Genomic DNA, 58,058 nt, shown 5'->3' with positions numbered 1-58,058 from the left:
TTACAGCTCCTACTTAGCTCTACTGCCACCGAAAGTGTTCACGACGCTGTATTTATCGTTGAAATTGGGATTATGATTTATCCACTCCAAGGACTAATTTGACGTCTTAAACAAGACTTATCTTGTCATCCACAACATGCTACAGCTTGGCGTTTGCCACTTTGGCAGTTAACGGCCCACGTCAGCGGACGTTTGCCAACTCAGCTACGGAGATGATGGAAGGACGAACGTGACCAGGTACGGTATCTTTGGAGGACGATTTTGATTAATTTTATCTTTCGGGGACGAAAATGGAGATCGAGATATCTTTCAGAGACGATTTTGACTATTAACTCTAAATAATTATTTTGGCGAGAAAAAATAGAGTAAATTCTCATAATCGTCTCTCAGGTTTAGGTCGTTATTCAATGTGGCCGTTATTTCTATATGGCTTCGGACCCTATAGTAGTTTTTGAGAATTTTTCCAGTGATGAGTCATCACTGAAACGCTAACGTGATTACATTTTGCCATGTTGGATGGTGCCCCAACGGCTAGTTTAGCTGACACGATTTCAATTTATACTCAATTTGGTCATTCCCTCTATATTTAATTCTAAATTTCCAAATGTTTAGTAAGTTAATTTATTCTTCCTATTCATGGTTCTCTTCTCATTCTTCTTGTTGTTGTTTCTGGAGCTGAAAGTTAATATCCATGGTGGGAGCACTGGAGCTAGAAACTCTATTCGTTCACCATCCAATGGCCATTGGACGAGAACGCAAAGCAGGAGCAGAAGATCGGGAGTGCCAGAATAGTGCAGTTGTAGCTGTTGGCCGGTTCTTAGGTGGTTTGGGACAAATTCAACCTAAACAAACTATTTTTTGGTTGTCCCAATTATAATGTGAGTTATCAGTATTACTTGTGTTGTTATGATTGTTCTTACCTCACTGTTTTTCTCTTATTGTTCTTCTCTGAAGCTTGAGTATGTTATATCTTTGCTTGATTACAGACAAGTGGAAAGAGATGGTGTGAGCTTTTTATGTAGACAGATACTAGGCAGGATGAACCGCTTGAGAAACCAGAATCTTTTGGAGACAATCATAAAGTGAAGATGAACTTTGATTGGAGGCTTGGGAGGTTGGAGGAAGATGTCCGAAATTAAAAATTGGTTAACCAGTTATTGGTGTTAGTTGTGTTTGTATTAATAGTGTTGATGATTATCCTATATTGTAAATCATGAGTGAAAAGAGTTGGTGGTGGATACTCTATATTCATTGAATGAATAATATATAAAAAAATGATAATACGATTATGGTATTAAAAACTGATGAATGGTGTTTGTTGAAGGAATGTAAACTTGGGTAACTATTCAATTAATGAAAATATTAGTTTGCTAAAAAAAGGTAGCATAAGTGATTAAAAACCATAAAGTATAAGTGTATTAAGATAATAGTTCAACTCAAAATGTAAGTGTATTAAGATAATAATTCAACTTAAAACAGTCAATCACAAAACACAAAGAGAAACTAACTAACATGAGCATGGTAAATATAGTTGGCTCAAAAGAGAGGACTTCACAGCAAAACATAAAGGATCACACATCCTTGTGTAGTTATTGTCTAACGAAAAGTTTTAAACCTAAAACAGAAAGCCTTATACATATTAAGTTAAAGTTTTCAATTTTTCTTTTTTGGAGCCTTAAATCCTGGAGTTGGGACGAACTTCATGTAATTGGCAAGTCTTCTGAACTAGCACCCTGCATGGGATTCACTGGGCCAGAGATTGCTAGTAGAGAAGATCTTCTTCTTCGTGATAATTTTGAAGGCCTTTTCATTCTATAATCCTAGATGAATAAGAAATGACATTACACATAAATGACGATTCACTTGAATCACAAAAAATTTAAGAAAAGTAAATATTAGCCACCTTTTGAGAATCTTTTGCCTCGGAAGCAGTTGGTTGAGATATATCTATCTCCACAGGTTGTGCATCAGAAGTGGCTAATGCAGTGCCAGTAGGCTACACGAGAAGATTGTTTTCTCTATCACCTTGGTCACCATCATATTGAGACTACTCAACTTGCTGCTCAGATGCAGGAGCAGCTCCTTCATTTTTCTTCTTCTTATCAGCCTCAGTAGCAGCAACAGCAACAATATCAACCACCCTCGTCTTCTTGCAACCTCTCCTTGTATGTCCCTTTTCACTACAGAAGCTGCAAGTAAAAGTTTCCAACTGCCTCTTTAGATGAACATTATCTCCATTGTTACTCTGAGGCTTAGGATTAGCTTTAGGCTTTTTAGATCCTCTACCAACCTGCTCATTTGAATCCATCATTCTCTTCATCTGTAGTTTTTCAGGTTTCCTTTTTATTTTTGGTGCATGTGGCCTATTGCATTCCTCTGCATGCTCCCGTAATGGTTGTCCAGAAATCGAATTAATGTGATGATTATATGTTTTTTTGTATGACTCCATCGTTAGCCAGCAGTGACAAAAATCTTCTGGTGGCTTGTTAACTCGAGAAAGTGCAGTACATGCATGCACACAAGGAATACCTGCATATGAACAATAATCACATCAACCATGGATTTTAGTCATATACCATTAATCAGATTATTTGGAATACAAAAATAATTACTATAACAATGCAAATGACCTGTAAGCATCCAAAATTGGCAAGTGCATAATCTTTTTCCTAAATCCACCATATAATTAGTTGGGTGTCCATGCACTTCAAACTTTTTGTATCCATTATCCCCTGTCCAAATAGGCTTCCAATTCTTAGATTTTGTTCTAGCTTTCTCCAATCGACTCTTTATAATAGGTGTGAGCAACCTAATCAAACCTTAGAACCATAGTAACAAAAAAGAAAGCAGATAATACTAACCACATTCACAACACAAGCATAAAGAAAAACAATCATGTATTGCAAAAAAAAAATAAAAATAAAAATTACCTTCACTAATAGCAGAACCTCTTCCTTATGACGGAGGAGGAGACGAACGAAGAAGTGAGACCTAATTTTGATGTCTTTTGGATGCAAGAATTTCAACTTCACCAACGAAACCCTACGGTAGCAACATTGATGAAGAGAGGAGGAAGAAGAAGAGGGAGAATGAAAGTGGAGAAGACGAGTGGAGGGAGAGTGTTTGATCAAACTCGTTTAACATTCTTATTTTGACTAGAACGAGACGGTTTTTACAAAATGGGACGCCAAACCAAAACGGCAATGTTTTGGCTCCTTCCAACGTGGCAAACTCGCGGCACGTCAGCGCTTCGGTAATGACTCATCACTGGAAAGATGACCAGGGATTATTATGGTGTCCGGATTCGTATTTGGGAGACTACAATGGTGCAATTAGAATCTCAGAGACCACATTGAGTAACGACTTGAATCTCAGGGACCATTATGAAAATTTACTCAGAAAAATAACTTAATCTTAACGAACTCCTTAGATTAAATTAAAGATTTAAATACCAAACTAATGCTTCTCTATTTTAATCAAAGACAACATGATTTCTTAAAAAAAATTCAGTCTTTTATCTTATTTTTTATAAAATAACAGACAAGACAGTTCTTATATCATTTTTATTGTTAATCGCTCAAGAGTTAAAGTGAATTTTTTTTAATAAAATGTTGTTTCGTGAAAATAAATAGGATTTGGGTTGACAATTCACTCTAAATTAAAGGGAAAAAAATCCTAATCTTTTCTAATGAAGATAAATCAATCTATGACTACTTGAAAATACAAAACGTCTCTAATTACTTAAAACGTAAGATACATATCTTCTGCATGCTTTGTTTTCTAAAACTTAATCAGATAGATTGACATAGACGTTAGATTGACAATCTAATTGTAACGATGAACATATGAAAATGAACTAAAACATAAGACATATAAGTCTCTTATCCATTCTTGTTACCTCCTTTCAGGCATTATTATTTCCAGTTTTTTTTAGAAATCTTAAAATTATATTCTTCTTGTTCTTCTTCAAATATTATTTTTGTTTATGATTATCAAATTGAATTTCTAACTTGATGGCACTAATTATTTATGCAAAAGATAAGAATTTGAATTTAAATATTTGTTGGTCAGACTATCAACCCTTTTTTTTAATAAAGGAACTCAACACAATAAAGTGGAGCGATAAGAAGAGCTAAGGACACAAAAACAACAACCAAGTTAAAATAAAATCTATCCCTAATGTCATCTCCGATATTATCATCAACAACAAAAAAGATTTACACTGCTCCACACTTTATGACATATGATTGATCTGTAGAAAATTTCTTTTACACCCGCTTCCTTATTATGAAAGATCCACATGTTCTTTTCAAGCTAGAGATTCCAAATAATTGAAAAGAAACATATCAACCACTTCTTGTGCTTCTCCTTTCTAACAAAAACACATGTCCAGCTCTCAAAATGTTCCTTCAATGAACTTGGAATAGACCACAACCTCCCAAAATTAGATAGCCATGCACACCACATTTGCCAAGTAAAATCACAACTAAGAAATAAGTGGTGAATATATTCGACATCATTTTTACACAATACACATATGTTATCACCCTGATGAACGATTCCCAGCCTACATAGTCTTTCTTTAGTATTCACTCTACCTATCACAACAAACTAAATGAATAACTCCACTTTTGGTGGAACCAAGCCTTTCCATGTAGTTCTGGTGAAACTATAACTCGTTACATCCTTCGGAAGCATTTTTTACTGCAACACCTGCACAAAAGAGTTAGTAGAAAAAGCTCATTCCCTGTCAAATTTTCACACAACTCTATCATCTCTATCGTTTACTAGTTTTACAGACCTTAAAGTATCATGCAACTGATCCACTAATTCCAACTCCTATTGATATAAGTCTCACCTCTACTGGAAGTTTCAAATTCACTCTAACTCGTCCCAAAACCATAATCTCCTATAACATATCATTTTTTGTTTGAAACAGAAAAGAGCTTTGAAAAACTATCTTTTAAAGAACCATTTTGTAGCTAAATATCTTCCTAAAAGCAAATTTTTTTTCCATCACCTACCTCCATAGACAATCCAGAAATCATCTTATGTCTCACATATTGATCCTTGAACTATAGCTGACAAATATTCCTCCATGGTCCCCCTCTAACAGGTAATGTCTAATTTGATAACATCACACTGGGATCGAAACTATTACAAGAGCATACGACCTTCTTTAATAATGGACATTTTTCTTTTGAAAAACGCTACCACCACTTAATTAGAAGTGTTGTGTTCCGAACCACAGCATCACCTACCCACAATCCACCCAACTTTTTTGGAGCCTGAACCATATTTCACTTAACTAACGCCATACCATCCTGCCATCCTCCTTGCTTCACATAAATCTTCTCTGCAACGAAAATAATTTTTTTTATCACGGCCTTCAGTATCTTATACCGACTCAAATAATACATTGACAAGCTATTTATTACCGATTTAATAAAGACTAATTTACCAACTTTATTGAGCACCTTTACTTTTCACAAACTGAAGCTTCTCCTCCACCTTATCAATTATCAGCTTACAAGTCTTGACCAACTTTGAGTTCGCTCCTAGGGATATGTCAAGATATCTGACTGAAAGGTTAGCCTCCTTACATCCCGATAAGCTACATATGTTGTAAATCCATTGATGCTCATAATTGATTGAGATCAGACTAGATTTATCGAAGTTGATACTTAACTCCGATATCACCTCAAAATACCTTAGTATCCTTGCATAATTTTTGATGGTCTCCTCTTCAGGCGGGCAGAACAATATAGTGTCATCCGCAAACTGGAGATATGACGACTCTATATTATCCTTACCAACCAACAAAGGTGATATATGTCCATTTCTAATTGCCTCACCCACCATCATATGTAGTACATCAACAACAAGAACAAACAAAAATAAAGATAGTGGATCACCCTATCTCAAATCCATTTCCATCTTAAAAGATTTTGATGGTGAACCATTAATCAAAATTGACATAGAAGTTGTGCAAATACACTCATTCGCCCATGTCCTCCACCCCAACTAAAATCCATCTTCTGTAATACAATGTCCACAAAACTCTACTTTACTCTATCATATATTTTTTGGAAGTCTATTTTAATAATCGTCGCTTGTTTCTTCTTCAGCTTAAGCCATTGCACTGTTTTATACGCAATAAGTGCCCCATAATGCATTTTTTGACCGTTAATAAATGCACTTTGTATCTCCCCTACTAGTCTTGGCATCATTGATCTCATCTTCCTAACCAACACTTTAGAGGTTACCTTGTATACGCAACTCACCATACTAATCGACCGAAAGTCCTTGATCTCTTTAGCTCTAATAAACTAAGGTGCTAAAGCCACCCACGTAATATTTGAATATGGATGTAACCTGGATGTATGAAAAAAAAAATCCAACACAGCTACCGTGAACTCTGAACCAATCTCATTCCAACACTTTTTGATGAAATTCATGTTGTACCTATCACTTCTTGGAGTCTTAGATGATTAACAGTCCTACACCGCTTTCTTAACCTCCTCTATTGTCGGCATTCTCTCCAAAGCTCCAAAAATCTTCTTCATCTATTCAATTTACTAACCTATATCTAAAGTCCACAATTGGAGATCTCTCCTGATGATACATGTCCTTATAAAACTCCATGATATCAATCTTAATTATAGCTTGATTTCTTGTCAACCTGTCATTAAATACCAGCGCATCAATTCTATTGTTCCTCCTTATTGCCAATACTAAATTATGGAAGTACTTAGTATTTTTGTCCATATCCTTTGCATGCCTAGATCGCGACATCTATTTTTAGTGTACTTCTTTTCTCACATACCATTTCTCACAATAGCTTACCAATGCCTTTCTTCTTGCTTCCACTGGACCATCATAAATCCATTGCTAGCTATATCATCCATCTTCTTAATCTGATCCTCAAAGCTCTTAATTTTTTTGTCCATGTCACTAAAGTTATTCTATGTCATCTTCCCAAAGAGACAGTAAGGGCCTTCAGTTTATCTATGAATTGCACATCACTAAGACTACTTCTCCGTTCTTCCCTGACCATTCTTAGAAAACCTCACGTATAAACCAAGAATTTAAGCTTCGGAAAGGTCATGATCCACCTCTAAACTTAGTATCCTCTGCTATTACTGGATAATGATCTGATAAACCTCTAGGTTCACCTTTTACTCTAATCTTGAAAATTCCTTAATCCATTTCATACTCATCAGTGCTTTATCAATATGACTGCAAGATCGGCCTCTAAACCATGTAAACTTTCGATCATTAAGCAACAAGTCCACTAACTGCATATCTTGTATCCAAGTCTCTCATATAATATACCAGAATTTGACATAATCTAGTTATATAACTCAATTTCTCCCATATAGCAAATTTTTCAACTTTAGTATAAGTACCATATACCAAATAAAAAGCACAATTAAACTCATTTTTTAGTAAAACTTCTTCAACATACAACCATCTCTCTCATTTGTAGCAATTATTCATTCTAAATAACATATCATCCCACATTAATGACAAACCCCAAATGCACCTTCTGACCCTACATATTCCTATCCCATAACATCACTCCATCAAATATGTACTACATCAAATTTAGTCACAACCTGCATCTTAGATTCAACCAATCTTAACATATTCACTTTTTGTTTTTTTTTTAAAGTTTTTTTTATCATATTTAATTTTCCATCACTCCTTAATTCTCTAACATTTTAAGAGTTAAAAATTATTTTAAAATTTTACTACACACATTTTTATAGTTTTTAGATCTACATCTTCGTATTTTCTCTTTCTAATCAAATTTTTTTTGAATAATTTTTTGTTCTGTACTTAAAGAATAGTCATAATATTGTCTTTTTTATTGTATTTTACTATTCCTGATTCAAATGCCAATTCTCATAATTTTCTATTTTCAAACGCCAACTTGTTGTAATTAAATTGAGATTAGTTGAATACTCAGATGCAAGTTTGTTGCTAATAATTTCCACTAACTTTTTATACTCCACTATTGAATTAAGATCTTTCAAAATAAAAAAAATTAATAAAATAAAAAATTTAATAAAAATAAAAAATTCAACAGATAAATTATCTTCTTATTTTATCATTTTATTATAATTATTGTTGCATTGGGTGGTTGTCCTCCACTACCATATCTAAGCTACAGAGTACATAAAACTGCATTTGTTTATTGTCTTTTAAATACATGAACACAGACATAAATACACAAAAAGACATAAATACAAAGAAATACAAATTTTTTATTGTGTTTGGTGATATTAGACAAGATACACCAGTATAAACTAAATATCAATTTTATTCTTATATTATCACTAATAGGATAAGGATAAGAATAAATTATTAAAGATAAAAGAATAAATATTTGTGGCTTATTCAATGTATCTCAGTGTCTTATGTATGTTTGTGTGTCACCGTGTCCTTCAAAAATCTGTGTCTCAGCAAATAAATAAAAGTAAAACCCCTCCCCGGTCCCTAACCATTTACGAATTTGACCTGGCGCCCCCTCACTATTGGAAATTAACAACGTGGTTCTTAACCATTCTCTCCGTGTGACCAAAAGGACCCTCTTACCAGTACTTCCGGTTAAGAGGGTCCTTTCAGTCACACGAAGAGAATGGATAAGGACCGTGTTGTTATTTTCTAATGGTGAGGGGACCGGGGAGGGATTTTACTTAAAATTGAAAAATAAATAAAAAAAAAGCATTGTTTTAAGTTTTGCATCTAATGCATTCTGCCATATTTTACATGTGGACGGAGAGCAAACAATGTTAAACTTAATAGATTGCACGAAATTATTTACAACGAGACTTAACACAAAAGTGATAATTATTTGGGTTGATTAAGCATTATTATGTCTTGGATTTAGGGTTTTAAGAACGACATGTATGTTCTATATTGTTGAACCTAAAAAAAAAAGTTAGTTCAAGATTATTATTCCATACACCTTTTTCTAAAAAAATTAAACTGCTTTTCTTATTAGTGAAATTAAATTCATCAACCATAAGTTTAATAGTAGGGTTACACGTAGAAACTAAATATTCTTTTTAGATTTTTAGAAGTGATATTTGTTTCATCCAAATGTTTGTGATATGACGAATTAATTTTAATTTAATTTTACGTATTTTAATTTTATTTATTTAGTTACTAATTTGAATTTCATGTAAGAGAATTTAGAGTTTTCTTTATTTAACCTAAAGTTGAGTGAGTTTCTTCGATTTAATTTCCAAACCAGTGAACAAATTATATTGAGGTATTTCTTTTTTGTTGCATCAAGAAATTGAATACAAAGAGAATCATTTGATTTTTTATTCAATTTCTTGATGCAACAAGAAAGAAATACCTCAATCTAATTTGTTCACTGATTTGAAAATTAAATCGAAGAAACTCATTCAACTTTAGGTTAAATAAAGAAAACTCTAAATCCTCTGACATAAAATTCAAATTAGTAACTAAATAAACAAAATTAACATATGTAAAATTAAATTAAAATTAATTCGTCATATCACGAACATTTGAATGAAATAAATACCACTTCTAAAAATCTAAAAGAATATTTAGTCTCTACGTCCTACTATTAAAATATTTAGTCCCTAACCATCTAGAAAAGGACCTGGCGCTCCCTGACCATTAGAAAATAACAACACGATCCTTATCCATTTTCTGGTGTGACCGAAAAGACCCTCTTGTCGGTTTTCGGGTAAAAAGTACCGGTAAGAGAGTTCTTTTGGTCACATGGAGAGAATGGTTAAGGACCGCGTTGTTAATTTCCAATGGTGAAGGGGCGTCAGGTCAATTTCGTAAATGGTTAAGGATCGGGGAGGGATTTTACTCAATAAATAATAGACGTGTACCACCGTATTTATGTATTAGTGTCTGTGTCCCATCAAACAAACGCAGCATAAGGATATATTTGGAATTTTAAAATTAGTACCAAAATGGAGAGGCCCATGAAGCCCACTTGACCGTTGAAACATATGGTAAGTCCATGAAGCCCATTTCACAGAACGCACCACGCCATCGTTCTCCACACTTTGCAGTTTGCACTCTTCAAACCAGAAAACACAATGGCTTCAAAATCTGGGACGTTTCTACAGCGTTACGGTTATGACTTCTTGTTGGGATCAATCGCTGCTTTCTATGTTTTCATGGTTCCCTACACTAAGGTCGAAGAAAGTTTCAACGTTCAGGTCTCTCTCTCTCCGATTATTTATTTAGTGACATGCGTTGTTTCCAATTTGAGACGCTGGATTCGGAATTGAGTGTCTTTTAGGCACCAACTCAATTGCTTGAAGTTTGTTTACACTTTAAATTCTAAATTTGTTTTTGTCTTTAAATAAAATTTTTAAACAAAGAAACTATTTTAGATTTGGTCATTTTAAGGGAAATTCGTTCTTATTGAAGCTCACCATGTTGCTTACTATTTTGCTGATTTTTTTTTTTTTCATTTTTGTCTGTGAAGGCAATGCATGATTTTCTTTATCATCGGCTTCACTTAGACAATGTAAGTTTATTAACTTGCTAGCTCAATGTGATTTAATCATTTGAAGTTTGTTGGATTTTTTACATAATTTACCATTTTCTATTTTTTTGTTTATTTCAATAGTATGATCATCTGGAATTTCCCGGGGTGGTTCCTCGCACTTTCATCGGTAAGCATTTATTTATTATTTTATTCAGCTAGTTCCATAGCTTCCTTCTCATTATGTTATATGGTTTGCACTAGTTTAATGGCTCTCTTTTTGTCATGGTATATCTATTTAATTGTGGAAATTTTGTAGGTGCTTTGTTGGTGTCTCTTGTTGCGGCTCCATTTGTGTTAGTTGTAAATTTGCTGCACTTGCCAAAGTTTTATGCTCTTGTTACAGGTGATTAGATTTCTGTCATACTTGACAATATTTGTACATCAATTCTTTTTCTTCTAGTGTATTAGTGCTCTTATTTTTTGCTCCTTCTTTATCTAATAAGTGTCTTCCCATCATCCCATGTATATCCAAAAATACAAGATAACAAAGAAATTGCAATTTTTTTTATTGTTTTAAGTTTCTTTCATTTAATTGTCAATTTTTTTACCTTCGTTTCCTCCTTTGTTTGGTTTAAATTGAAAGAAATGTTGGGAACAAACAAGATGTTCTATGCTTGAAAATAATACCTCCTTGTTTCCCTTGCATATGTGTTTAAGATAGGATTGTAAAAGTGTTTATCCTTAGTGTGTCAATTTTCGTTATTGCTTTTTTCCCCCCTGAGCATTTTTTTAGTGAATGTTCAACATTCATGTAAACAATTGATTTGATTAATGAGATGTAAATTAATATACAATCCATGACTAAGTTTATAAATATGTCCTGTTGCTTGAGAACATTTTGGGGACATCAATACAGTTCCAACTAAGTGAAGAATTGCTTTTGTGTATAGTAGAGTTGATAGGATGCCTTTTCGTTTCATTTCCCATTAATATGTTTCTTAACATCAGCTGCTGTATTGCTTCTTTTGTTATATTCTTTTCTCACGTTATAACAAAGTAAGCTAATGTTTCTTATTGATGATATCTAGTTCGGATGGCCCTAGGGAGCATTACCCTATATACACTAAGATTCTTCCGTCACAAGGTATGTTCACATCTTTTTCTTTTTCCTTTATTTATAATTTTTAAATTTAATCACATTCTTTACTACCTCTGTGGTAATGAAGGACTCTTAGTGTGAGTAAATTAATTGATGTCTTAATGAACTAGTGTTCCTTCAACTTTCCAATATCTTGCATATCCAATCAAAGTTTAAATTTCAAAAAGATGGTGGTTTAGCATGTCATTCTAAGGGTGAGTTTGGGATTGCATACTCCATCTGTTCCCTATCTTGGGCTTACCGAGTTCGTTATGCCTTTGCTCCGAACAGTTAGATTTTAAACACTTTTCAGATATAGACTATGTTGCATGTGTTCCCTAAATGATCTTCTTTGTTGTGCAGATAAGGAGTAAATTTGGGCATCAAGTAGAAGCCTTCTTTGTGATACTAACTGCCATTCAATTTCACTTCCTTTTCTATTGTACTCGTCCACTTCCTAACATTCTTGCCTTAGCTGTAGGTAACTTCTTAGCTCTTTCTTGCATGTTTGTGTATTACTTTAATCTTTTATAAGGATTAATAATAGCTGAGTGCTTGATATTTGAGAACACCATGGGACATTGAACTTCAAATGGGAAGGAAATAATTGCATTAGTATCCTGCCTGCTTTTTACTAAAAGAGATACAAGTATTCTACATAAAGAGTTCTTTGATTTTGGTCAAGGAAATAATGATTTGTTTTTAGAACAAAAAGCTTTATAAAGCTGTAGTGCATGATTTTCATGTCCATATATATCTTGGGGACTAACTTGTCTCCTTGTACATGATGGGATGGCTTGCATCTTCTTTAGAATAAAGCCTTTGGATTGCAGATGGCCTCCTTTGCTATTTTGGAACCTTTTTTTGGGTACCAATATTCAAGGTTTTATGTGGCAAGGAAGTGCAATACTTTCTTGAAAGAGCACATTGTTTTTTTGGGTAAATTTGGCTTTAGCAGAATTGTGGAGTTTTCTTGTGATGCTTCTTTAACAATGACATCTCTCATGGCATATGGGTATTTTTTGTCTTCCATTTTGGGCATTTTCCATGAGATGTTCATTTACATCTTTGCTATGGAATTTCTTATGTGCTAGTGTATGGTGTGAATTTTCTCCTGATTTTTTTTACCCAGTTAATTTGGCATATGGATACTGGCTTGAGGGGCGCTTTTATGCAGCTCTGAACTCTCTGGTATGTATGTCACATGGTTTTACTTCCGTTCCATGTGTGCTTCAGGATTTTTTTTTTTGTGAATATCAAGCTACTATGTATTTCCTTTCTCCGCTTGGACCTCATATGCATAGTTTTGTTATGCTGGAATGCTGTTTAAACATTTCATGCCAGAAATAGTTATTAATCTTGCTTTGTATGGTAAATCACCATCTTTAAAGAGAAAAGTTCAAATTCTGATGTGATCTGAATTGTGCACTGTCTGATAACAAGAGCAGATGGTTTATAGCATCAACAAGTATATTGTTCTTATTTATTATCTTTTGATGAGAATATATCATGTGGCGCAGTGTTCCTGTTCCCTCACAAGGATTTCTGATTTGCTTTGGCTAATTCTGAAATATTCTCTTGGAACTTTCTGATTGTCAGATTTTTGCTACAACCGTATTCAGATGTGACATAGTGTTACTTCTAGGCCCCCTTGGGCTACAATTCCTCTTGGTATGTTTCATTTCCTCTCCATAACTTGGTTTTGAGTTGCAGTACAGAACTCTCATTAAATTCATTTAGTCTATTCTTTGGTTTAGGTTAAGATGTCTTATGAAGCTGTCTCCTACTTGTTCTCGTTTCTGGGATAAATGTTCAACTTTTACGTATATAGAATTAAAAAGAGAAAGAAAATGAGTCTGGCTGTGACTGCATTTGTTTGATGTTGAATGCCTGATCTGTTCTCTTTTTCCAATGCTGCATCCTATATAAACAAATGAGAAGAAAAATGTAAATCTCTTACATACCAAATATGTGTTAGAGTAATTTTATGCTTCAACAATCAACAATCACGGCAGTATGTTTGCTTCTTCATGTATTTACTGGGACTTCTGATGTCAATATCTTAAGGATGAATAAAAGAGTGTGTTTCCATGTATAATGAAACTAATTTATTTCGAGTATTTTGTTATCTATTGAGTATTTTTTGAGGTTTATATTCGGTGCATTTGAAAATTTTGTTGCTTTGCTACTTATATACTCGCATATAAAAGTTGTAGGATGATTTTTAAAATATTGTATTGGGTCAACCGTATTAAAATATCGATCTTATTTGTTTTTTATATACTTAAAATGGTTCTTTGGAAAATAATGCTTGTATTTTTAGCAATTGAAATTAGTTGTTTTGTTTAATGACCTTTCTTATCCGTGTTTCTGGGCTTCACATTTTTTTATCTACTTGTTATAGAATTGCAAATTTGATCTTACAGTTCTCATCTTATGTACCATGATCAAGCCTTGTGTCTAATAACAATCATCTCTTGAAGGAAGACAAAAAAAATTTCACTATGGGGTGCTCTGAAACGTTGCACTATGATGGCCTTCTTCTGCATAGGTCAGTAAACCTTTTTTTCTTATTCTCTTATATATATGTATTTGTGATCTGCAATTTAAATAAAAGTAAAACTTATAAATGACATGTCAATGATGAATTGATGGTATTATTAAAATTTGGTTTGGGTTCCCCTCACAGGTATAACCATATTGGTTGATTCAATCATGTGGAAGAGGTTATTGTGGCCTGAATTTGAAGTCTTCTGGTTTAACTCTGTACTAAACAGGAGTTCTGAATGGGGAGTATCCTAATTCAAAGGCTTTATATTGAATACTTATTACTTTTACTTGCATTGCTGTATATTATGAAAATGTATGTTCATAATTTATAAGCAGGGTGTGGCTGATTATCTTCTGGTTCTTTCATGTTCTACCTTTTCTGAAATTCTGAATTCTGTGGCTATGTCTCACTTAAAGGATAATGAGGAGTTAGGCTAGGTGATCATACATTAATGAATGATCTTTCAATTAATTTTCTTGTAAGGTTAATTTGGCTAAAAGTGGTTTGACTGGTTTAAACTAGGGATAGCCATGTTCCTTCATATTACAATTCAAATATTTATTTATTAATTATAATTTTGGAAATGATTTCATCTTCATGTAATTGCAGTTTATATTAGTACTCTATCTTCGTTGTTAAGTACTTATTTGTTTATTTTTTCAATAATTATCAATATTTATTTATATTAAATATTATTATTACGACTGTTAAGGAAATATAATTCATTTTAACTAATTAATTATATAACTTTTCTATTTATTTAATAAATATTTTTATTTTAGTAATGCATAAAAAACTTGTTAACAACATTCATATTTGATAAATTATGATTTCCTTCACCATAATTTTGTTAGACGCATGCTTTCCACTGGTACTTCACCTCAGCACTTCCTCGTTCATTGCTTGTTGCATATCCACTTTCACTGGTAGGTCCCACATTACAAAATATCCTCATCAATTTATCATGTTGTTGCTTCATATATAGATTTGTATCTTCCCAGGAGGTGATTAGTATTTTGTAATTTTGATATCAAATTGGGGTATTCTTTTCTAAATCAAAATGTCTATTTTCTTAGTAGTCTAGAGCTGGCATTTCCCTTTGTTTAGTCTGATTTACTATGTTAAGTTTAATATTTCTCTATGATTTATGTTTGGAGTATAGATTAAAACAGAGGGATTTTGATGTCTATTTGCTTTAAAAACTTTTTTTGGTTTACTCATTGTTTGTTTTCTGTCTGTTCAAGCATCTAGTGTGTTTTAACTGAAGATAGAGATTATTTGTAATTAATATATCACTCTTTGTGGGTACATCATTTCAAAATGATACAATCCTCACAAAGATACAAAAGATATAGCTAGGTCATAAGGGGATGCTTACTTAACATAACCTTTTCCTACTAAGCGGGGTCGGCTACATGGATCCAAAGACGTTATTGCGTCGTGGTCATGCATTTAGATACGACAAAGTTTTACGTTGGTTGTTACAAGCCTAACTCAACCCTACATGAATCTGAAATTCCTTTGAATATCAGCTAGTGTCCACCATGGTTTATTCATTTTTTTATGCAATAAACCACAAGTTTAGCTACTAAAAGAGTAGATTTACATAAATTTGTTTTTGGAGAGAGACATTAATTTAGTCCCTTTGCTATTTTCTAATGAGAGAATAAATTGGTTTCAAACTTTATAACTGAGGGACTAAATTAATGTCATTGTCCTATTATTAGTTGAAAAAAAAATTGATGTCCCTCTCCATTTTTTAAGGATTAAATTTATTCAATCTGTTTGCCAAGGATTAAATTGATAGCAACCTAATATTTAAGGGGTCAAAGATGGTGTTTTAAAGTTTTTGAAGGAATTGCATATTTTCTAGAAGCATGGAAAGTCCTTTTGATAGTAATAAGCTATCAGTAAAAATCTGGATGTCGTACAAGTATTGCACACTTACATGAACTATGGCATGTATCACTTTTCTACCTTTGACTTTTCTTGCTTCAATTAAAGAAATATCAAGAACATAAAAATAAAAGGAATAGGGGTAGGCAAAAAAGATATGTTGTTTCTTCCTAAAATAACAATTTGTTTTTTGTTGCAGTTTGGTCTCATTGTAGACAGAAGGGTTCGATCTTACACTTTGCCAGTTCTTGCCTTTATTTTGCTTTATTCTAAGCTTCCCCACAAGGTAAGTCATTTGAAATCTCTGGTTTATCTGTCCCTGTCTTCCAACTGAATATGCAGCATTATTTTGATGGATACTGCAGGAGCTTCGTTTTATTATAAGTTCAGTACCAATTTTCAACTTATCAGCTTCGGTTGCAGCCAATAGAATGTAAGGTCCCTTTACTTATTTAATTTTCAGAGATCAGACAGCATCTTCGTTTATAACTTTATCCTTTTGGAGAAAACAGTAAAAAACAAGCAAAAGAAAGAATTGTCAATGAAGACTTGAAGAGTAGCTTTCCAGAGTGTGAATTTGTATTTCTTATCTGTTTTAGTATATTTTTCTTGTCAAACATATGGTATGTGCTGAACATTTGTGCTTGAAAATATATTTGTGCTCGTCGAACATATAAAGGGGAAGGAAAGAAAAGGGGATGAAGAAATGCGCAAGAGACCTGAGCTATTTTGAGGCTTGAGCTGAAATATATTTACAATCCAAATGGATATTAAATGCCAAGTGTTTTCTTCATTAAAGAATAACTAATTAGTATGTCTGTTTTCTAGGTTGCATACTTGTTTATGAATTTAGGTACTGTTGTTGACTAATAGGTGTGCTAACATGTTTCAGTTACAACAATAAGAGAAAGATGATCTGGAACTTGCTTTTCATCATTATGTTGGGGTTGTTTCTAATCAGGTTGGTTTGGTGAAATTTGGTTTCACTGAGATGGATATATCCTTCCTTCATTTACTTATTCTCTATTTTATAGTCTAGGAGGCACCATCACAACTTTCATGGCATCATACTGGAACTATCCTAGTGGTCATGCCTTAAAAAGATTGCATGCAATTGGTGAGTCTATGAGTCCTGAAACAGTGAATCTACTTGCATTTACTGCTATGTGTTCAAACTGCTCTCTGTACCTAACTTTCTTTTTTGCATAAGCAACTGTGGCAACTTCTTTCAATTTGTTAAAAGTCTTGGATCTGTTGGATCTTTTTTGATGAATCAGTACACCTTATATATATATATAGGCATTGAGCTCAATTCTATAAGCATGGCTTGTGATGCTTAAAAGATTAAAGTATGGATGGGAGAGTTACATAAAAGATTAAAGACTTATATTGCTCCATCTCACTTTGTCAGACTCTTCTTTTTTTTTTTTTTTAACATTGCAGGTTTTCATAACAATACACATGAACAGTGGATTCACATTGATACATTTTCAGCCATGAATGGAATATCTCGCTTTTGTGAAAGTGATTTCCCTTGGAGGTATAGTTTTCTTCTTGCTTACGTAGTATATGTATAGAAGTATGTACAATGCAGCTGGTTAGCTCCTGCATGGATGCAAGCAAACCTGTGTTTGACAGAAAAACTCATTTGCATTAACAAGGGATTTCTCCCACAGCTGCTCTCCCTTTGAATATATTCAGGGGCAGGGGGTAGTAGGAAAAAAGATCACGTATAGCTAGGGCTCACTTGTGTTAGTAGTTGTAAAAGAATGGCACTTTTCAAATTTTTAAAAAAAAAAAATTATGAAAGTTTAAAAGCAAAAAAAAAATAAAAGAGAAATGCTAGAGGGTCAGCAGAATTTATTATTTTTGGCTAGCAGTTAGCCAGCAATGTTTAAAAGTATGGACTAAAACTATGTTATTAGATTGCTAGACTAGAGGAATTGGGCTAATGGCTAAAAGTACTGGCCAAAAACAATAAATTTTGCTATCCCTTAAGCTTTTCTCGAAAGAAAAAAAGGAGAAAGGTGGGGCGGGGGTTCTTTTTGTGCTTTTCTCTTAAGGTAGAAAAAGTAGCTGAATAGAATTATCTTTGAAAAAAAAAATATATCATGGCAACAATTATTTATGAAAATTAACGGACACTGACTTATATTCTCCATCTTGATGATATTCTTCTTTTATTAACCAAAAAAAAAAGAGAAAAAAAAAGGTAAAGAAAGTAAACGATCCTTATCTCTAAAATTTTGTTCTGAGAAGCTACCATCAGGATTTCTCATTTTGGATAGAAGTATTGTAGAGAGAAGATAAATGATAAAGGTGAGAGGAAAGGCTATACTAAAAGAGGAGTCTCAGTCTCCTATATAATGGTCCAGCTAAAAGTTAATATGGATCTTGGACTACCCAGGCAAGGGGATACTCAAATTGGATGTGAACATTCTTTAACTCCAAGGATGACTATGGATAATAGAGTAAGTTAGGAGAAGTGGTAAGTTACTGTAACCCTAACTAGAGTAAAACTGAGGCAGTGTAACCGCCTTTGCCAGCTAGGATAGATCAGTAACTAACTTATTCCCCATATTACCCGTAGCTTCCCACAGAAGCTACTCCCATCTTGTATAGAAGCTGAACTGATTCAGCTATGAGTTAGTTAATCATAATTGTAAAATTCCCGAGATCTCTCTCTCTCTCTCTCTCTCTCTCTCTCTCTTATTATTGAAGGAGGTTGTTAGAATGTGCTCTTTACATGGTCTATGATGCCTATGCAGTGAACTAGAAACTAAACAAACAAATAAATGAATTATTAAAAGGAAAAAAAAGTTACTAGTATACTTCTCATATATTTAATCACTGGTTTTTTTTTTTTTTGCAACAATCAGAATATGTTGCTTTTCTTATTCTGAACTTTATTTATTATTCTCTGATGTAGGTATTCTAAAGAGGAAGAAATAAGCATGCAAGAACTTGCGCAAAGGAATTTCACTTTTCTTATAAAGTGAGTTTTGTTTTCCATACTTTGCTTCACAAGCATATAAATTATTTCACACATTCTTTGTTTATGGTAAGAAATACATGCACACTGTTGACAGAAAGCGTCAGAATTGTCTAGTGAATTAGTGCATGGTAATGAAATTGGTAAAGTTCATAAAGCCAATTATCCCGGTAGAGTATCTATTGGCAGGGATACTGTGCTGTGTGTGCATATATGCGCATTGGACCTATTGGCAGGGATACTGTGCTGTGCGTGCATATATGCGCATTGGACACTTGGATACGTTCAGCTGTAAACTTGTAAAGTTGTATTGTGTTGGTTTGGATTGGCTTATTTGATTGAAAAAGTATTTTTTTTTTCAAAAGTACTTTTATTAAATTTTAAACACATTTAGATACGTCTTTTTAAAAAAGTACTTTTGTTAAAAAAAGCAAATTATTTCTTTTTTTAAAAGTCAACAATGCATTACTTAAAAAGAAACCATAAGTAAAAGATGTTTATAATATTTGAAAGTTTTTTTAAAAAAGTCTGTCTAAATATGAAATAGTTTTTTTTTTCTTTTAAAAAAAATCTTTTTAAAAAAGATGAAAAAAATAAATACTTTTTTCAAAAGTCAATCCAAACTGACCCTAAGTTTAGGTAGTAAAAGCTTAATGTCTTAGAGATAAGAATGTCGTGATGGATGAATATACACAATACACAAAATAAGATCAGAATTAAATTCGTTAGAGAGATAGTTGTGGTACCACATGTTATGGAAAAGATGGTATAATTTGGTTATTTGATCATAGAGAGCAAAATTCTAAAGCCATACAATGAGTACAACAAATAGGGGATAGTCCAATACCAAAGGCCGAAAGAGGCAAAGAGACTGTGAAGTATGAATGAAACAATTAAGAAAGGTTTAGGTTTAAACTTTTTCTCCATTAACCTGATCAACGGTTGAACACAAAGGTGGTGTTTGATTTATTTAATTCTCCCGATATATTTGGAAAATACTCTGTTGTCGTTATTTTACTTTAGACATGTATATTTGCTAGTATGTGTAACCATGCTCCTGTTTGGAAATTAGTGTCTTAAGTTCTGGTAGGGGAAAATTTTGTCATATGTGACATGTAAGTGCACTGACATATTACCAGGAATTTTGCAAATGTCTGATCTCGTATTCTTTGATCTTTAACAGTGAACATCCTATGATCAATGGATTCAAGTGTCTATTTACTGAAGATGGATTCTCAAGAATTCACTTGAATCCGGGCTTTCCACCTGTTTTACTGGTCTGTAGTTGCTACTTGTAACCAACTCAAACATTGAATGCCTTAATACTTTTCCAAGATTAATTGTCTTTAATTCTGGCCCTTTTTCTTCAGGTTAAAAATCCCAAAGTGTTTATCCATGGAAATTTAAGGAACATGGATCTTTTCGACAAAAATTGGCCTGGCTGCTCATAATCCCTGTCTGTATCATACAAGATATCGAACTCCAAGTTTGAACGGTATTGTTTCCCTTTTTCCACTTCCCTAAAAGGATCATTAGGAAGGAGAAGAGAGTGCAAGTTTGTGTGAAGCTTATATTTTAAGATCTACTAACAATTGCATGCCTAAGCCTTTTAGTGGTTAATTGGGACTAGAAATCTAGAGTATTAACTTAATCCTTTTCTGCTTGCAGAATAGTTGATCTTGTAAGTTGTAACATTTGAGGATTGATTTCTCTAAAAATGACTGTTACCAAATTTTTGAGTCACATATGTTCATCTGTACCGCAATCTTCTTTGGCATTACTTGATGCTCTTCAGTCTTCACTGATTTGTAAATTAATTTTGAACAATTTTTGTTAGACATAATTGTTGTTCAAATTGGTGTCTATTGATATTATTCAACTACCCAGATCAACATTACCAATTACCTATTACGAAATGTAAATGATCATATTTGATCAACAACTTTTTGTTTTGATCTAGAAAGTGATTTTTTATTTGGGAAAACTAAATACTTTTATAAATAATGATTGATTTTATATTAAAGAAAATCAAGTAAGTCATATCACCATCTCGTCACCCATTCCTTCCCTCCTCTCTCCCAATACCGACGAAGAACAAATTATGTTTTAAATTTATTTTTAAATATAAAATCATTAAATAAATATTAATTTTATTATTAGTTAAATGATGTTGTATCATGTTAATAAATTATTTTATGATACGTGAAACTACTTATATTTGCATACTTTGTGACATGATATTTAATATAACATATCATCATTTTCCCAATGTAAAAAAATTAACTTTAATCATATCAATTTGAGATATATAACTTTTGAAAAATCAAATCGATAATGACTTTATCTTTCAAAAGATATTTTTAATATTAACTCATTTTTTAATATTTGTAGGGATGTTTTTTTTTTTATCATGTCTTTAGTTCGTTCAATTCCATCAGAAATCAAGAGTGAAATACCCAACTTGATCTCTATCCATTTCAAATTAGATCAAGATGACTCCTGTCAAAAAAATACACCCACGCTGGCCCCTGGCCTTGTCCGTCCTAGAAGTGAGCCATCGCGGTCCCTCCATCATATCTGTTGAATATCAGATTAGAGATATAGGCTGTATATAAGTTATTCTGAGAGATATAGGTTTTATATAAATTATTCTGTTTTGATATAATTTTTGTTTTTAGATATCTGATTCTGTTGTATCTCCTAGTATTAAGGGATTTTATTTCTGTACCTATGTATATATATATATATATATATATATTGACGCTGAGAGATGATTCTCTCAAGGAATTCATCCAAAACACAATCCTTGTCTCACTCCATTCGTGTATTTCAAGTTGGTATCAGAGTGGGTTCCGACCCGGCTCTGGTTTCTATTTGTTTTTCTTCTTTTCCGGCTGCAATCTCTCAGTCGTGTTCCCTTTTCCTACCAGCTGACACTATCAGCTGTGTCTCTTCGTCAGAAACTGTTTTTCTGGCCAAAACCTTGTCAAACATCAGACCCACTCCGAAACAACCCCAGAATCAGAACCAGAAAGCCAAGTTTGGCATGTCCCCAAAATTTCACCGCCGTCAACCGCCGCACGCGCCGACACGCGCCGCCCCTTTTTCCTGCGCATGGTCCTCACGCGCCTCCGCTCCAGACGCGCGTGAACGTCACGCTCCGCTGCCCAAGCTTTTTCCGGCCCTCGTTTCCCTTCTGCAGGTGTTTTCCGGCCGTTTCTGAGTGTCTGCCATCATGTCTTCTGAGGTAACCCCCGACACCAACTCCAATGGTGGCAAACCGACTGTTCTAACATTTGTTGTTTCTGGAACCGCTACAATGACCTCTGAAGAATTGATGGGTGCCAAAAATTACCTTTTTTGGACTGATTCTGTGGAACTTTGGTTCATGGGCCAAGGCTATGAAGACCACCTTACTAAATCTGTTGATGATGTTCGCGCCGCTGACAAAACCACTTGGAAGAAGATTGATGCCCAGCTATGTAATCTTATGTGGCAGACCATTGATCCACTAAAGCTGACTATGTTTCGGGCTTACAAAACTTGTAAAAAGGTGTGGGACCGTGCTAAAGCTTTATACACTAATGACATTGCAAGACTTTACCATGTTGCTAAGAAGCTGTGTAGTTTACAGTATGGAATCTTATGTTGGGGCTGTGGAAGCTGTCAAGGAAAAGTTTTCGACTCTCCTTCCCTATGTGTCTAATGCTAATGACCATCATGCTCAACAGGGAAAGCTGTTTTTGGTACTTACGTTACTTGGGTTGCCAGCTGAACTTGAATCTCTACGACAACAAATATTGGACACCTCACCCGTTCCTTCCCTTGAGGACGTATTTGCACGACTCTTGCAATCCGGCCCCTCTCTTGAGACCCATACTTTCGACCAAACTGCATTGGCATCCCAATCTTCTTCTCAAGTGTCCTTTCAAGTGCCCACTCGCGGCGGCCGTGGGGGTCGTGGTAATGGTCGTGATAATCGTACTCGCCTTAGTTGTACCTATTGCCATAGGATTGGTCATACTCAGGATAAATGTTATGCTCTCCATGGTCGTCCTACCAAGGTAGCTAATGTTGTCCAAACTAATGAGCCATCTGACGTTCACTCCGCCGCACAACCACAAGGGATATTTGTCTCTGGCAATGATTATGATGAGTTTCTCAAGTACCAAGCTTCAAAACAGGCATCTACTCCCGTTGCTTCGGTGGCCCACTCTGGTAATTCTGTTGCTTGTATCTCTCATTCCTCTTCTCTTGGACCATGGGTCCTTGACTCAGGTGCTTCTAATCACATTTCTGGTACTTCTTCTGTCCTCTCTAAACTTGAACACCCTGCATTTCTTCCTTCTATCACTTTGGCTGATGGTTCTAAAATTGGTGCTAAGGGAATAGGTCAAGCTACTCCTCTTCCTACATTACCTTTGAAATCTGTTCTTTACATGCCCAATTGTCCTTTCAATTTGATTTCTATTAGCCAACTTACTCGTTCTCTTAATTGTTCTGTTACCTTTTTTGCTGACTCCGTCATTGTGCAGGATCAAGGGACGGGACAGACGATTGATACAGGATGTGAGTCTCAAGGACTGTATCGGCTTGCCTTACCCAATACTACTGTGTCTTCTGTTGCTGCTGTTGAGTCTCCGGACGTGGTCCATTGTCACCTGGGACATCCCAGCCTCTCGAAATTAAAAGCTATGGTCCCGAGTTTATCTCGTCTTGCTACCTTAGAGTGTCAAACTTGTCATTTAGGTAAACATGTTTGTAGTTCTTTTTCAAGTCGTGTCAATACACGATCTGCGTCTCCCTTTTCTGTTATTCATTCTGATGTATGGGGACCTAGTCGTGTTACTTCTCATTCTGGTTTTCATTATTTTGTCACCTTTATTAATGACTTTTCTCGTTGCACTTGGTTATATTTAATGAAGGACAGATCTGAATTATTTGCACATTTCAAGTCTTTCTGTTCTAAAATTCAAAACCAATTCAAAACTTCAATTAAAAATTTACAAAATGATAATGCTCGTGAGTATTTTTCAGCACCCTTTTCGTCTTACTTGTCCTCCCAAGGCATTCTACATCAGTCGTCTTGTCCTCATACCCCTCAACAGAATGGTGTGGCTGAGCGTAAACATTGTCACTTGATTGAAACTGCTCGCACTCTTCTTCTCCATACTCATGTTCCCCTTAAGTTTTGGGGTGAGGCTGTTCTGACTGCATGTTATTTAATTAATCGTATGCCTTCTTCTGTTTTGCAAAATCAAGTTCCTCATTCCATTTTATTTCCTCATGAACACATTTTTTCTCTTCCACTACGAGTCTTTGGTTGTACTTGTTTCATCCATGATCTTACCCCAGGCAAAGACAAGTTAACTGCTCGCTCTATCAAATGTGTTTTCTTAGGGTACACTCGATTTCAAAAGGGTTATCGTTATTATTCTCCAGCTCTTAATCGTTTCTTCGTGTCTGCATATGTCACTTTTCTTGAGAATACCCCTTTTTTCTCTGCACCCGACATCACTTCACCTTCCATTACGGAGGTGCTTCCTGTTCCTTACTTAGATGGGCCTCCTATTCCCACAAAGCCTCTCCAGGTTTATCATCGCCGCCCACGGCATGCAGTCCAAGATAACTCATCTCCTGAACCCGTGGTTGAACCGTCCTTGGATTCTTCTTTGGGAGTTAGCAGTAGTCCTCCTATTGCTCTTAGACAAGGTACTCGTTCCACCCGTAATCCTAATCCTATTTATAATTTTCTTTGTTACCATCGTTTATCATCTTCGCACTATGCTTTTACCTCCTATTTGTCTTCTGTTTCTATACCCAAAACAACAGCAGAAGCTCTTTCACATCCAGGGTGGCGCCAGGCTATAATTGAGGAGATGTCTGCCTTACATTCTACTGGTACTTGGGATCTTGTTCCATTGCCACCGGGCAAATCTACTGTGGGTTGTCGTTGGATCTATACTATTAAGGTTGGCTCAAACGGAACCATTGATCGATTAAAAGCCCGCCTTGTGGCTAAGGGCTACACTCAAATCTTTGGTTTGGACTATGGTGATACCTTCTCTCCTGTTGCGAATATGGCCTCTGTTCGTCTTTTTCTTTCTATGGTTGCCATTTGCCATTGGCCTCTTCATCAACTTGATATTAAAAATGCTTTCTTACATGGTGATCTCGAGGAGGAAGTATACATGGAGCAACCTCCCGGGTTTGTTGCTCAGGGGGAGTCTTCCGGCTTAGTATGTCATTTACGCCGATCTTTATATGGCTTGAAACAATCCCCTCGAGCTTGGTTTAGTCGCTTTAGTGCTATTATTTCTAAATTTGGCATGATTCAGAGTGAAGCAGATCATTCAGTTTTCTCCTGTCATTCTTCCTCCACGACCTCCATATATCTGGTTGTTTATGTGGATGATATTGTCATTACTGGAGATGATCATGAGGGAATCACTCAGTTAAAACAGCACTTGTTTGATCACTTTCAGACTAAGGATATGGGAAAGTTAAAATATTTCCTAGGAATTGAAGTGGCACAATCTAATGCTGGGATCTGTATCTCACAGAGAAAATATGCTCTGGATATTCTTGAAGAAACTGGAATGTTGGATTCTAGACCTGTAGATACATCAATGGATCCCAACACAAAACTTAGTCCAGATCAAGGAGAACCTCTTACAGATCCTGGTAGATATCGCAGATTAATTGGCCGATTGAATTATTTGACAGTCACTCGGCCAGATATTTCATTTGCCACAAGTATCCTAAGTCAGTTTCTTGACTCCCCATGCGATAGTCATTGGGATGCAGTTGTTAGAGTCCTTAGATATATCAAAGGTGCTCCAGGAAAAGGTTTGTTGTATGAAGATAAAGGACATAACCAGATTGTTGGATATACTGATGCAGATTGGGCAGGATCTCCATCTGATAGACGTTCTACATCTGGTTATTGTGTTTTTATTGGTGGTAACTTGATATCTTGGAAGAGTAAGAAGCAAAATGTTGTAGCAAGATCTAGTGCGGAAGCTGAATATAGAGCTATGGCACTTGCCACATGTGAACTTATATGGTTGAAGCAATTAGTTAAGGAACTTAAGTTTTGTGAGGCGAGTAAGATGGAACTGGTGTGCGATAATCAAGCTGCCTTACATATTGCTTCCAACCCTGTGTTTCATGAACGGACCAAGCACATAGAGATTGATTGCCATTTCATAAGGGAGAAGTTGCAAAGTGGGGAAATAGTAACAGCCTTTGTCAACTCCAACGATCAACTTGCAGATATTTTCACCAAAGCTCTCCGGGGTCCTCGGATACAATACATATGTAACAAGCTTGGTGCATATGATTTATATGCTCCAGCTTGAGGGGGGGTGTTGAATATTATATTAGAGATATAGGCTGTATATAAGTTATTCTGAGAGATATAGGTTTTATATAAGTTATTCTGTTTTGATATAGTTTCCGTTTTTAGATATCTGATTCTGTTGTATCTCCTAGTATTAAGGGATTTTATTTTTGTACCTATGTATATATATATATTGACGCTGAGAGATGATTCTCTCAAGGAATTCATCCAAAACACAATCATTGTCTCACTCCATTCGTGTATTTCAAGTATATCCCTTGACCAAACTTGAGGGAAAAGTCCCACTGTTGATGGCTCTCATGAGATGACGAAGAGTTCATCTTCTGGCAGAGGTACCTCTTCACTTCCGGTGGCGGCGACATGAGCGAATTACCATCGACACAGAGCTTCTGGAGCTTGTTGAGGCAGGGGTTGACGTTGAGGGTTTCAAGGTTGACGAGGTTTTCGAGGTCGTTGGGGAAGCAGCGGAGGCAGTTAAGGCGGGCGTCGAGGACCTTGAGAGAGGTGAGGTGTGAGGTGGAGCGTTGAAGGAAGAGGAATTTGTTGGAGTTCACCAATAGCTTCTTCAACTTTGTCAGTTCCAAACTAATGCTTTCTGAAAGCTACATCAGTTTATTGAAGTTGGCGTTCATCAGTTCCTCCAATAATCTGCAGTTGTCAATGGTTTTGGGAAGGTGTTCAACGAGGTTTTCAACGACATTCAAGACCTTAAGCATAAAGAGGTAGCCAATGGAGTTTGATAGACTTCTAAGCTGGTTCGAGTGTACGTCTAACACCACCAACTTCACCGCATTAGTGTCGATAACTATCACATAAGATTTTTCCGTCAAATTTGGTCAGAGAATACAATAGAGGGGCCACAATGGATCACTTTTGGGAGGACTAGGGCTGGCATGGATATATTTTTTTGACCGGAATCGTCTTGTCCTAATTTATAATAGACAAGGACTAGATTGAGTGTTTACTCCATAAATCAAACTATTTTAAATTCAATTTCAATTCTAATTTTAAAAAAACCATATTCCAATGAGATTATAAAATTGTATGTCTTATGATAAAGACTATAAAATTAATAATTAAAATTATTAAAAAATATAATATATTTAACTAAATTATTATTTATTAATTTTTTTAACATTTAACTTCACAAGCATAATAAATATTCAAATACAATTATATTAAAAATTATTAAATAATTTAATATATTTAACTAAATAATTATTTAATTATTTTTAACTACCAATTTTATATGAAAAACAACTAGAGTTTGCAAAGTTTGACCATGTTTAAGAGTTCTATGGGTTGAATGGATTTGTTATGAGCAGCGTCATCCCCTTCCTTAGTGGTGTATTGCTATCTTCAAAGCCTCAAAATCTGAAACAAAAGAAACGAATCCATTTGTGCATTATCGAAAATGCTCCTTCAACACTTTGTGTCTCTCAAAAACCCTAACACTCCTCACATTCTCTCCTCTTCCCTCTCTTATTCTTCGGCAACACTTCCCTCCGTCTTCAACCCTTCTTCTTCCACCTTCCCTCACGCGCAACTCACGTGTCCTCGCACCCTCTCTGTCACGTGCACTGCGTCCAACGCCCAAACCGTGGGTTACAGGCGAAAACCCGCTGAAGCGTGGAAAGCTATATGCAAGAGGATATCGTTGATTGAGAAGCCAGAAGTGGATTCTTCTACTGTGTTGAATCAGTGGGAGAGTAAAGGAAAATGGATCAAGAAATTGGATGTTTGTAGAGTCATCAAAGACTTGAGAAAATTCAACAAGCATAGAAGGGCACTTGAGGTATAATGCAATGTTCAAATCCTGTCTTCTTTTTTCGCTTTATGTTGAATTAATGTCTGTTGATATACCTTTCTACTTGGATATTTTAAGTTAAGCGTTTTGAAGTGAAGTGTTAGTGTTTGTTAACTGAAAAAAAAAAAGATTTTTTTTTTAATTATTTTTTAGGGTATTTAGCAAATTTTTAGTAGTAAAAATAAAAATTTTAGAAAAATCAAAAAAGTATTTTTTTTGAGAAGGTGTAATTTACATTTTTTTTAAAGATTTTTTTTTCTTAAAAAAAAAGATGTTTTTTATATAATAAATAAACAAAAAATACTTTTATATTGTTATATTATATCCAAATATAATTAATAGATAAAAATATTTTTTTACATGAGATACTTAAACATAAAATTATTTTTACTTTTTTATAAAATCTTTTAAAAAAAAATAACTCAAAAAGATTTTTAGAAGCTCACCCAAACAAGCCTTTAGTATGCTAAGTTTAACAATTGATTGATAGTATAGTTTGTTTTGTTTAACTTTATTGAGTAGCTTGATTTGTTGGGAATCTGATAATATAGATGGTATATTTTGGTAGGAATAATTCTGATCCTTGAGGTTGAATCATATACATAATGAGTTATCTGGTTATTATTCTTTTGAGTTTTTGCATGAATATGATTCTACACAGGCATTTTCAGTAGATGTATATCCACTATCCAGCTTTAATTTGCATCTGAATCGAGATATTCATGATTGTGGAGTTAAATAAGTAGCATTGCCATTGATTTTGTTGCATACATTTGGATTGTGTTGTCTTAGGACTTTTATTTCAAGGGGTTTTGGCATTTGATTTTATGATGAAACTGAAATATCTGAAATATATTCTGTCAATGTAGCCAAGTGTTCTAAGCTTAGATAGATATACAACATAGCACTTGGTAGTGTGCAGTTTGGTGATGGATTGCACAGGAATAAGATGTTATATTGTAGTTATTGTAATAGGTAATGGTAATTGGTGAATAAGTAGTATCGTATATGTATACCTATAAACGCTATCCATCTGTATATAGTTCATTCTTTTGTGAGATTAATAAAATTTCTGAGGTTATAGGATTAACTCAAACCAGGCCTTACCAGGAGGGACTTATATGTTAACCATCTTTGAACTATGGATCACTCTTAAAATAGGAGAAAGAAAAGAAATAACATTTCTTCTTCTCATTTGGCCATGCAAGAAAGTTATAGCATATTGCAAAGTTCCTACAGAACCATATGTGGTTGCAGTCTGTATCAAAGGTTTCTCAAGCAGAAGAGTAAGTGTGAGTGTAGACTTATGACTTGTGAGACTATGGATGATTGATTCCATTTAAGCTCTAAAGTCTTAGAAGTGTGCTTTTTTTAGTATTTATATAATACACATAATTATATAGGATGAATAGATATACAACCACATAATTTATTATGTAATTCATATATTACCATTTTGTAATCTTGTGCTAACCGTGATTCCAGAACTGTTGTTTGTGATCGATTATGTAATCTTCATTACCTTGTAATGTGTTAACATCAACCATGAACAGTGTTGAGAAAGTAATTTCCAAATTTTGCAGGTATATGATTGGATGGACAGAAGACCAGAGAGATATAGAATAACTCCGAGTGACATTGCAATTCAGTTAGATCTAATTGCCAAAGTTCATGGAGCTCCTAGTGCAGAAGCATTTTTTCTGAGGCTGCCTGATAAGGCAAAAAACAAGAGGACATATGGAGCCCTTTTGAATATATATGTGCATTTTCAGTTGAAGGAAAAGGCAGAATCTTTATTCGACACAATGAAGAGTAAAGGTCATGCAATTGAATCATTAACATTTAATGTAATGATGACTCTGTACATGAACTTCAAGGATTATGATCAGGTTGATATTTTGGTTTCAGAAATGATTAAGAACAACATAAAGCTGGATGCCTATTCATATAATATCTGGCTATCTTCTTGTGGATCTCAAGGATTAACAGAAAAGATGGAACAAGTGTTTGATCAGATGACAAAGGATCCTAACGTAGTTCCTAACTGTTCTACATTCACGACAATGGCTACAACTTACATTAAGATGAATCTGTTTGAAAAAGCAGAAGAGTGCATAAGAAACGCTGAGAGCAAAATCGAAGGTAGGGACAGAATACCTTATCATTATATCCTAAGTTTATATGGAAGTATTGGAAAGAAAGATGAAGTTTATCGTGTGTGGAATAACTATAAACTAAGTTTTCCCAGTATACCAAACTTGGGATACCATTCTGTTATTTCTTCCCTGGTTAGAATGGATGATATTGAGGGTGCAGAAAATCTCTATGAGCAATGGGTTTCAGCAAAAGCATTTTATGATCCTAGAATAGGAAACCTTCTCATAGGTTGGTATGTTAAGAATGGCAATACAGATAAAGCTATTAGGTTCTTTGACAGGATGAAAGAAGATGGTGGAGTTCCAAATCCAAGTACTTGGGAGCTTCTATCTATGTTGCATATTGCAGATAAAAGGGTAACTGAATCTCTGTCTTGCTTGAAAGAAGCTTTTGTGGCCAAAGGTTCAAAAAGTTGGAGACCAAACGCTACAAACTTGGACGCATTCTTTAAGCTATGTGAGGAACAAGGAGACATGGCATGCGCCGATGATTTGATCGAGTTGTTGAAGAAATCAGAATTTGTTAAAGATGAAGTTTATGCATCAATGATTGGCTTATCTGATGGTACCGTTGGCAAAGGTGAATGTTCAAGTAAGATTGATGCAGTAGATAAAACTATGGATTATAACTCGCAAATGTTGAACCAAATGGAAAGTAGTTTTTGATGCTTCCTTTATCTTTTATTAATTAATTTTTTTTCCTGTTTCTTTGTTAGATGTGGATACTGTCGTTATTTGGAGATATAAGCAAATTTAAAAATCGTTACAAAATTACGCAACAATTTCTTAATGGGTTACCACTTAGCACGGAGTATAGAAACTCCATTGTTATAGGGAAGTAAAATCTCCATTATCTGCTACAACATATCGCCATAATTATTCTGCTATAACTTCAAAGAGGATTGAAGGTTACGGAATGATCATAATAACCTATCTTTATTTTGAGTAATTCACTTGGTTTTGGCTTTTAAGAATGGGAGAAAACAAGCATTAAGCTGTGCTGTAACATGATTTCTTATGGAGAATAAGTGTATCAGCCAAAAGGGATAAAGCTCTTGACACAGCTCCTTTTCTAAATTACCTTTCAGCGCAGTAATCTTAACTCTGAACATATTTATATTTATTAGGTGCACTTTGTTTCTTTCCCCATATTCACTAAGTACTTACTATTATTTATAAATTATTTTTGGTGCTTCTGCAGTTCTGCTGTTAGACCGTTCTTTATTTATTAAATTTTTATTTGAATGATCTGGATTTAAAAAGGTAACCTGTTAATCAGGTTAATTATTTTTTTACAAGTTTTAAATTTTTTTTGTAAGTCTCAGATATTAGATTGAAGTTCAAAATAAAAAAATAGTATATAAATATTAAAAATAACATGTCTGTATAAAAAAAAGTTATTAGACTTTAGAATTAAAATAAATAATACATAAAAAATAAGTTGAAAATTTATGTACTAAATCTAAAAAAAAAAGATATATTAAAATTTAAATAAATTTTGTTTTGTGTGAAATAAAATTATAATATTAAATATAAATACAATGATAAAAAATTTTGTGTTATATATATATATATATATATATATATATATATATATATATATATATATATATATATATTATTTTGTGAGAAACAAAATTAAAACATTAAATATGAACAGAATGATAAAAGATTTTGTATTATATTAATTTAATTAAAAAAATATATATACAACTTAAAAAGCAAACAAACATATAATAATTTTATTTTGTGCGAAACAAAAATTCATATAATTTTTTATTAACAATTTTTTTATTGAAATATGTCATTTTACTATATTTATAATATATTATTTGGGATAATTATATTATTTTAGTTAATATATATTATTTAAAAAAATATTTAAAATTTATTATTTTGTATTAAAAATATTATTAAAAATATATTATTAGTTTTTCTTAAAATAATACTTTCTTTTCTTTGGTTCAAATACTATGACAATAAAAAAATTTTACGTAAATGCGTCTACTCAATAAATATTATATTCATTTATTTTTATATTGTATGTAAAATAAATAATTAATGTTTAAAAAAGTTAATAAAAAAAAAGAAGTATTCTTTTTTTTACCAACTCTTAGGTGAATATAGAGACTATGTTATTTGAACTATAGTTGGTTGGCAAAGAAAGAAATACTCTTAATTATATATTAAATAGAATAATTATTTATTAGGCTCATTCTTATACAAATAAATATTTCTTTTAGTTTTATATCTGATATTTTTTATACCAATTAGCTTCAAAATTTAATTATTTTTTGAATAAATTAATAAAAATAATACAAATAATTATTTAAATATAATTGTATTTTAATTTTTCATTCTATTACGTAGGATAATTTGAAATAAAAGATAATGGACTTATTGTAACTGTCATGTATTTTGTGCTTTGACTGCGCGTCATCGTCTGAGAATCATGGCGCCTTCGTGGAGATCAGGTTCTTCCACAGTTTTGCTTTTGGAGTTAGCCAACCAGCAGCGGCGACAGACAGCGTCCTCTGTTAAACGAGCGAATTAGTTTTTTTTTGTTAGTGCCGGTTTGTTTGTTCAGCCCATGACAAAAAAAAAACAATAATAAATAAATTTAATTTACCTAATCACTTTTGATAGTAGGTTAATTTTTAAAGAGTGCTGCACTCTCTACTTTACCTGGAGTACACAAACTTTCGCAAACCTCAGTTTTTCAACCCTTTTCCCTTACCATTTTGTTGCTTCTAAAACTAAAATTCATAAAAAAAACACTATAACTTATGTTTGAATGTCTATTTATGACTTTGCTTATCTACCGAAAAAACAAAATTAGCAACGAAGTTAAAACTTTTACACGGAATTGTTATTTAATCAACTAAAAATAATCCTACAATCAACTGTTACAATAAATATGGAAAAGGGTCCAAATATAAAAGATTACAATGAGGGTAATTTGGACTTAACCTACTTTTTTTATTGTAGAAGTTAGTTGGAGAGTTATCTTTAGTTGTTTACTAACAATGCTTCAAAAAATGTTTTCTTTTTCCTTCTCCCGTTTTGGTTTATAAATTAAGAATTTAATTTTGATGAATTGTCAGTGTAAAATAATTTTATACGTGTATTCAATTACGTAATATTATATCAGTAAAAATAACTACATTTCACATTAATTACGTGAATAATTATCTAAAAGAATAAATGTGACAGTACATCAAAATTAAATCCATAACTACTCCTTTTGTTTGTGAGGTTGTATATGTTCTTGTCATTGTAAGATTTGTGATGAAATTACACATTTTATACATAGTTACATAACATACACTTATATGGTTGACGGATAAGTATACTTTATGTAAACCGTTGAATCCATTGAATAATTTTTCAGCATAAGGAAATAATTCCAGCTACATCATGTTACATAGAAAAATGAAAATCGTTGAAGGAAATTGGAACATATGTATAACATTTATGATTACATTGGCCATCTAATATACTCGGTAGTTCATATTACTTATGTTTTAATGAACTACTGGAATCAACCACATGGTAAAGTTCATGTTTCATTCCATTGGGAAGCTTCCAATTAAAATGGTAAAGCAATTGAGAAAGTGACAACTCCATTTGGTGTAGCAAATGGCAATACCCACACAAATTCTCCTTCCGGCACCAATGGAATCAATTCAAAGTTTGTACCTTTGAAATCAATTGAACAACTGTCGAGTCTCTCAGGCTCAAAACTCTATGGCCTCTGCATGACTAGTCCAATATTAAATAATAGTCCGGATAATTTACCATAATAAATAAACTGATCTTGAAATTTATTAGAATATACATTTTGTAAAATGGATATTAAAATGTATTTTTTTCATAAACTTGTAAATTGCCATAAGGATCTTGCGTTTTATGAATGCACGTAATCCGCTACATGGGTATTGTAGTTTATGTTCGAAGCAAAGCATCACATAATTTGTGGTAGGAGTGTTGCGGTTTATGTGTGATTTACAAAGGTGTATAAACCACTATAAAGATCTAGCAGTTTATGCTTTAGTGTGGACTTAATTTATTTTTCATGGAGTATGAGTTATTGGATGAAACTTTTTGGTTTGCCTTTTTTATGTATGGCAGCAACATAGGTTAGGTTAGTGTTTATCTATTTATTTTTGTTCTCATTTTTTGTTTCAGACTATGCCTTCTCTAACAACGGGCTCATTCCATTGGTTAAGTTCTCTGCTATTTTGATCAAAGAAATCTCAATGATGATCCTGATTCTTTCTTCAAATTTAAGAATAATTTATTTTTATATAATATCAAATATGAAGTAAATTACAATCTTAAAATAATTAATTGCATTTATATAGATCAACCATTAAAAAATAAGACTAGTAAATTACAATCTATTATTCATTATAATTCTTTTAATTCAGATAGGACGTACTCTTTTAATTCAGGTAGTACGTATACAAAATAAAAAAAATTTAACGAATATACTTGTTGAATTTTAAATTTTAGAACTAAATTGACTATAAATTCAACAAATGTATTTCATATTTGATATTATATAAAAATAAATTGTTAACTTAATAAAAAATTAAATAACAAAAAACGTACATTTAATAAAAATATAATTTTATATTTTAAAATATTAAAAAATACATTTTAAAAATAGATCATCTAAACATATTTTTATTAATTTCAAGTTTTCAACATTTAGAAATAAGGTATCTTTTAAAAAAAATTTAAAGGTAAAAAATTGAAAATAAAAAATAAAATCTAAACCTATTCTTAACAATTCCCTTCGAAAATAATTTCTGAAAAAAGTATTATTTTCATTCATATTTGACTCCATACATTTCACAGGGACCTCCTTCTTCACTCTTGCGGTGATTTTTCATTCGCCATGGTATCCTCAAGCCCTAGAGAAGGTCGTAGCGAGGTCCACACTACCTTGAAATAAATTACAATCTTAAAATAATTAATTGTATTTATATAGATCAACTATTAAAAAATAAGACTAGTAAGTTAATCTATTATTCACTATAACTCTTTTAATTCAAAGAGTACGTACTCAGATAAAAACGTACATTTAATAAAAATATAATTTTATATTTTAAAATATTAAAACATACATTTTAAAAAAAGACCATCTAAACATATTTTTATTATTTTCAACATTTAGAAATAAGATATCTTTAAAAAAATTAAAGGTAAAAAAATTGAAAATAAAAATTATTTTTAAAAAATAAAAATAAAAAATAAAATCTAAACCTATCCTTAACAATCCCCTTCTAAAATAATTTCCGAAAAAATTATTATTTTCATTCATATTTGACTCCCTACATTTCACACAAGCAGGGACCTCCTTCCTCACTCCTGCGGTGATTTTTCATTCGCCATGGTATCCTCAAACCCTAGAGAAGGTCGTAGCAAGGTCGACACTGCCTTGAAATAAATTACAATCTTAAAATAATTAATTGTATTTATATAGATCAACTATTAAAAAATAAGACTAGTAAGTTAATCTATTATTCATTATAACTCTTTTAATTCAGGAAGTACGTACTCAGATAAAATCGTACATTTAATAAAAATATAATTTTATATTTTAAACTATTAAAAAATATATTTTAAAAATAGACCATCTAAACATATTTTTATTATTTTAAAAATAGACCATCTAAACATTTAGAAATAAGATATTTTTAAAAAAAAATTTTAAGGTAAAAAATTGAAAATAAAAATAATTTTAAAAAATAAAAATAAAAAATAAAAAATAAAAAATAAAATCTAAACCTATTCTTAACAATCCCCTTCTAAAATAATTTCTGAAAAAATTATTATTTTCATTCATATTTGACTCCCTACATTTCACACAAGCAGTGACCTCCTTCCTCACTCCTGCGGTGATTTTTTATTCGGCATGGTATCCTCAAACCCTAGAGAAAGTGGTAGCGAGGTCCACAATATCTTGAAATAAATTACGATCTTAAAATAATTAATTGTATTTATATAAATCAACTATTAAAAAATAAGACTAGTAAGTTAATCTATTATTCACTATAACTCTTTTAATTCAGGAAGTACGTATTCAGATAGAAACGTACATTTAATAAAAATATAATTTTATATTTTAAAATATTAAAAAATATATTTTAAAAATAGACCATCTAAATATATTTTTATTATTTTCCACATTTAAAAATAAGGTATCTTTTTTTAAAAAATTTAAAGGTAAAAAATTAAAAATAAAAATTATTTTTAAAAAATAAAAATAAAAAATAAAATCTAAACCTATTCTTAACAATCCCCTTCTAAAATAATTTCTGAAAAAATTATTATTTTCATTCATATTTGACTCCCTACATTTCACACAAACATGGACCTCCTTCTTTACTCCTCCGGTGATTTTTCATTCGCCGTGGTATCCTCAATCCCTAGAGAATGTAGTAGCTAGGTCCACACTGCCTTGAAATAAATTACAATCTTAAAATAATTAATTGTATTTATCTAGATCAACTATTAAAAAATAAGACTAGTAAGTTAATCTATTATTAACTGTAACTCTTTTTTTTTGGTGACTGAAATAAATTAAACAAAGAAAAACAAAAGAAACAAAACAAGGAACTGCTTAAATAGAGGGACAGTCCCGTTTAAGACTACTCTTAAACTCCTCCCAAGGTGAAAGAAGCTCCACATGCGAAAGTTGTAACTTCATCACCATCTTTGCCATAGTATCTGCCACCGTGTTTGCATCTCTCATAATCAAACGAAAGTCAACACGCCAATTCCAATGCATGATATCTCTTATTTTGAGCACCAGTGGATCAATAAACCCAAAACCATCTTGAGTAACAAGATTAAATGCTTCCACACAATCCGTCTCACAAATAACATCTCGTTGACCCACATCCCAAGCTAAGAGATATCCTCTCCAAATAGCAAACAATTCTCCTTGAAGAATACTATTACTCTCAATCATTCCCAAACACCCCCTTTGCCAGCTCCCATTACAATCTCTAATAACACAAGCAAAACCAACACTATCACCCGAACCAAAATAACTAGCATCACAATTAATCTTAAAAGTACCAATGGATGGGGGATTCCAAAAACCATTTAGAGTTGAGGGAAGGGACATACGTTGTAATTCAAAAATATTTCTAAGCTCCTTTTCTGAAGTTAATGCCAGACAAATGACTTTTTCCGGAGGCCAAGTTTCATGGGGATTAAAGATGCCGTTATTCCTTGTTCGCCATATTCACCAAAGTCCCGAAAAGAACTTGAGCGGGTGCTCTCTGCTATGATACAAGAACCAGTTCTTCAAATCCAAACGATGACAAGGAATATCCAACCTTTGCCAGACAAGCTGAGCTTTTGGACAATCCCGAATACAATGTATAACCGATTCCTGGCTAGAAAGACATCTTGGACACCTATCCGATGACGACATCCCTCTTCTAAAGCGAAAACTTGCAGTAGGAAGAGCCTCCTTAAGACACAACCAAGCCAAAAACTTATGCTTTTCCGGAACAAGCTGACGCCAAAGCCAAAGCCAATTCTCCCTCTCCTCCCAACCAAACAGCTGCTTACACAACCACAAGTAACCATTGCGTGAGTCATAGACTTTGGCAGTAGACCCACTCCAATACCAACCCACTTCCGGACCTGCTTGTTCATCTGGATTGTAAGAGAGAATATTATCTTTCAGATTTTGAGATAAAGGAGAATAAAGAGTATCCAAATGCCACCTACCAACCGACCAAATATCCTGTATCCGGAGATTCGAATCAGAAATGTGGATATAATCCATCTCATTAGATAACCGTCCTTCTCTCCTCCAGCTAGAAAACCAAAAATTCTGGTTCAAATCTCCAATACACCAAGCAAACCCATCCTTCAACACTTTCCAAGCCTTGCAAAGACACCTCCAAATGGGAGAGTCCTTGTTCTTAGGATAACTAAAACAGTCATATAGAGATGATCGGTATTTGTCATCCAATAATTGGACCCATAGCTTGTTTGGCTGCTGGAAAAAAGTCCAAACTAGCTTCCCAAGAAGAGCAATATTTACACAATAAGGATCTCTAATCCCCAAACCTCCATATTTTTTTGGAGTAACCAGTACCTTCCAACTAACAAGATTCAATCCTCTTCCATCAACTTGTCCTTTCCAAAGAAAATTCCTCATCATAGACTCCAATTTACTAATGATTCATTTGGGAAAAATAGAGACCTGCATCTGGTACGTCGGAATAGCAGCGGCAACAGAATTAACCAAGCAGAGTCTACCAGCCCGATTGAGTAAACTCCCTTTCTAGCTTGCTAGCCTACTCCGAATCTTATCCAGGACACCATTGAAAGCTGAACGAGTCACTGGGTAACTCCAAGATACTTGCCCAAATCCTGGACAAATCTGATAGAGGATACCCCAGTGAAAACCTCTTTCCTTGTTGCAGAGACATTCTTGGAGCAAAGCGCTTTAGACTTCTCCACCACTGTAACTCTTTTAATTAAGGGAGTACGTACTCAGGTAAAATCGTACATTTAATAAAAATATAATTTTATATTTTAAAATATTAAAAAATATATTTTAAAAATAGACTATCTAAACATATTTTTATTATTTTCAACATTTAAAAATAAGGTAACTTTTAAAAAAAATTTAAAGATAAAAAATTAAAAATAAAAATTATTTTTAAAAATAAAATCTAAACCTATTCTTAACAATTCACTTCTAAAATAATTTCTGAAAAAATTATTATTTTCATTCATATTTGACTCCCTACATTTCACACAAGCAGGGACCTCCTTCCTCACTCCTTCGGTGATTTTTCATTCGCCATGGTATCCTCAAGTCCTAGAGAAGGTCGTAGCGAGATCCACATTGTCTTGAAATAAATTACAATCTTAAAATAATTAATTGTATTTATATAGATCAACTATTAAAAAATAAGACTAGTAAGTTAATCTATTATTCACTATAACTCTTTTAATTCAGGGAGTACGTACTCTGATAAAAACATACATTTAATAAAAATATAATTTTATATTTTAAAATATTAAAAAATACATTTTAAAAATAGGCCATCTAAACATATTTTTATTATTTTCCACATTTAAAAATAAGGTATCTTTTTTTTAAAAATTTAAAAGTAAAAAATTAAAAATAAAAATTATTTTTAAAAAATAAAAATAAAAAATAAAATCTAAACATATTCTTAACAATCCCCTTCTAAAATAATTTCTGAAAAAATTATTATTTTTATTCATATTTGACTCCCTACATTTCACACAAACATGGACCTCCTTCTTTACTCCTCCGATGATTTTTCATTCGCCGTGGTATCTTCAACCCCTAGAGAATGTAGTAGCGAGGTTCACACAGCCTTGAAATAAATTACAATCTTAAAATAATTAATTGTATTTATGTAGATCAATTATTAAAAAATAAGACTAGTAAGTTAATCTATTATTCACTATAACTCTTTTAATTAAGGGAGTACGTACTCAGGTAAAATCGTACATTTAATAAAAATATAATTTTATATTTTAAAATATTAAAAAATATATTTTAAAAATAGACTATCTAAACATATTTTTATTATTTTCAACATTTAGAAATAAGGTAACTTTTAAAAAAAATTAAAGGTAAAAAATTGAAAATAAAAATTATTTTTAAAAATAAAATCTAAACATATTCTTAACAATTCACTTCTAAAATAATTTCTGAAAAAATTATTATTTTTATTTATATTTGACTCCCTACATTTCACACAAGTAGGGACCTCCTTACTCACTCCTTCGGTGATTTTTCATTCGCCATGGTATCCTCAAGTCCTAGAGAAGGTCGTAGCGAGATCCACATTGCCTTAAAATAAATTACAATCTTAAAATAATTAATTATATTTATATAGATCAACTATTAAAAAATAAGACTAGTAAGTTAATCTATTATTCACTATAACTCTTTTAATTCAGGGAATACGTACTCAAATAGTATGTATTCAGTACTAAATAAAAAAATTTAACAAATTAAAAATATTTTTATTATAGACCAGCTAAATATATTTTTATTATTTTTAACATTTAGAAATTACACTATCTTTAAAAAAATTAAATATAAAAAATTAAAAATAAAAATTATTTTTAAAAAATAAAAATAAAAAACAAAATCTAAACATATTCTTAACAACCCCTTTCTCTCTTTTCCACGATGAAATGTGGGTGAAAATGGATCCTCTCAATTGTTAAAAAAATATTTTTTTGAACTAAATGGCTCAACACACAAGGCGAAAAATGCAATAAGTACAACTAAAAAGAGATGTTCTAGACATGGGTGAAACAAAGACAATGTGAAACTACGCTAAGTTTGAAGGTCTAAGTTAAAAAAATATTTAATTTAAAATCTTAAGTTAGATCTTCGTAACATAATTTATGAAAAAAATATATTTTGATATCTATTTTATAAAATATATATTCTGATAAAATTGAAAATCAAATTATTTAATTTTGGTATTACCCTAATAGTCTGCTAATACTCTTTAATAGTTAAATTTTCTCATGCTAAATTTTATTTGTTGTATTCAAACCAAATTACGAATCTACACAAACATAACACCTAAAAGACAAACACCACAGAACCTTTTGAACTGAATTTGTAGGGTGCGCCAGGCCCATGCAGTAGTGTAAGGCTTGGGCGACGCTTGACAGGCCCAGTAGCAAGCTACTGTAATGGCCCATCACCCTCAAAAGATAAATTTAATATCGTGTGAGCCAATGGCCCACATATCAGATATTAAACTGATAAGAACAGATACTACACTTGATCTTAGCCAAAAGGCCGAGAAAGGTATGCTTTAAAACGTCAACAATTCTTTCTTTTATGCTAACGCCCTACCCCTTTCCTGTACGGTCTCAACGATGTGTGACATAAGGCGAGGATGCAATAATATAAAGAAAAAGAAAAAGAAAAAGAAAACACTACCCACAAGAACAACGTAGCTCCCTGACATACAGCAATGTTGTGTTACTCGTGTTTTGTCCACTATTTCTTTCTAATTAACATTCTCTGATTCTCTTAGTTCCCTTATGATAGAGATCCACATATGAAGGAATAGATTAAGTAATATCCTATGAGGCTTTTTATGCAATTCTTCTGGCTCAGCCTTGGTTCTACACTTCTACTCATCATTTCAAGTTTTCAACAGATTTTTGTCCTGCTAAGTAAAGTGCCTAAGTGCACTGCTTCCTTCCTTAATAGCTGATATATTTCTCAATGGCGTATGGTATAGCATCGAGGACATGTATATGACTAGTGAAGTAACAATATTTTTTACAATACTAACATGTGAACACTTTAAACGGCAAAATTTAGTAAGCGAGAAATTTTGGGTAATTTACCAAAATAAAATAATGGAATTTTAATATTACCAAAATATAACTTTTGATTTTTTGATACGAAAATTCAATTTTTCAGTAGTCTATGTAATCCGTGGAAGGGGTACCACGGTTTACGTGGAAAAGGCAAATGCATAGAAACCGTGGTAGGGGTTCTACGGTTTCTGTTGGAGTGTGCAAATAGGCATAAACCGTGGAAGGGGTCCAGCGATTAATGCCTGGACCTATTTCACCTATAAATACCCACCCAGGACTTAGTGTGATGTAGAGAGTCATTTTTACTTCTTCAAAAAATGAGTGAGGAAAGTTTTTTAGTCCTAGTCTACTGCGTTTGAAAAATTAAAAAAAAAAAAAGCAAAAGGCATGGAGTTAAGTTCACTGACAAAGAACCGGCCAGTGTTTTTGTGCGTTCCACAAATACTCTGTCAGAACTAAAGACGAGCATTTTGTAAAAGGCAGGGTTGTGTGGGTCCAAGTGGGTGAAGAAGTTGTTTTACAAGATTTCGATTGCGGTTGTTTCAACTGGGGTGCAGTATGAAACATTTGTGATAGGGTCGAACGAAGACATGCAGGTTTTGTTTCATTATCGGTGAAGTTTTCCAGGGGTGAGAATACACGAGCTGTATGCCAAGTTGGAAGATGGTTTTGATAGTTCTGGTGCATCGGCACCGAATCCTCAGTCGATGACGGTGGGGGTGCATCAACTTCGATGCCTGTCGTTACAGCTGGTGGTCTGTTGGCTGAACCTCCATCTGTTCCACTAGCGGCAACTAGGTCACCTGGTTTGATTCTTAGACTGTTTGGTGAGGGTGAGCCGGATCATATTGAGAATGCGATGCGAGAGGATGATCCGGATGACGAGCCAAATCACATATTCGGAGACAGTGAGGAGGATACTCCCAGGACACCACCAGCACGCCGGGGGCCATCGAGTTCTGGTTCAGGCCAACAACCGCCACATTTCTCCACCTTGAACTTGGAAGCAATCTGGCCAGCATCTGGACATATTTCCTTTGGTTAGGGCGGACGCAGCGGTTACGATAAAGGTGTTGCAAGAAGTTACGAATGCAACGTATGGATTCAGGCCTAGCTATAAGAAGGTGTGAATGACAAAACAGAAGGCAGTTGCACAGATATATAGGAATTGGGAGAAGTCGTATGCCGAGTTGCCAAGTTGGATACTAGGGGTACAAGCCACGATGGACGCAACCGTGGCAGTGTTGAAGACTTCTCCGGTACATGTTGGTGATCACGTTGATGAGTCTACGAGTTACTTTCATCGTCTTTTCTGGACATTCCCTCCATGCATTGAAGCATTTAGACATTGCAAGCCACTAGCATTTGGGCATTGAACCCCTACCACGGTTTCTTCTCAAATGCTTCATTAACGTAAACCGTGGAACCCCTCCAACATTTTACGTGTATTTCAAATCCGTGGGACCCCTTCCACGGTTTACATAAATTTGTAGAAAATTACAAAAGTTGTATTTCCGTAACTTTGAAAACCAAATATTTTATTTTCATAAATTGCTCGATAATTAATTACTAAAAAAATATAATATTAAATTATAATGTTATTTTTTAGTATATTTAATCTTTTTTATACTTCTTTTAGTATATTTTTTATATCGTATTTTATATAAAATTTTATTTTAGTTTGTTATAATTTTTTATTATTATAATAAAAATCAATATTTATTTATTAAATTAAAAATAACATATAAAATAATATATTTTAGTATTTTTTATGAGTACTCTCAGTAATCTTATTTTGTTTACTGTTTTGAGTTTTAACTTTTTACTAATTATGTTTTTATTATTATTTATGATTAACTTTTTATTTAATTTATCATTTTCAATAGGAATAATAAACAGTGAACAAAAATTACAATAATAAATTTTATGTCAAACAAAAAAATATTCTATAATTTATTTAGTACTCTCAGTATTCTTTTATTCAGAATTATTTTGGACTATAAAATTTTATTACTTATGATTCTATTGTTATGTATGATCAGTTTTTTATTTACTTTGCCATTTTTAATAAGATCAATAATTCATATTATAACATAATTACAATAACAAATTTAATAAAAAAAATCAAAATATAAAAGAAAGTACTAAAAATTGAAAAAAAAAATTTAATATTTAAAATGATTTGAAACAAATCTAAAAAATTCTTTTGGAAAAAACCAATAATGATCATCAAAGGTAACGCACGTTGAAGTTGCTTCCAATGAACGCGCTTTTAGGTTGTAAAATCACTTTTAGATTACAAAATCACTTTTGCGTTTAGTAAAAAAAAGTTACCAAACATAAAAAAGCGTTTACCAAACACACCCTAAGTGTCTAAGCAAAAAGGGATAAGCTCTTGACACAGCTCCTTTTCTAAGTGACAAGACTCGAGTTTATGAACAAATCAATGTTTGTTACTTGTTTCTACAAGACAATCAAGTTCATATTAAGAAAATAAAACAATAAAATGCTACTCCTTCCAAATTAAACTTACGTACGATCGTGTTGGCTGAACATTATATTAATAAATAACGAAACTGTTCCAATGCCGTGTCATGCTTAATCACACAAAGACAGCTTATGCAACAATCAATTACTAGAACTCGTTTGATAGTGCTTCACATAAATCTGGTCTAGGTATAGCAGGCAAACATGTTGCAAATCAGGGGCTTCGCCAAACGCAATTAACTAAAGCCACACCCAAATACCTTATTAACGAATTACATCATAATACAGTTATTTGAATGCATTTACAAGCACAATACAAGTGCAACAAAATTGCCATCAGCGAGATTCATCATTACAAAAGCAAATCATGAACCTTGATTCACAAAAACAAGTTATAACGCCAAATGAAACCAAAAGAAACAAAATATAAAGCTTAGTAAACTTCACATAACGGACAGGAATATCTTGAGATTACACCCAGCAGTGCAGCAAAGGGGACAAACTGGAAACTGTAATTTTAACAAGTCAGTAAACAACATCCCTCACCAAGTTTAAGAAGAATGAATCGAATCGCAAGCAGCAGCACAAGCAAACGGAACCTACTTGACAAACCTACAATCAAATTGATACACCTAGTGTTTTCCATGAGTTGAATTTCGTGTGGCAAGAGAAGAGGTTCAAAGTTCAAACTCTAGCTGTGTGTTCTTAATCCTCAAAATCCCTCCCCTTCATCCCTTCTTCCCCATTAGATTAAACTCCCAAACACACCCTAAGAGAATATTGGTGGAATATCCATCTAAATATCAAGGAAATACATGGAATAATGATATGAACAACTCCTAAACTCTAGCACTGCTCAGAAAACATCAGCAATATAAAAAGCTTTATGATTTTAAAGACACTTATTGAGAATCAAATTCATTCAATGCCCTCCAGACACCCACCAAGTTGATCAAAAGGGCATTTATGATAAATCCATATCCTTATAAGCATGCGGCTTCAAAAAATTACCGATTTTAATTGGTTCAAGTTCCCCTTTGCGGTAGGTGTTTTTCTAAATCAAGCAGTGTATGACGGGCACATAGAGTGCCAACTTCAATATTCATAAGTTATTATCCGCAAGTCATCTTCAATCCATGTAGCTGCTACCTTACCATCACTTACATGCATTTCCCCATAACAATGCAGAGGCAAATGGTCTTCCAAGGCCATGCCAGAGGAGATAAACTAATTGCATACAATAATTTCATTGCAAAATGGAAAACCATGAAGTCAACTAGTCAACAAGCAAAGAAAATATATTAATTCTTCTTTAGCACTGTCTCGTACTTCCCCTCAGTAGAAATTTGTAAAGTAAAATTCACTCTGGCAACAGATATTACCAGTGCTGATTAAGGGTAACATCACAAATCCCAAGATTTCAAGTGACAAATCCCAATATGATAATCTTTGACTTTAATTACTGTTGTGCATATTACTTCTAGCTCAACAATTAGTTCACTTCAGTTCTGACCATAGCACTCTAAAGAAAGTAATCCAGCGTAATTGAACATCTTTTGGAGATATAAAAAACAAGGTACCAACTTTGATAAATCCACTAAGCCTTAACCAAACAAGTAGGCATCTTTAGCCATGGTCTCTGTCCAAATGAAAGCTAGATGGAGCAGTCTTTAACATTATCCATCAGGTAAGGTATAATTACACATCACTGCTCACTACTCTTTCCATCTCTTATTTACTTGTCCATACAGTACAAATTCAAAAACTGATAACATCCCATCCAGAGGATAACCAAGTGCTTGAAATGACACAACCATATCGAGATAAATTCCCAAACTATGGTATAGTAATTAGCAGAGGTCCTTTCTCCAAATTGTAGACATCATAACCTGCATAAGCTTCAAAGCTCATCCTATGCAGCCTCTTTAGTATATCAGATCTGTTCATAGACACGTACACTGGTGACCAGTGTGAAGCCTTTCGCCAGCCCTTGTAGAAAAAATAGAGATGCCATTTTCGAGGAAATAATATTCTCTCAGACATAAATTTACTTATATGTAGTATCATCATGTACTCAACAAAATGCAATGCCAAGAGATTTCAGATAAGTTACCTAATAATAAGAGCCGGAGCCACCTCCACCACCCATGTAACTGCTACTACCACCCACACCCCTGCCAGAATACATAGTTGAGTATGAGCTGCCTCCAACCTGCACAGGCACAATAATGGTCCATAAAGAAATGCAGACAGACAGACAGACATATATAAGATACTTCCTATTGAGAAAGGTCAGGAACATTACATCACTTCCTCGTGAAATGTAATCACCACCATAACTTGATGAGTACATCCCACCAACATCACTATTACCAAAGGAACCTGACATGGAACACACAATATGTAAGGAGTAAGGACCGCATAAACAAAATCCTAATGTTGAAAATACTGAATCAAACTATTTACAACAAAACCCACCTCCACCATAACCCATGCCTTGTCGACTGCTATACATCCCATGGGAATCCTGACTAGACATTGAACTTCTGCTGCTTCCACCATACCCCAGACTAGATCTTCCCAGCCTACATATCAGAATGTAAAGATTGAATTACAAAACCATAGCATTCAGCTTAAGAGAGGAGAAGAGCCACATTTAAGATGAAACTAACCTGTCACCGTAAGCATCTCCATATTGAGAACCACTACCACCATATTCATAGTCCAAACGAGCTCTTGATTGACGAGCACTAGTATCCGCATATCGTGAAGGAACATCATCCTAATTAGAAATAGAAATAATATTATTTACAAAGTCATTTTATTTAGAACTGAAGATTGTTCAGATTAAAGAATCAATGCTCAGAGATAATACTAACTATGGAAGCATAAGAACGTTTTGAGCCAGAGAGAGCATCATAGTCGCGGGGTCGTCCTTCACGGTAACTCATGTGTGCAGAGGGTGGCGGAGGGGGAGGCCTCTCAAATCTTTGGCCATAGCCATCATCCACGTAACCTCTCCTTGGTGCAGCACGAGCCGTACTTCTTGGAATATCAGAATATGCAGGACCACGGGCTGGATAATCCCTGTATGATGGACGTCTTTCAGAGGCCATCCTTGAACCATAATCTGTAGCAACTCTACTTCTAGGAGGCGGTATGTCCTCACGTCGAACATAATCTCTCTTTGTACTAACTTTAGGATATGTAGGAGCTAAAAAGAAAATGTAGCACTTAATTAATCATCAAAAGATAAAACTGTAGATACATATCTTCAAAAATACAAAACCCTGTACTACATACGAGGAGGTCTCCTCTCATAGGATCTGGCTGGAGGAGGCATAGGCCTACTTCTTACTGGCACTGACATGATAGGACGTCTATCTCTCACACTAACTGGCCTGACTGGTGGAAGACGACTTCCAATTCCCCTAACCGTGCGAGGGGGAGGAAAACTACGTGGTGCAGGTCGGCTCCATGAAGGTCTGGCCATTGTTGCAGAACCACGACCAGGGCGGTAGTCCCCACGACTGATATGTTTTCCACGGCCTCTCTGAAGTGGTCTTGACAACCTAGCCCTAACTTTTGCCTGAAAGAAGCTGAGAGCATTATAAAAAGCCCCACATAACTGTTGAAACATCCAAACATAATTAAAAGCTAAAACAGACCTTCTTGTCACCTTCACCCAACTCTGTACCGCTAATACTTTCAGCACATCTTACTGCAGCCTCATGTGTGGCAAATGTAACAAATCCATAGTCTTTCCTACGGGCAGCTGGCATGTTCCTGGCAAGTTCAATCTTTTCTAGGTCCCCAAATTTCTTAAGAAGATCCCGAACATAATCTTCATCCCATGAAGGAGAGAGTGCATCAATAAAAACAGTTTTGACCTGCAACTTAGACATACTCGATAAGTTTCCTTTGTGGAGCACGACAGGCATATTTATTGCAAAATAAAGACCACTTCAAAGCTTCTCCACTCGAAAAACACCCAAGTGATATTCAGTCAACCCATATAAGTACAGTTCAATTTGAAGCAATAACCAATTTAACAATCGAATAAGATAATTACAATGTTTATAATATAGAGATCAAAAACTCAGGCTCTTGGCATTTGAAGAAAACAGAAGTGTCTAAAAGAACCGGGAATATTTGGCACCAAAAAAAAATCACAATGGTTCCTTTAATATCCCTCATGAAACAAATGAATCTAGATTTAGAAAATACCTGTGCCATAATTTCATCACCCGGGTCAATAAAGGAATCTGCAAAGGAAACCTTTGCAGGCTTATCTACTCCAAACACAACATCTCTCTTTTGAAGTCGTTTAAATGCATCCATAGCATCTGACCGAGAGGAAAATTCCAAAAATGCAAATCCTCGGTTCTTTCCTTCATCATTACTATCTTCTACTAGTGTTATATCCTCAACATTTGTAACTCCATAATGCTTTAACTTCTCCTTTAACTGAATCATAAGTTGCATTTTATAGTCAGAGACTCATCAAACTTCTATAAAGAGGTAATCACTAGCAAATACAACTCAGGCCACGAAGGTCAGAAGGTACAAAAACTATGCCCAAAGGAATTGAACTTACAGCTTCCTTTGTCCATGTCTTGCATATGTTTCCCAAATAGAGGGTATCACTATCCTGACTTGGTGTTACACCACATTGTTTTCCGTTAATCTGAAATTGCAGTGATTAAAACATATGATTCCATACAATAACAGATTTAAATCCACTCTAACACTGAGAAGATCAACAATTACCACTGGATTTTTAAGCTCTGCTACAGCTCGTTTAGCTTGTTCCACGGTTTCAAAGCGCAGGAATGCAAATCCCTTATTTTTTCTAGTCTGAGGATTCATCATCAGCCTGACTTCAGTGACCACCCCAACTTCACTGAACACCTTCCTCAGATCATCTTCAGTAGCATCCTTGTCAAGGCCCCCAACAAATACTTCAAATTCTTTCCTCTTTTTTCTCTCCTTTACAACTTCACGGTGTTCCTCTTCCTCCACATCAACCAAATCAGCATGCTCATGCTCATCTCCAGCATGCTCCTCATCTTCTTCACCCTCAATTTCATCATGAACATCTTCAACTTCTTCCTCACCTGTGTCACCCTCTTCTTCACCGCCATTATCCTCCGCTTCTTCCTCTACTTCATCAACCACCTGATGAACCTCGTCTTGTTCAATTTCCTTCTCATCATAATCAACTGCAATATATTCCTCCGGTTCATATTCGGGATCATTATCCTCCAAATCTAACCGTTCATCTTTTTCATATTCATCTATAGACTCCTTAACCTCCTCTTCCTCGTCTGTCATAAAATAACGATTTCAGATTATCCCATCAAAGCATTCTTAACTTTTCCATCATAATTTTTGTCAATTAGGGGTTTATGAATCCTCAGCAATGCTAGTCACATGGCGCACATGTAGTATAGCAGAACGCACAAGTCAACTGAAAAACAACTTAAACCTAGAAAAAAAAATACTCACAGCACAAGCAACCCATGAACTACAACTCTCCCACAAGCTACCAAAAGGATGACTATGACCAAATTGCCAGTAACATGAAAACATATCTATCAGCCAAATGGTTTTTCTCCCAACAACCATGGAAACATAAGCCTTACAAACATTCAGCAAGCGCAGGGAAAAGAAGTGATACATAAAAATAAAAAACACTCACAATGTTTTTCCCAAAAAAAATAATAATACATAGAAGACTAAGATATTTCCAACAAAACTAATAAACAAAAAACTTGACATGCAAAGAACCCCAACACCACACTCATGACCAACTTTAAACTCAAATACAATCCAAAACCTTTAATCTTAGCCTCCCAATATAAGAATAAAAATGTACCAAAGAAATCTCATACATTTACAACTTCAGCCAATTATTTTCAAATTATGTAAAACTAACCACATATATCAAAATTTAACTAATTTTCAAAGGTATAATCTTTAATTTTAAATAATTTCGGAATTGATGATAACAAAGAAATAAAGCAGGCACTTACTTTTCGCCACAGCTGATCCATTATGCACGTGTGTTGTTGCTGCTTCTTCTACAGCTTCAGGAGCCATTTGATTCATATCAATCGCTTGTTCCTCAACAAAGGGCTTCTCCTCTTCAACAACGACAGGTTTCTCTTCAAGAACAGGGTTCACTTCGGCTTTTGGCTCATCCTCCATAATCGGCTTTTCCTCGAGCTTCCCCGCTTCCTCCACAGCTTCAGGGTTCGGCTGCTGCTGCTGCTGATTCTGCCCGGCCTTCGAGGGCCCCCGGCCTCCTCTTCCACCCCTTCTTCCCGGAGTGCCGCCACGCTTCACCGTTCTCGGAGGCATTGTTGAAAACCCTAGTTTTTACAATCGGGAAATTGATTCCCTTTATCCTTATCGGATCGGGAAAAAAAACACCCTAAACTCAAAATTCCTAATTAAACAATTGGAAAAATTATCGGTTGTCTTCAATCGACGTCAAAATCGAAACTTCAAGGGAAAATGAGTGCAGAGTATGAGAACAGCGAGGAAATTAGGAATTGAAAGGGATCAATAAAAACCCTAGTGTGCGAATCAAAGGGAAAATATGCAAAGTTGGAAAAAAAAAAACAATAAATAAAAATAACCTGGATAACAGAAACAATACGGAGTTCCAACCTGGATCCCTAGTGTTATATTTATAGTAACGATTAATTGCATTGTAACCCCATAAGTTTTGGGTTTTTTCGTTGCAGTCCTTCCTAACCTTATGTGATTTACATTTAGGGCCGTTGGGGTTAAAAATTTAATTAAGTTCTTTTAAACACATAAAAATTTAAATTAAAAATAGTTTATAAATAAATTTTTTTTTTTTTGTGATAAATTATTTTGTATTTAGAACCTTCAAATTCTACTAACAAAATAAGTAAAAAAGTTGTATTTTATTTATTTTTATCATTATTATTTGCATTTATTTTTGTGTTGGGTTAGTATACTAAAAACAAATAAATTTGAACTAAGGATTTTTCATGTTTGTGTGCGATAAAAAAATCTGGGACATTGTCAAATCAGATTACATTACTTTATTTTGATTTGATATTAGATTATCATAAAATTATAAACAAAATAAAAAGTTAAAAAATAAAAAGACAAGAATATTCTTTTATAATTAATATAAAAAGATTAAAATATCTTTTAAAAGTAACTGAAAACTTAATTTAATTTCAAAAAGAGTAAAATAAGTTTATAATAAATTTTAAAAAGACCAAAATACTCTTTTAAAATTAGAGTTATTTAATAAATTTGAAGATTAAAAATTTATATTAAATTTAAAAAATAAAAATATTCTTTTTAAAGAGTAACGTTAAAACTTAAAAGTCTAAAATATTTATTTAGTATTAATGATCTTTTTAAATGCTTTAAAAATTAGAAATTTGTCATACATATATATATATATAAGATTAATTTTGAAAAGACTAAAATATTCTTTTAAGATTATTGTTGTTTGATTAAATTATAATATTAAAATTCAAGTTTGATTTTAAAAAGATTATAATACACTTTTAGATAATTTTAAAATGAAAAAAAATACTAATTATCCAATGATGGTTGTTTTATTAATTTAAAAGAAGAAATTTGTATTTGGTTTTAATAGATCCAAATATATTATTTAGTATTTATTTTAACGTTAAATTACTTGTCAGTTTTTATAATTTCATTAAATTTTTAGTTAAATATTTATAATTTTAAAATTTTTAATTGAATTTTTACATTATTTTAAATCTATCTTGTAACTAGGTCATTTTTGTGTCAAATTCAAATAACAAAACCAACAATAATAACAAAGTCTTGTCCCACTAGGTGGGTCGGCTATATGAATCAAACGATACCATTGAACTCTATTATGTATCATGTCTATAGAGAGACCGTTTACATGTAGATCTCTTTTGACTACCTCATGGATAGTCTTTTTAGGTCTTTCTCTGCCTTTTTCCATTATCCATCTTCCATCTCATCCACCCCTCCTTACTAGTGTTTTGTCGGTCTTCTTCTCACATATCTGAACCACTTGAGACGCGATTCTACCATCTTTTCTCTTTTATATATTTATTTCTTATTCTATCCAATTGCGTATGATCACTCATCCACCTCAACATCTTCATCTCTGTCACACTTAACTTATGTTCGTGCACTCCTTTGGTTGCCTAACACTCTGTACCATAAAGTATAGCCGATTTGATAACAGTGCGTTAGAATTTACTTTTAAGTTTTAAAGGCATTTTTTTATCATATATAAAACCAAACGCACTCCGCCATTTTGACCAACCTGCTTGGATCCTATGATTTACATCCAATTCAATCTCTTTATTATCCTGTATGATACACCCAAGATACTTAAAACTCTTAACTTTTTGTAAGATGTTATCTCCAATCTTCACCTCTATATTAGGGTTTTTCCTTCGCAAGACAAACTTACATTCCATATTTTCCGTCTTGCTATGGTTTATGCGCAGACCATACACTTCTAGAGCTTCTCTCCATAACTCCAACTTCTTATTTAGGTTTTTCCTTAACTCTCCCATAAGGACGATATCATTGGTAAAAAGCATACATCATGGTACAAGCTCTTGGATATGTTTTATGAATACTTCCAAGACTAATGTGAAAAGGTATGGACTTAAGGATTATTCTTGATGTAATCCTATACCAATAGAAAATTCTTCTGTCACACCACCTTGAGTCTTCACACTAGTTGTAGCCCCATCATACATGTCTTTAATTGTACGAATATATGTAATCCTTACTATCTTCTTTTCCAAAACCTTCCATAAGACCTCCCTTTGCACCTTATCGTACACTTTTTTCAAATCAATAAACACCATATGTAGATTCTTTTTATTACTACGATACCTCTCCATCATCATTCTTAACAGGTATATCGCTTCAGTGGTAGATTTATCTGACATAAAACTAAATTGGTTCTCTGTTACTTGTATTTCTTGTCTCAACCTTCATTCTATCACCATTTCCCATAACTTCATGGTATGGCCAAGGACGGATACATGGGGGGGAGGGGGAAGTAGAGGCCTGAGCCCCCCAACTTTTAAAAAAAAAAGTAGTAGTCACTAATTAGAAGCCCAACCTAACATAAATAAAACATTAAAATTTAAATAAATCCCTAAAACTAATTCTGTTTCTTCACCTTTCCTATTTTTTTCTAATCCTTTTGTTTTCTAACACCGTAACATGCGCCGTCCTCAGTTCTCAGTGGATCGTATCACTGTGACACTGCCATTGTCCATTGCCAGTCTCTAATGAAGTCAAGGTATTTATTTTATTTTTCAATTTTTTTATATAATTACATAAAATTATTAATTAACAAAGTACATTTTTTATTATAGAATAATTTAATTTTATTTTTTTGTATTTACATAGAAAAATTATTGACCTATTTTTAAGATTTATTCTCTCTTATTTTTTTTATTTTATTTTTTAATGAAATTGATAGTGATTTAATGAAAAATTATTATTATTGATATTTAATTAATAAAATATACTTAGACTTTATTTATTCATGTAAGTATATAATTATTTGAGTTCTTTTTTTTTCAGGTAAAAAGAAATTAGAACATTTTATGATGAAAAAGCAAAGTAAAATTGATGCAATTTTTAAGAGAAAAGTTACTGATAATGTTGGAGTTCAATCAAGCCAACCCTCTGATCCTATTTCACAAGAAGGTCAAGTAAATGAGCTCTCTAATCTTACTCAAAATACATATCAACATGAAACCAAAGTACCAAGATTAGAAAGAGATGTTGATATCTCTTTACTAGAAAGGGATCCAGGAAAGCGACGTCCAATTTGGCAGTATAATGTCAATGAACGTGATAAGATTCGTAGAGCATACATAATAGCTGGGCCATACCAACCAACAAATATTAGCTATCCAGCTTCTGATAATAACAATCACCGTCGATATTTTCAATCTTCTTGGTTTAAGAAATTTTCAAGTTGGTTAGAATATTCACCAGAAAAAGATGCTGCTTATTGTTTGCCTTGCTACTTGTTTGGTAAACATTATGGTGCTCGCAATGATGGAAAAAATGCATTTTCAGAGTTAGGATTTAGTAACTGAAAGAAAGTAAATAATGGGGTAAATTGTGCATTTGTATGTCACGAGGGTTCTATTCCTAGTTCTTCCCATAATTTGTGTGAAATCTTGTGATGATTTAATGGCTCAATCTAAGCATATAGACAAAGTTCTTGATAGGCATAGTGATGAAACTATTGCAAATAACCGTTTAAGGTTGAAGACATCTATTAATGCTATTCGATGGCTTGCATTTCAAGCATGTGCATTTAGAGGCGATGATGAAAGTCCTGAATCTTTGAATAGGGAGAATTTTATTGAGTTAATTAAGCTTTTAGCTTCCTGTAATCAGAATGTTCATAATGTTGTCCTTGAAAATGCTCATGGAAATGCTCAATATATATCTCCCAGTGTTCAAAAAGATATATTGCATATCTTTGCTAGAAAAGTGCGTGCAACAATTCGAGAAGAAATTGGTGATTCTAAATTTTGTATAATTATTAATGAAGCAAGAGATGAGTTAAAGCGAGAACAAATGTCTATAGTTTTGAGATTTGTAGACAAGCACGGTTGTGTTCAAGAAAGATTTTTTGATCTTATACATGTTTCTGATACATGTTCTTTGACATTGAAAACAGAAATTTCATCAATTCTTTCTCGTCATAATCTTGATGTCCAAAATCTGAGAAGGGTACGATGGAGCTAGTAATATGCGTGGTGAATGGAATGGATTGCAAGTTCTAGTTTTGAAAGATTGCCCTTTTGCTTATTACATTCATTGTCTTGCTCATCGATTACAATTAGCACTTGTTTCTGCAGCCAAAGAAGTTTGTTATGTTCATCAATTCTTTTCAAAACTTACACTAATTGTGAATGTTGTGACTGTTTCTCCTAAACGTCATGATCAGTTAAGGGTTGCTCAAGCAAATAATGCTGCAAACTTAATTGCCAATGATCAAATTGTGACAGGTAGTGGACTTAATCAAATTGGTACTTTGCAAAGAGCTGGAGATACTAGATGGGGTCTCATTTGAATTATGTACGTAGCTTGTTATGCATGTTTGATGCTACTTGTGAAGTTCTTGAAAAAAGCACCGAAGAAGGTAATTTCTCCACTCGTGGTGATGCTAGTGCTGTTTATGATGCTATCACATCCTTTGAATTTGTCTTTGTTTTGCATTTGATGAGAAATATTTTGGAAGTTAGTCATGATCTTTGTCAAGCTTTGCAATGAAAAAATCAAGACATATTGAATGCTTTAACTCTGGTTTCTACTACGAAGACTTTAATCCAAAGAATGAGAGAATCAAGTTGGGAGGCTTTTATAAAAGAAGTTATATTATTTTGTGAGAAACATGAAGTTGAAGTTCCTGATATGAATGCATTGCATATTCCTAGAAGAGGTCGAACTCGCAAAATTGTTGATCAAATTTCAGTAGAGCATTATTACCGTGTTAATTTATTTCTAGCTGTAATTGATACACAATTTCAAGAGCTTAATGAAAGATTCAATGATAATATGGTGAAATTGCTTACTTTAAGCTCAACTTTAGATCCCAGAGATAATTATAAGTTCTTCAGTGTCAACAAAGTATGTGAATTAGTAGAACAGTTTTATCCAGGTGACTTCAGTGACCAAGAGAAATTTCACATTAGAATGCAAGCTCAACATTATGAACTTGATGTTCCTAATCATGTTGAATTAACTAACTTGTGCACAATTTCGGAGTTATGTCAAGGATTAACGAAGACAGGAAAGTCTTTAACATATCCTTTAATTGATCGTTTGATTCGCTTGGTATTAACTCTCCCTGTTTCAACTGCTACAACTGAGAGATATTTCTCAGCTATGAATATTGTGAAGAATAGACTCAGAAACAAAATGGAAGATGAATTGCTTGCTAATTGTCTTTTGATTTACATTGAGAAGAAGATTGCTGAAAGATTTGACACAGATTCTATTATCAATGAATTTTATGATATGAAGAATCGACGTGTACCACTTCGTTAGTAAAAAGTACACTTTTTTTGCACTTTAAATATATGTTCTCTATCAGTATATTTTTGTAATGTATCTTACATTATAATTTATTTGCATATATTTTTTATATTATATATATTATTGGTCCCCCATGATAACATTCATGGATCCGTCCCTGGGTATGGCTCATAAGTTTGATCCTTCTATAGTTTCTGCAATTTTGTATATCCCTTTTATTCTTGTAGATAGGTATCAAGGTGTTCTTTCTCCGCTCATCTGGCATTTTCTTCAACCTTAAAATCTCATTAAAAAGCTTGGTTAATCAACTAACGCCTTTTTCTCCAAGACCCTTCCAAACTTCAATCGGGATATTATCGGGTCCTACTGCCCTGCCATTTTTCATCCGCTTTAGAGCTCTTTGACTTCGAAGTCTCGAATCCTTTAATAGTAGTCGAAGTTTTGATCTTCTTCCCTCGTGCATAACCGACCAAGGCTCGGAAGAGTCTTCTATCTTTCATTAAATAACTCGTAGAAGTAGTTCTTCCACCTTTCATTAATCTTCTCCTCTTGAGACAAGACCTCCCCGTCTTTATCCTTTATGCATTTAACCTTATCCAAGTCTCCGTTCTTCTTTCACGGTTCTTTGCGATTCTATATATACCTTTTTATCCTTCTTTCTAGCCTAAAGACTGGTAGAGACCCTCATATGCTCTTGTTCTTGCTTCGCTTACAGCCACTTTTGTTTCTTTCTTGGCCGCTTTTTATTTTTCTCAATTATCGACCACTCTTTAAAGTACACCTTTTTTGCCTTTATCTTTTCTTGTACCCTTGTATTCCACCACCAGGACTCTTTGTCTGTTGGTCCTATCCCTCTAAATTTACCAAAACTTTCTTTTGTTATTATTCTAATAACTTTTGCCATTTCCTCTGCGCTACCGTTCCCATCCCACTTTGCCTCTTCTTCTACTCGTCTTAGGAAGCTTCCTTGTTCTTCACCTTTCATCCACCACCATCTCGTCCTTGAGTTCTTCGTATGATTTTTTCTCAATTTTTGCTCAACTCGAAAAACCATGACAAGCATCCTATATTGTGTTGTTAAACTCACTCCCAGAATAATTTTACAATTAATGCAAAATTTTAGATCGATTCTCTTCAACAAGAAGAAGTCGATTTGAGAGCTTATCATGCCACTCTCATAGGTTATAAGATGTTCATCTCTCTTTTTAAAACATGTATTTGCAATGAGGAGATCAAAAGTTAAGAAAAAGTCCAAAATAGTTTTACCTTCGGTATTGATCATCCTAAAACCATGGCCTCCGTAAATACTTTAATATCCAGTCGCTTCTCTTTCAACATGGCTATTTAAATCTCCTCCTAAGAAAATCTTATCTCCCGAATGTATGTCTTGGACTAAACTCTCGAGATCCTCCCAAAACTTTATCTTATGTTGCTCTTCCGAACCCACTTGTAGTGCATAGGCGCTAATCACATGAAAAGTACCTCATTCCACCACAAGTTTGATAGAAATGATCCGATCTTCCACCCTCTTGACTCTCGAGATCCTCTCTCACAAGGTATGTCTTCTGTGCCAAACTCAATAGAGTTAAAATCTAATCGATCTGATCTAATTATATTAAATTTTGTACCTGACAAATAATCGTGTCAAATAGAATTTTACTGATTATACCCCGCTTTAATTAGTTTGGATATTGAAATTAAGGTTCTGCGAAT

At 33.4% G+C, this 58,058-nt stretch overlaps 5 protein-coding genes and 1 non-coding gene across 7 annotated transcripts; 4 read left to right on the top strand and 2 right to left on the bottom strand.

The window, feature by feature from the left end:
* The first annotated feature begins 10,014 nt into the window (after positions 1-10,014).
* Positions 10,015-20,882, top strand: ALG12 (homolog of asparagine-linked glycosylation 12). Its single transcript, XM_088498256.1, has 19 exons — positions 10,015-10,217; positions 10,490-10,531; positions 10,634-10,679; positions 10,809-10,895; positions 11,581-11,636; positions 11,994-12,111; positions 12,763-12,821; positions 13,230-13,301; positions 14,118-14,181; positions 14,320-14,423; positions 15,036-15,107; positions 16,277-16,363; positions 16,443-16,510; positions 16,970-17,038; positions 17,112-17,194; positions 17,521-17,617; positions 19,007-19,072; positions 20,253-20,346; positions 20,440-20,882. The coding sequence occupies exons 1-19, from the start codon at positions 10,095-10,097 to the stop codon at positions 20,518-20,520; spliced, it is 1,488 nt and encodes a 495-aa protein (XP_088354382.1). The 5' UTR covers positions 10,015-10,094; the 3' UTR covers positions 20,521-20,882.
* Positions 20,883-27,705: 6,823 nt separating this feature from the next.
* LOC107618624 (pentatricopeptide repeat-containing protein At1g02150) lies at positions 27,706-31,177 on the top strand. The gene is made up of 2 exons (XM_088500621.1): positions 27,706-28,227; positions 29,823-31,177. Exons 1-2 carry the CDS (start codon positions 27,847-27,849, stop codon positions 31,059-31,061), a joined length of 1,620 nt encoding a protein of 539 aa, XP_088356747.1. The 5' UTR covers positions 27,706-27,846; the 3' UTR covers positions 31,062-31,177.
* A 9,878-nt stretch (positions 31,178-41,055) lies between these two features.
* On the bottom strand, positions 41,056-41,251 carry LOC148543703 (U2 spliceosomal RNA). Its single transcript, XR_015901155.1, has one exon. It is a non-coding gene; the product is annotated as a U2 spliceosomal RNA (small nuclear RNA).
* A 4,561-nt stretch (positions 41,252-45,812) lies between these two features.
* LOC107617756 (uncharacterized) lies at positions 45,813-50,934 on the bottom strand. 2 transcript variants are annotated; one of them, XM_016319607.3, is made up of 12 exons: positions 50,294-50,934; positions 49,029-49,585; positions 48,856-48,945; positions 48,486-48,725; positions 47,927-48,148; positions 47,562-47,847; positions 47,138-47,472; positions 46,931-47,040; positions 46,737-46,843; positions 46,564-46,640; positions 46,372-46,470; positions 45,813-46,247 (listed from the first exon to the last, which is right to left on the bottom strand). In XM_016319607.3, the coding sequence occupies exons 1-11, from the start codon at positions 50,619-50,621 to the stop codon at positions 46,372-46,374; spliced, it is 2,451 nt and encodes an 816-aa protein (XP_016175093.1). In that variant the 5' UTR covers positions 50,622-50,934; the 3' UTR covers positions 45,813-46,247. The 2 variants fall into 2 exon arrangements, with proteins under 2 accessions (XP_016175093.1, XP_088354381.1); XM_088498255.1 differs by having other exon boundaries at positions 45,813-46,197.
* A 3,554-nt stretch (positions 50,935-54,488) lies between these two features.
* Positions 54,489-55,052, top strand: LOC148543702 (uncharacterized). The gene has a single exon (XM_088498669.1). The coding sequence runs from the start codon at positions 54,489-54,491 to the stop codon at positions 55,050-55,052; it is 564 nt and encodes a 187-aa protein (XP_088354795.1).
* Positions 55,053-55,056: 4 nt separating this feature from the next.
* On the top strand, positions 55,057-56,357 carry LOC107614961 (uncharacterized). Its single transcript, XM_016317085.1, has 3 exons — positions 55,057-55,336; positions 55,426-55,547; positions 55,629-56,357. The coding sequence occupies exons 1-3, from the start codon at positions 55,057-55,059 to the stop codon at positions 56,355-56,357; spliced, it is 1,131 nt and encodes a 376-aa protein (XP_016172571.1).
* Positions 56,358-58,058: the final 1,701 nt, after the last annotated feature.

Source organism: Arachis ipaensis, chromosome B9 (genome assembly GCF_059453495.1).
Source record: "Arachis ipaensis isolate K30076 ecotype BB chromosome B9, ASM5945349v1, whole genome shotgun sequence".
Classification (NCBI taxonomy): Eukaryota; Viridiplantae; Streptophyta; class Magnoliopsida; order Fabales; family Fabaceae; genus Arachis; species Arachis ipaensis.
This window is presented reverse-complemented; position numbering and strand designations above follow the sequence as displayed.

What these genes read in the sequence shown, in the direction of transcription:
- LOC148543702 (XM_088498669.1), top strand. Translation starts at nt 54,489, where the DNA reads ATGGCTCAATCTAAGCATATAGACAAAGTTCTTGATAGGCATAGTGAT.
- LOC107614961 (XM_016317085.1), top strand. Translation starts at nt 55,057, where the DNA reads ATGCGTGGTGAATGGAATGGATTGCAAGTTCTAGTTTTGAAAGATTGC. An exon ending in TAGTGGACTTAATCAAATTG is followed by an intron (nt 55,337 to 55,425) that starts GTACTTTGCAAA and finishes CTACTTGTGAAG; the next exon opens with TTCTTGAAAAAAGCACCGAA. An exon ending in TGATGAGAAATATTTTGGAA is followed by an intron (nt 55,548 to 55,628) that starts GTTAGTCATGAT and finishes TCTACTACGAAG; the next exon opens with ACTTTAATCCAAAGAATGAG.
- LOC107617756 (XM_016319607.3), bottom strand. Translation starts at nt 50,621, where the DNA reads ATGCCTCCGAGAACGGTGAAGCGTGGCGGCACTCCGGGAAGAAGGGGT. An exon ending in AGACATGGACAAAGGAAGCT is followed by an intron (nt 48,726 to 48,855) that starts GTAAGTTCAATT and finishes CTTATGATTCAG; the next exon opens with TTAAAGGAGAAGTTAAAGCA. An exon ending in GTGATGAAATTATGGCACAG is followed by an intron (nt 48,149 to 48,485) that starts GTATTTTCTAAA and finishes TCTAAGTTGCAG; the next exon opens with GTCAAAACTGTTTTTATTGA.
- ALG12 (XM_088498256.1), top strand. Translation starts at nt 10,095, where the DNA reads ATGGCTTCAAAATCTGGGACGTTTCTACAGCGTTACGGTTATGACTTC. An exon ending in GGTTCCTCGCACTTTCATCG is followed by an intron (nt 10,680 to 10,808) that starts GTAAGCATTTAT and finishes GAAATTTTGTAG; the next exon opens with GTGCTTTGTTGGTGTCTCTT. An exon ending in GCTTTCCACCTGTTTTACTG is followed by an intron (nt 20,347 to 20,439) that starts GTCTGTAGTTGC and finishes CTTTTTCTTCAG; the next exon opens with GTTAAAAATCCCAAAGTGTT.
- LOC107618624 (XM_088500621.1), top strand. Translation starts at nt 27,847, where the DNA reads ATGCTCCTTCAACACTTTGTGTCTCTCAAAAACCCTAACACTCCTCAC. An exon ending in AGCATAGAAGGGCACTTGAG is followed by an intron (nt 28,228 to 29,822) that starts GTATAATGCAAT and finishes CAAATTTTGCAG; the next exon opens with GTATATGATTGGATGGACAG.